Source organism: Panthera uncia (assembly GCF_023721935.1).
Source record: "Panthera uncia isolate 11264 chromosome C1 unlocalized genomic scaffold, Puncia_PCG_1.0 HiC_scaffold_3, whole genome shotgun sequence".
NCBI lineage: Eukaryota > Metazoa > Chordata > Mammalia > Carnivora > Felidae > Panthera > Panthera uncia.
Genome location: NW_026057584.1, coordinates 28,086,908 through 28,155,243, shown reverse-complemented (window position 1 = coordinate 28,155,243; position 68,336 = coordinate 28,086,908). Strand labels below are relative to the sequence as shown.

The following is a 68,336-nucleotide window of genomic DNA, read 5'->3' as shown; positions in this document are numbered from 1 at the left end:
TTTCAGAGAGAGAGAGCACAAGCGGGAGGGGGGCAGAGACAGAGGGAGACACAGAATCAGAAGCAGGCTCCAGGCTCCAAGCTGTCAGCACAGAGCCCGATGTAGGGCTTGAACTCACAAACTGCAAGATCATGACAAGAGCTGAAGTTGGACCCTTAACTGACTGAGCCACCCAGGTGCCCCAAAAACCACTGCTTTTGAAGAAGCTGTTCCTCAACTTGATACAACATGATACACTCTATCTCATTCCTTAGTTTGGATTGTTGTGACTAAAGTCTACTGCTAAAAAATTGTTTTCCCTGAACAAATTTCATTTGTTGCACACAAGTTTAATAAGCCTTATTCACATTCTTTCCTTTACACATTCTTACTTTTATAGAATATTTGGAAACTATGGAGAAACATTTAAAACCATAGTCCTGTGTCAAAAAAGCACTATTAATATGTATTTTAAAACTTCTTTTCAGTTCTGCAAGTGAAAGAATTCTAAAGACCCACTGCACAACAACGTGCATATAGGTAACACTACTGCACGATGTGGTTAAAAATGGTTAAAACGGTGGGCGCCTGGGTGGCTCAGTCGGTTAAGCGTCCAACTTTGGCTCAGGTCATGATCTCACGGTCCGTGAGTTCGAGCCCCGCCTCGGGCTCTGTGCTGACAGCTCAGAGCCTGGAGCCTGTTTCGGATTCTGTGTCTCCCTCTCTCTCTGACCCTCCCCTGTTCATGTTCTGTCTCTCTCTGTCTCAAAAATAAATAAACGTTAAAAAAAATTTTTTTTGAAGTGGTTAAAACGGTAAAAGAAAAAAAAAGATACCTTTGCCCATACTCCCACCCCTCTTAATTTTCACTTCTTTGATCTAATAGTTTCATCTGTAAGAATTTGTCCAAAAGGAAATAAAGGTACATGCAAACATTATGTATAGTGATGTTTTATCAGACCATTGTTTATAATATAAAAAAAATAGGGCATTAATTCAGTAAACTATAGAGCATCTGTGTGACGAGGTGCTAGGCAGTTACCAAAAATCACGTTCTCAAATGATTTATTTAAGGACATGGAAAATGCTCCCAAATGTTAAGTCTTTTTAAAGTAAGGATATTATACACCGAAAAGTAGAAAGTATTGCTGAAGGAAAGAAGATATAAATAAATGGAAATACATCATGTGTTTATGGATTGGAAGACTCAATATTGTTCAGATATCAATACAACCCAAAGTGATCTACAGATTGAATGCAGTCCCTATTGAAATTCTAATGTTTTATTCAGGAATAAAAATGAAATCCCTCCTGAAATTCACATCGAGTCTCAAGGGACCCTAAAACTCAAAAGAATCTTGAAAAAGAAGAACAGAGCTGGAGAACTTGAATTTTCTGATTTCAAAACATATACAAAGCCACAGTGATGAAAACAGTATGGTACTGGCATAATGATAGACACAGGGGCCGGTGGACGAGAATAAAAGACTCCGAAACAGAGCCTCCCCGTGTAGTCAATGGAATTTTGACAAGGTTGGCAAGACCATTCACTGGAAAAGGGAAGTCTTTTTAACAGATGGTACTGGGGAAAATGAATATCCACATGCGAAAGAATGAAGTTGGACCCTTACCCTACACCATATAAAAAACTGGCTCAAAATGGATTAAATGTAAGAACTAAAACCATAAAACTCTTCAAGGAAAACATAGGGGAAAACTTTCATGATGCTGAACTGGGCAATGATTTCTTCGATATGACACTAAAGCATGGGCAATAGGTAAATTGGACTTCATCAAAATAAAAACTTCTGTGTGAAAAGGAGTGAAAGATCATGGAATGTGAGAAAATATTTGCAAATAATATATCTGATAAGACACTGATATGCCAAGTACATTAAGGACTCCTATAACTCATCAACAACAAGCAAAAAAAAACAAAAAACATCAATTTTTAATAAAATGATAGGAACAGACATTTCTCCAAAGAAAATATATAAATGGGCAATAATCATATAAAAAAATGCTCAACATCACTAATCACTGGGGAAATAATGGGATACTATTTCATATCTGTGAGGATGGCTCTTATAAAAAAAGAAAATAACAACCGTTGGTGAGGATGTGGAAAAATTGGGAATGTTGTGCATTGCTAGTGGGAATGTAAAATGGTACTATGGAAGACTGTTTGGAAGTTGCTCAAAAGAGCTAAGCATCTAATTCCCAGATGATTCAGCAATGTCACTTCTGTGCATCTACCCCAAATTGTTGAAAGCAGAGATACAAACAGGTATTTGCGCACCAACATTCACAGCAGCATTATTTACAATAGCCAAAAGATGGAAACAACCCAAATACTCCTTGAGGGATGAATGGATGAAAAACATGTGGTATGTGCATTGAATGGAATATTATTCAGCCTTAAAAAGGAATGAAATTCTGACAAATGCCACAGCATGGGCAAACCTCAGGAACACTATGCTAACTGAAATGAGCCAGACAGGACGACTATTATATGATTCCATTTATTTGAGGTACATACAGCCGTCAGATTTATGGAGACAGAAAGGAGAATGGAGGTTACCCGGGGCTACAGAGCAGTGGGAATGGGGAGTCAGTGTTTCATGAGTGCAGAGTTTCAGTCTGGGGTGATGACAAAGCTCTGGAGATGAATAGTGCTGATGTTTGCACAACGTTCTGAATGTGCTTTATGCCACTGAATTGAACACTTAAAAATGGTTATAATGGTAAATTTTAGGTTATGTATATTTTACCACAATTGAAAACATACTTCATGAGCAAAAAGACAAAAATACATCTATATTAATTTTATTAATATTAACTTCTTGATAATTCTATTGAGGTTGTAAGAACAAATTATATTCTAGGAATTAAATGGGAATTAAACAGCATTTAAAATAGAGTTTATTTTAACTTACAATCCTCTCACTTTATAATGAGAAATAAAAGAATAATTGATATAATTAGTGTCTTAAATTTTTTTTATTAGTACCTTCCCCTCCTCGGGCTTCCTACCTCTTTCTCCCTTTATTCTTTCCATTCCAATTAGCTTATATCACAAAAGCTTATACTCAAGAACCTGATAACATTTCCAGGTCCTCTTTAATCTTGGGAATTTGTGCTCTGGACACCATTGTGTTGGAGGCGACGATGGTCGGGTGTTCGCCTTCCCCCAACCTTCCTTGTATGGTGTCCCAGTTGTGCCTAGAAGCTCTCCTATGGTTACCAGTGATACCAGCTTCAGGATGATGGAGGTTCTAAACATGGTGGGAGACAGACAAAACCCAGGGCCCTGCTAGCATTGCTGAGCTGCTGAATCAACCATCCCTAAATCCTGTGCTATCCTAAGACTTCCTATCACATGAGCTACTAGATTCCCATATCGTTCGTCCATTTGATGTGGGGCTTCTGCTTCTGAAGTGATTCAGATTCATTTTTGGCTGAGAGATTAGGGTGAATTGTGATCAAGCTTTGGAGAAGGAGCTGCTCACCAGGGGGAAGGTGGAAGAGTAATTCAGGTATGGAAAAGATGTGAGCAAAGACAAAGAGATGTGAAAATGCTTGGTGTGCTTGGAGGACTCAGGTGGGTCAGGAGAGTCAGGTAATAGGGGATGAAGTAGATGGGCTGGGGCTGGGTTCTTGTAAGAATTGTTTTCCTGTGGACGGTGGAGGAATATCAAAGCTTTTTAAGCAGGGAAACGACTTGATCAGATCGGTCTTTGAACATACACACCAATCCTCCTTTCTAAAATTCTAGCAATGAGAACACAAGACAGAGCAGAAAGTAGAAGAACCAATGTAAGTGAATGCACCATCCAAAATGTTGAGGGCCTTGAGTAGAAGAAAAAGGTGGAGAAAGGACAAATTAGTTCTCTGCTTGAACTGAGACGTCCATCTTCTCTTGCCCTCAGACACTAGCTCTCCTGGTTCTCAGGCCTTTGGACTCGGACTGAATTATAATATAACACCTCCTGCCTCTCCCGTTTACAGATCGTGGGGCTTCTCAGCCTCCGTTAGGGAGCCAATACTTACCATAAATCTCATATTCTCTCTCTCTCTATCCTATTGGTTCTGCTCTCTGGAGAGCCTGACCAATAAACATTGTTTCAGGGGCTTGACCACATTAAGGCCAGCATTTCTGAAACTGTGGCATTTCTCCCACACTTGTCCCCTCTTGGGTATAAAATGCCTGAAAGAGGAAAGAACTGTGGCACCAGGGGCAGCCACTCCTTTTCATCAGGAAGGCAAAAGTTTTTCCAGAACCATCTCTTCTCTCTCCATCAGCATTCTTTCACTTATGTTTCCATATCCAGAGAGTGTCACGTGACAGCCTCAGTTAGCAAGAGACTCTTCCAGAGATTCATGAATTCAATGTGTACATACAGTTTAGGGGATTCAAAACCTTCTGAAGCCCATTATGGTAACCTAGCTTCAGGATCCCTGTGTGTGTGTGCGTGTGTGTGTGTGTGTGTGTGTGTGTGTGTGTGTGTGTGTGTTTTCAGAATCCCTGTTTTAAAAAGTGGGTCCTGCTATCTCTGAACCTCAGTTTTCACATCCTCACACCTCAGAGAAAAACCGAAATCTAAACAGATTTTTAATAATCTGTTTTGAAGCAACAGCTTGTTTAAAGACCAGGGAATCACATGAGACAATGTATTGTAAAAATGTTTTGCCAATTGTAAAGTTGTACTTAACATGAAGGCACGTTTTTATTGTGAGAGGTGTGTTTTATTTGTTATGGATCACACATCTTGGTTTCCGCTTGTGCTGTGTGGTTGTGCGTATGTGTGTGTGAGTGAATAAAACAATAAAATAAGAGGAGGACAAAAGAAAAACACAAGAAAACCAATGCCAGGAGCACACAGAAAATATTTTATTAGTTTCCAGATGGAGAATAAGGTAGAGTAAAAATATTTCAATAGTAATCCATGACCCTCCTCAAAGAGCCCACTCGGGCACTCGTGGCCCCCCAGTCATGGTAGTGCCTGTAGTCCCCTGGCCTCAGCAGGTACTGCCGTCCCCGGTAGTTGGGCATCTCGTAGAGGACCCAGGAGCCCTCCAACACGTGGAGGGAGTAGATCTCATTGAAGTGCAAGCGGTCTTGAAGAGACGGGCAGTCCTCAGTGATCTCTACCATCTGGCCTCTGTAATCTTCCCTCTCGTAGAGCCTGATCCTGTGGGAGCCAGCCTGGCCCATCCAGAGATGGAAAGAGGAGAAAAGCAAACCATGAAATGGATGTAACACATTCAGGCAGTCCAGCTCAAGGTATTTTGTAATATAGGATAAGCCTTAACTAATCTCCATATTAATATACTCTCCATTTTCAAAGGTGGAAATTCGGTACCTTTTCAAGACCATAAAGTGTGACGGAAAGAATTAAGAAGGAAATTCCACTCTTTCTGTGTTCAAAATTTCCCAGGATAAACTATTAACCGAGTTCAGTATACCCCACCAGAGAGAAACCCAAACCTTTAACAGCTTATTACTACTTTTTCCATTTTGGGGAAATATTTTTAATTTTTCAAGCAGGTGTCTTTGAACAGTAAAAGCAGCCTATGAAATGAATGATCTTGCATTGGATTTAAAATAAATCTTGGAAAAATCACCAAGGACTTGGATGTTTCTGTTTCTGTGGAAAGCAAAGTTAAGCATCTTAAGTCTCTCAGAAATCATTGATTCTCATTGAATCATTTATGAATACAATAAAGAAAAATGAGAAAGAAAAATCAGTAAGCCCAAGGACTCGTTTTTCAAAACCCTTAGTGTTTTTAAAAAACACATATTTGAAATATACATGGGTATGTGCATAAAATTTCTCTGTGTTTCTCTCCATTGAGAGAAAGCACTTTTATTTGTATAGGTCCGGTAAATCAAAATATGCAAGTGGGGAGCAAAAGAGAGAAAAGTCTTTTAAACATTAACCCTTGTAAAAGTTTCCTTTACAATGCCTCACTGCTCTGTGACTACGGTATATTCTAGCAGTTCATTACTCTTCTATGGGATATTAGTGCTTTTTCTACAACTCCATTGCAAGTTGTTCCAGGACAGGACCCATAGCTTTTACATGTCCAGGCCAGCCAACACATTGTTGCTGAGTAAATATTTGTTGATTCATTGGTGCCTGGGTAACACTTTGCTTCTGTCTGGGGCAAATGACATTGAGCTACTCTACCATAGCTGGTCTTTTGTCCAGACTCAATTATTCTTGATGATCACTACTCCCGATGGTTAGCCTTTGCTTGAAACTACCCATTCTGTGTCCTGTCACGGGGCTGGACTCACGTGGGGGATGAGGCGGCAGGAGCGGACCGCGTCGCTGAGGCCCATCCACTGCTGGTAGTCCGGGTAGTCCCCGCGCCGCAGGAAGTACTGGCAGCCCAAGTAGTTGGGCTGCTCATAGAGCATCCAGCAGCCGCTGTCCACGCGCACCGAGTTGCAGCGGCTGAAATAGGGCTGCAGGTTGGAGTGGTCACTGCTGCACTCGTAGTGGTGGCCCTGGAAGCCCTGGTCCTCGTAGAAGGTGATCTGCAAGGCAAGGGGAGGAAAGGCTCAGAGGCCTGGCCCCCAGCCCCTGGGCGCGGGGGCCCCTCCCGGCCTGCGGCTGCGCTGGGCTCACCTTCCCCATGGCTGGTGGATGGAGGTCAGTGATGGGCCGCCGGCGCACGGGTCTATATAGCACGAGGGCTGCTGCTGCGTTGGCAAGAACAACACAAAAGAGGCCCGCGGGGTGAGGAGGGGCTCATTGTGCTCTTTTTTCTCTTTGCTGTCAAAGTCCACCGGCTCATTGTGGGTTTTGGTCCCATTCTCTCTGGAGTATTCGGGTTGCTATCACTGTCTGATGCTATTGACACCGTTTGAAAAAAAAAAAAAAAGTAATTTGGAACATTGTTTATTTAATAATAGAAGCAGAGCTTCAGCCATTTTGTATATAGTCGATCCTTCTACTTGTATAGGTTGGGGAAAAACAACAAAATGTGACTGAAGGAGCAAAAAAAAAAAAAAAAGCAGAGTCTTAATATGGTCAATATAAAATTAATCTGCAAGAACTATCATATGACGTATGTGCCACGATATTGTACTAATTGTGAATAGGAAGAGCATGACCTTAGCTAAATGTTGAAAATTCCAAAGTAGTTCTTTAAGAGAATTTTCTTATTGAAGGGTGTAAGTTACTGGAATGTTTTATCAAGGGAATTTACAAAACTTCGGACTTGCAGGTGTGCCAAACAATAGCAAAGACAATAAGAACACACCAGCAAGCACAGATCTGAGGTGTCTGGTCGGAATTTGTTACAGCCCTGTCTGGAGGTAGACTGGGGATTAGATGTTTCAGCGTGGCCAATTGTAATTCAAAAGGGAGAGCAGTGTTAAGAGGCTTCATCTCAGAAAGAAGAATGAAAAGGGAAATTCCTAAGTTGGAGGAAATAAGAAAAAGTGAAAACACAAAAATCGATGACCTCTCAGGTTATTATACAGTAAAACCCAATTCCTAGAAAACCCATTTCTGGTAGGAATCCCGATACCCCTTTTTCTCTGGGGAACAAGAGTACGCAAAGCTTTTGACTCAAAGGAGATTAACTGCGTGAACACAAAGAGAAGTTATAGCTAAAATGGTGTGGGAAGAGGAAGGAATAAATCTGGAAGCTGAGACTCTAGGAAGACTTTAGAAAGTATTTATTAGCCTGGAAGAGAATAGTTTGATGGGCTGGAAAGAGCACTGGAGTGGAAGATGACCTATGCCTTTGGCCTCTTTCATGTCCAAAGAATTATTCACAGTCCCGTGTTGTCTCATGGAAATACTTTGTCTTGACTTTGGGTCATAAGTCTTTGTAAGTCTGTATTTGTGAATAAACACCAACTAACGTACAATATGATGATTTCCGTTCTTGTTAACCACTAGATAAAGGCATATGTTTGCAAAACTACTTCTGTTTACAGAGTGGAAAAATAAGTAGAATAAAAAAATCATCATTTTAATTAATAATTTAAAAATTAATCATTAACAAAATAAAAAGGTTAAAATTGTCGTTTTGCTCAGAGTTGTTTCTGCGGGGAGAGTGTTGAGAGGTAAAAATAGTAAAACATGAGAAAGAACCAAATGCAGAGCCCCAGGGAACACCCAGAGGAGCATGGTGGGAGTGGGCTGTGGGGACCACCAATACAATTACAAATTTATGATACATGTAGAGGACCAAACAAGGGAGTTGGGTTTGGTATTTTCATTGACTAGGAAGAGAAAAGGCTTTATTTCAGCCTGGAGAGACAAGGAAAAAGAAAGAAAAAACCAACTCACAGTTTTCACAGAGCTGAAAAGTGATTGGCTCGGGCCAAATGTGCCTTGATTTTAATGCTCTACAGAGAATTCCTGGATTGACAAATGTGTGTCAGACCAAGGCCTCAAACTGCACTTAGTGTGCTAAGTGAACATAAGCTAAGACTTGAGAATCCTCACGCCTGTGGCACTGAAGCAGAGGTCTGTACAAGTTGCCTGGAATGACTGATGGGGACTGTCTTTGGAGGGAGAATAAGAGATAAGGATCAGGCACCCTCAATCCTGAGCTCTAGTCTGGGAAGTAGCCCTTTGTCACTCCCGAAATATTCAGGTGGTTTCAAACAAAAGTGAAGGCAAAAGAGACGAGTTCAGGTTAAATTTTACTGCACGCAGAGTCAAAGATTTTTGTAGCTGCTGTAAATGTCAGTCTACAGAATGAAGTGTATGAGAAGTACCCCTTTCCTTATTTTCTATTGTTGAAATATTTCATGAATCTAAGTCTCATTCCACTAGGATGGACAGAAAATTGAACTGCAGTCATTGTTGGGGTTTTGTCTTCTCACTTTCCCAGGCTCTACAGTTGGGTTCTGTGGGCATTTCATGGCGGTATTGGGTGTGCTGGGAAGTCCCGTGTTAGCCATTGGCGGTGGCTGTCCCCAGCTTTCACACCAGCGTGGAAATGAGCATTGGCAGCCCCGAGGGCTGTGGGAACTGGGATGTGTTTTATTTGGCCGGCACAATGTTTAGATGTTTTTCATGATGCTTTAGGTTGGTTCGCACAACCCATAGCTCCCCATACTCATCATCACTCCTTGTTGTCTATAAGAAGTTGTTTTATTTATTTACATCATTTCTCAGGCCCCTGAGGGCATTGAGCTGCAGCCTCAAACAAGAGTTTTCAAACTCTGCTCAGTTTTTGCCAGATGAAAACACTATACATCAGAGCAAAATCCCAAGCATTCTTCCTTGGCCGGAGCCATAGTTTACTAGGAGCTTGTGTATCTTGGGGTATTAAAGTGTCCTTTTGTAAATGTCTCTTCTTTTGTAAAATGATGTACGAAGAGATGGTGCTTAGTTTTACAATTTTGCTGGTTTGTTTAAATTTTAAGTGTCCTTGCTTGGCAAAACAAAAATTGGCAATCTTATGTTGGTCTCTATTTAAAGAAAACCGGTCTGGGAAACCTAAGCTACTGAGAATCATTCGATTTGATATCATGATTTGAGCCATTTGGTATCATAAGAAATATGTAAATAAATATTACTCCATTTATTTTCCCTAGAAATTTGTCTCGGGATGACTTTAAAGTACTAAATAAAAGTACTTGATAAACAAAAGTGATTATATATGTATTATTTAGTACCTGAAAAGTACTTGACTTTAAAAAGTGATTACATCCTTATGTTTAACGTAAGCATCTCGTATTTCTGGGTAGAGCTCTGTGGTGGTAGGGACAATGCCTTTCATTTGTTTGGGTTGTTTCATCCCCAGTACTAACATATGACAGGCCTATGGTAGGTGCTTAGAAAACGGTGAAGATACTAACTCAAAAAAGTTAGGATCTTTGGGTGGCCAGTAATTGGGCAGAATCTAATAAAATTAAAAATAACTTGTGCTTTGATTGGGCGGTCTCACTCCTAGGTCTCTATCCTCCAAAAGTTATGGCATGTGTAGATAAAGGTACAAGTACAATGATATTCTTTGCAGCCTTGTTTGTAAAAGGAAACTTGGACAAGCCCAGTCACCAATGGGTAAATGGTAAAATAATCTAGGGGGTCTTCAAATCACGGAATGCACTGCAGCCATTAAATAGAATAAGATACGTATCTAGATCTATGTCCGTATCATTTTTCATGGTAAAAGCAAGCTGCAGACTAATATGTGCAAGTAAGTAAATAAATAAAAAGCATGCATTTCATGAGATGTCAATATAAACAGGGAAAAAATTCAAGAAGGGTGCCCATCAAGTGTAAAGCAGGGTTGGGGAATAGGGGCGCCTGGATGGCTCAGTCGGTTGAGCGTCCAACTTCGGCTCAGGTCATGATCTCACAGCTCATGAGTTTGAGCCCCGCGTCGGGCTCTGTGCTGACAGCTCAGAGCCTGGAGCCTGCTTCGGATTCTGTGTCTCCCTGTCTCTCTGCCCCTAACCCACTCGCATTCTGTCTCTGTCTCTCTCAAAAATAAAATAAACGTTAAAAAAAAAAAGCGCTAGGAAATAAAGAGTGGGATCAGAAGGACCCTCTCTACTTCTTTCTTTATAGAGTTTGTAAAGTAGTAGGATTATAGGAGGCTTTTCTTCAGAGGAAAAATTTTAAAAATAAATTAATTCTCTACTAATGGAAAGATTTTCAATTTTTTTCAACATGCAAGGCTTTACTTGTGAGCAAGCAGGTTTTACTTCAATCAAAGTCTATTTAAAATATTTACATATATCTCATTAATTGCTTTGCATTAGCTGCACTTCAGGTAGGGTTTGGCCCAGGGGATATACTGGCCAAGAGGTGCACTGGGGGCTGGAGCCACTTTAGAAAAGGAAGGGGGATCTATGACCCACCCAAAAGTATGACAATGTCCACTGGCAGCTTTGACATTAGTCATGTAATACTGTGCTCAAAAGTAAACAATACTACAATTCCTTATGTAGCCTAAACAGGCTTTTTGCCAAATGGGCTTCTCTTCACTGCTCATCTGGGACCTCCTATGGCTTCCACTCACCTGCTGGGTCAGAAGGAAACTCCTAGAATGCTGTTCCTCAAGACCCTCACCTGAACGCCTCCCTCCTCACCAGTCACCCTCTCCCATTTTTCTACCTTGACTTCCCTTTCCTTCTTAGACAGGCTACCTCATCCCTCCACCCCCACTTGGGAGCCTGTTCCAGACTCATTCTACCTTGAAGTGCTTCTAGAACTGAGCCCTCCCCACCTAGTCACACCTCAACCTTTAACAGGGAGCCTTTAGAGGTAAATTAATTGGCACACAATGAAAGAAAAACAGAAGTCAGCAGTTGCCAACAATACAGACTAAATACTTTATTAGGTTCCAAATTGAGAAAATGGTAGTGTGAACCTATTTTAGTATAAATCCACCACCCTCCTCAATGCGCCTGCCTTAGCATCCACGGCCCCCCAGTCGTGGTACCGCCTGTATTCTTGGGGCCTCAGCAGGTATTGCCGCCCCTGGTAGTTGGGCATCTCATAGAGGACCCAGCAGCCCTCCAGCACGTGGAGGGAGCGGACCTCACTCAGGTGGAAGCGGTCCTGGATGCAGGAGCAATCCTCGCTCAGCTCCATCATGAGGCCTTTGTGGTCCTCTCTCTCATACAGTCGCAGCCTGTGAGAGCTCGTCTGCTTGGTCCACAAAGACAAGGAGCAGAAGAAGCAACCAAACAACAGATGAATTTGGTAGGTTGGGGGATGGGACTACCAGTGTCAAAACTGAGACTCTGAGATTGCTGCATATGCTGTGGATAGCTCTGTGTTCTACCAGCATTTAACAAATATTTGCATATTCAATTTTTATTTCATATCTGGGAAATACAAATTTTAAGAGGTTCTAAGTCTGGGTTAGAGTGCATTAAGAATTCAAATATCTAGACTCCTAATTCCCTAATTTCCATTGATTCCTAGGTGATAAGTCAAATGTATATTTTGGGGAAAAACACAAAGTATTTTAACTAGTATTATTTTAATATGAGTATCATCTCCCCAACTTATATACATACAAGTGTACAAATAAAGTTGGACTTTTAAAATTACATACTTCAGTGAAAATTGGTTTAATTAGTCACTTGGAACCAGAATTCAACCGCTTTTCCAAATCAAGGGCAATTCCCTTCTCCAAAGTTGGACACAAACTTAGAATAGCCTGTATTAACAATAGAGTTTCCATTTTTACAAGTCTGTGGTGGAACCTATCTAATTCATTCATGGTCAGTTCTTTACTACTAATTAAAATTACAATTTAAAAAATTTTTAATTTGTTCGAAATACTACCTTCTTAAGTCCAACCAGCTCCTCATTCGCAAGTTTCGGTCTCTATCTCTGTATATTACATTTGTTACATAATGGTAACAAAACTTTGTAATTGACATAACGGTAGCAAAAATGAAAACTAAGACCGACTCTTCCCATGAGTGAATTCCTCTCATATTCTCTGCTGTTTCTGTGCATTTATCTCTCTGGGCTTAGGCAGTAACCAAAGCCCACTCTACCCTTCCGTGTCTTTAAAAGAAAACCTGCCGCACGTTAACCCCCCAGTAATCCAGTGAGGACACTCAGGCAGCGTGATGGAAATGAGGTCGGACTCACCTGGGGGATGAGACAGCAGGAGCGGACCACGTCGCTGACGCCCATCCACTGCTGGTAGTCCGGGTAGTCCCCGCGCCGCAGGAAGTACTGGCGGCCCTGGTAGTTGGGCTGCTCGTAGAGCATCCAGCAGCCGCTGTCCACGCGGATGGAGTTGCAGCGGCTGAAATAGGGCTGCAGGTTGGGGCAGTCGCTGCTGCACTCGTAGCAGCGGCCCTGGAAGCCCCGGTCCTCGTAGAAGGTGATCTGCAAAGGAAGAATAATTCTGAATTAAATCAGTTGCTCCCAACAGATCTGGTATAGAGGCATTTTCTCTCTCTTGATGTCTCTTTTTCTTTAACTTGTATCCTGCTCACCTTCCCCATGGCTGGTTGACACGGATGTGCGAGTTCAGTGCGCTGGGCCGGCAGCGCCGCGGGTCTATATAGCCAGGCTGCTGCTGCGTTGGCAAGAACAACACAAAAGGGGCCCCCGGGGGTGAGTAAGGGGATTTTATGGATCCCTTTTACACGCTGCATTCAGTGGAAATGCCTGTAGAGTTTGCCCTCATTCTCTGGTATATTCTAACGCCGTTCTGAATGCGTCCTGGTTGAGTCCCTAGAGTTGCTTTTATGTGGATTCTTAGTATTTTCTAAATTTATCAGCACCTCAACCTGAACTTTTGACCTGAAATTCATGTCGCTACGGATATGATTCGGTTATGCCCCGTGTAATTTCTACGGGAAAATCTATGCCTTTATAGCAGTGCCCCCCCACTTCCAGGGGCTGTGATGTGGAATGCCACAAACATGGCCTAATTTTCCTTGATGACAGAGGCCGCTGTGACTTAACATTTTTTTTTTTCCTTTATACGATTAGCCAGTCTGGTGCAGGACACAGGTTTGGTTTCTGATCTTTGCTAGTTTTGACTGTGGTGATCTGATGCTTTAAGACATAGCTACTACTCCTTTGGTGGCGTACTTCATGTATGAGAAATCAGCCCCTGCAAGTCAACTTGTCATAAGAACCAAGGGAAAGGTTTGTTTCTAGGGGCTCTGGGCCCAAGACTAAGAAGTATATTGTTTTTTGGCGTAACTTCCCTTTGTTGGGCCCGGGGAGGCAGTAAAGCTTTGCACGCTCAGAATGTCCACTGAGGAGCCACATGAACTTGGCAAGCCACGTGACCTCTCAGAACCTGAGTTATTTCATGGTACTTATCTCCTGGGATATAGTAAGTTGAAAAAGAAAGAAAGAAGCAAACGAGAGAGGTATTTGCCTACAGAAGCTGTCCTGGCATTCAGAGCTAGGGCATGTTTTTCCTCTGTTAGACGAGAGAGAGAGAGAGAGAGAGAGAGAGAGAGAGAGAGAGAGTCTCTGTCGAGAGGAAGAGAGAGAGAGGGGAACAAGAGAGATCCCCCCTCCCCGCTCTCGCTCTCTCCTCCCCCTCGCTCTCCCTCTCTCTCTCTCCCTCTCACTTGAGAGGTGCCTCACAGAATACCAGCTGCCGGCAGGGTTCCTCTGAGATCAGGATGCAGTGAGACAAAATAAGGTCACTTCACAATGTTAAGCACACGCGAAAGCAAAGTCACCGTGTCACCCACACAATACCAAACACCACCCCTCTCAGCCTCCACAATTAACTGTAGCTTCATCCTTCTTCTAGGCTACCCTCCCCATGAGTAGATTTATTGAGATGTCGAATCATAACATTACCTCCACTTTCTGACAACATCCAGTTTAGACTGAACCCCTGCTTCTTCAGACTCTTCCCCAAATCACCCAACCAAAGTACGGATCCTATAATAACATCCTTTGCTGAGACCCCCCGTGCTTTCCCATGGTGTGTGTTTTCCCTTGCTGTGACAAGTAATAAAACCAACTTGTTTTGTGACAGGTATTCTGGGGGTCTTTGGCTGAGGGACACTGACATGAATACATGGGATTATGTGTGCAATGTGTTTGGCACCCACTTGGCACAAATGAGCATTAAGTACATGTCTCCTGTTAGTAATAGTGTGCCAATACTAAGAATGACTTCAGCCTATTAATCTCTCAAACATACCCAATCCTCTCAAAGATGCCTGAAAAATTTCTTTGCTATGAATCCATTTTGCATATATATGTGTATATACATATATATATACACATGTATATATGTGTGTATATACATGTATATATGTGTGTATATACATGTATATGTATATATATACATATACATGTATATATACGTATATATACATATACATGTATATATACGTATATATACATATACATGTATATACATGTATATACATGTATATGTATATATATAGAGGGGGGCACTTTAGAAATCATCTAGTGGCTTTCATTTGGTGGCTTTCAAACTCCAGTGAGCATAAGAATCACCTGTGCTTGTTAAAACTGCAAATTGTCAGGTCCTCTCCTCTCCTGAGATTTTGCATGATTAGATGTGGAAAAGACTCCAGGAATCTGTATTTCTAACCCACACCAGATCATTCTTGCATCAAACTTTAAAAAATACTACTCTGGTTTACTCTTTTTTTTTTTTTTTTTTTTTTTTGGTAAAGAAAACATGTTTTAGCTATCTCCAGCTAATGTTTTATTAGCACTTATGCATCATTTTCCTTAAACACGTAGGCAGAAGAGCTCTCTGCTTTGTTCTACAAAGTTTTATATGCACATAAAAAGAGAACCAAACAGAAATACCAGTATGATATAGCTGACTAGATAGGAAAAGAGGTGAAAGGGTCAGAAAATGCATAGTACTAAACTTCAGTCTTGTTTTTTTCAGATCTTTCTCTTTCTCTCTAAGGCCCCTGTCTTCCCTTCCTTTACCCACTCCTCCAACACCCCCCTAACACCATCACTGCAGTTGCCTTTCTTGGACTCTCACGATATCTCAACTAGACTGTCCGCAGTCTCCTGACTCTGTCCAGCCTTGCCTTCTTCCAAACTACATTCTGTCAGGATGCCAGGGTGATCAGAAGCAAAACACATAGGAGTGCCTGGGTGGCTCAGTTGGTTGAGCATCTGACTCTTGATTTCAGCTCAGGTCATGATCTCAGAGTCATGGGATCAAGTTTTGAGTTGGGCTCCATGGTGAGTGTGGAGCCTGCCTGGGATTCTCTCTCTGTCTCTGTCTCTGTCACCCTCTCCCCTGCTTGTGCTCTCTTCCTCTCTAAAATAAAAAAAAAAAAATTTTAAATAAGATAAAGTAAAAAGAAGCAAAATGCATCAAGTCATGTTCTTGCTGTGGACCAAATGTTTGTGTCCCCTCCAAATTCATATGTTGAAACCCTAATCCCCAGTGTGATGATGTCTGGAGATGGGGCCTTGGGAGATAACTAGGTCATGAGGATGAAGATATCATGTTAGAATTAGTGTCCTTATAAGAAGAGCCAGGAAAGAGCTTGCTTCCACTCCTTGGGCAAGGAAGCTGGCTCTCACTGGATACTAGATCTGTTGGCATTCTGACCTTAGACTCCCCAGTCTCCAGAACTATGAGAAAGAAATGTTTGCTTAAGTCATCCAGTCCATGGCATTTTTTTATTTTAAAATATTTTTGAGAGAGAGAGAGAGCGCACAAGCAGGGGAGAAGAGCAGGTTGGGGGGAGAGAGAGAATCTCAAGCAGGCTCCACACTCAGCACAGGGCCTGACATGGAGGTCAATCCCACAACCCTGGGATTGTGACCTGAGCCAGAATCAAGTACAGTTCCTTAGCGTGGCATACCTGACCCGAGATCCTCTGTCTGTCTGAATCGCTGAATCACTTGTAGTTTCCCAAATGCACAATGTTATTTTCACTTTTCTCATTTACCCCCTAGTTTTACTGAGATATAATTGAAATATTACATTATATAAGTTTAATGTGTACAACATATTGATTTGATACATTTGTATATTACAAGATGCTTACCACCATAGTGTTAGCTGACACCTGTGTCACATCCCATAATTAATTTTTTTTGTGATGAGAACATTTCAGATCTACTCTCTTAGCAACTCTCAAGTTTATAATACGGTATTATTAACTATAATCACTATGCTGTACATTAGATATCCAGAACTTATTCATCTTACAGCTGGAAGTTTGTCCTATGTACTTCTTTTGTTTTTTAACATAGCGATCCTTCCCACTGAGACACCAGTTCTACATTTTTCACCCAGAGAAATCTTACCCCTTTTTTAAAGGTTCAACTCAGGTATCAATTCCTCTGTGAAGATTTTCTTGAACCTTTCCTAATCTTTCAGGCTGAATTTAGTGCTGCCTACTTGGTTCTACCAAGCATCTTGCTCATACCACTGTGATGGTGATGATCGCTTATCTAATTATGTTGTTTAGACATCAGTTTCTCGAAATAACTGAGGACAGCTCCTTTCTGGACTATTCCACCTTTATTTTTGTATTCTCACTGATCGGCAAAACAGACAGGCACATAAAGGCAACTCATTAAATGCCTGGAGGATATGAATGTTATTCCCTAGTCTGAAACCCATTGTTGCGATAGTCCATGAGACCTATTTTGAATGCTCAGCACAACAGGCATATGGGCTCCCATCAGAGTTCAGTATTTGCAACTTTCAATGTGTAGGATGACACAAGCACTCTGCATTTGATCTATTTAATGGGCCTTTATAACAGGGGAGATGAGTAAGCAAAAGAGAGAAAACAGGAATGTTGTGTTGTCCCCTAAACCCTCTGTTCCTTGGTCATTCTGTCTAATTTTTGTGTTTCCTGAGATGCCAAGTTAATGTCACAACAGCAGTGGCCAATTCCAGAGTATTGCTAGTGTCCGAGGTCCAGCCAGCAGTTGATCTTAAGCCCACCCTCCTGCTTCCTGGTAATTCATGTAGCATTTGTATCACATACAGTCTTGGTTAAATGAGAAAAGGTCAACTGGTTGGCAGCTACTTAGACCAAACTATCCCAAACAAGGAGGCTGGGAGAGAGACTAAAGCATCACCATCATAGCCCCAGCCTCTGGTTCTCTTTCTCTGCTTGTCTTTGAGGACTATTCAATACATGACAAGAAGACAGGGGGCAACCTGTCTTAATGACCCACCTCTGCTTAACTCCTATGGCATTCCATTTGGATCAAATTGGCTTTCGTGTTAAACATAATACATTTCTTCTTGCTCGGGTGGTTGTGATTGTCACTTTAGCTTTAATAAACCCACAAAGAAGAACCCCTAAAGTCTGGAGGAGAAGGAACAGGACAAAACTAACATCAGGACCTAACCCTGTGGCAGCAAGGAAGGATCATTGGAGAGAGAACCCACAAGGAGGAGCACTCTTTGAGAGTATCCATCAGTATGGCAATTCTTGGCACTTCTTTACGGAATGACCTCAGTTGCTTTGCTTGGTGGGTCTTCTATAAGGTTAGATTGGCCAGAAGATGCTATAGATTCAAAGGGAGAGAAAAGAGGAAAAGGAATAAAAAGATTTAGATTCTGGTGCTTACTTTGGCAGCATGCATACTAAAATTGGACCAATATAGAGAAGATTAGCATGGTCCTGCACAAGGATGATGTGAAAATTCTTGAAGCATTACATAAAAAAAAAAAAAAAAAAAAAAAAAAAAATCTAAAACCTGGGCTTATTACAAACTAGGACCTATGTGAAATACTGGTGAGTATAGGGTATATAGGCTGACAATGGGGTTATCTTGAATTGTGTTTTCATCATCCTGAGGAAAAGGTTAGTGGGATCCTATAGGGTATCCCTTCTCGCATTCCACTCTTGGAGCCTGCTTTCATCTCAGACCCTTTCACCTCTCTGAGGCTCCAGTGTGCACTTTCAAGAGAGGAGGGAGAGGAGGAAGCATAGGTGAGGGACTAGTTTGAGCGTTATTCCTCTCCTGCCACCATTACTCCCCTCTGTTGGCTTTTTTTTAATGCTGGGATTAGAGGGAGGATACCGTTCTCTTTGCCTGTTCCCCAGGGATGGAAATATAATTTTCACGAAGAAAAGCTTGATCAGTGACATCCAGGGTCTCTAATTTTACATGCTTTCAGTTCAGGTATTTCAGGATAATTTCCATGTCTGCAGTCTGTGATTTTATGTCTACCAAACAAATAATGTGAAATCCAGCACTCCAAGAAGCTTTTGGCTTTGTAATTTATGCCTGATGTTATTATTACTGACAAACAGAATTCTGGCTGATGTTTCCAGTAAGCTAATACTATCGTTGGGAGTTTAAAGGTTGAAGAACTGAGAGTCAGGAATAATTGATACCAAATAATTCAAGAATCTGACTATTTTCCAGGGAAAGAACTTTTATAAATAGCCTAATCTTGTGCCCCAGTTTGCCTGGAATACTCCTGGTTCATGCCTCTTGCCCCAGTGTAATCCTTAATAGAATACCCTTTCATTCTCAAAAATGACTCAGGTTAAGCAACAAATTAGATGCTTGCTCTGTTCATAGACATGGAGATATGGAGCCCTTGAGGGCATAGGATGGAAGGAAGCTATAAAGAATGAACAGCCATGTGGGTACAGCTCAGAATAGAGGAGAGAGGAACAAGAATGAGAAAGAAGACCAGGCCACCCGGTAGCAGGTTGGAACTTGCAGACTGTTTAGAGCAAGGCCATCTAATCTTAAATTTGTACTGTTGTGCTGCTGTGATCTAAACATGTATCTCTCCTCCCACAACCTGTATAATAAAGCTGTCTGCACCCATGAAGGCTTTATATGAGAGATAGTTCAGGAACTCAAGGAAAAGAAACTGTCTCCCATCTGAGTCAGTGAGATGCATGGGGCTGGTCATGTGGGGGAGAACAAAATGGTCCGCCCAATGACAAGGCAGGAGTTCAGAGTGGAGGGTTACTGGGAAAAGCATAAACAACCCATTCCCTTTCCAGAATTCCAAGAGACTTTGAGGATATGTGTGTTGGAGAAAGTGGGTACACAAGTATCCCACTCCACGTGAGATGACACTTCAGCCATTTCATTAGAATCTCAAAGAATGGGGCACTTTAGCTGAATTTTGATCTGAAGCCATCAATTTCATTGTGGAACTTTGTAAGAAAGATCCAAGAACCATATTTAATTACTGCAGGATGATACTAAGGATGTTGTTTGCTCAGTACTCTCTTTACTAGGACCCCCATGAAAACTTTCTTTTAGGTGTTGGTACTGGGAACGGTTAGGTTAGCCTTGAGTAATTAATTGATTTGTGTTATGGACTCTGTTAGTCATGGGACTTATCTTGTTTCCCCTCTCTGTCTTGGCTGCTGGATTCAAATCTGGCTTTGTCTACGGCCAACATAGTGCAGTAGATAACAACATGCAACTTGGGCTTGAACCTCACCCCTGGAAAATAAACATACCCAAAGGAAACATACATGCCATCAAACAAACTTCTCCAGGAAGTTTCAATTCCTTGTTTTCCATTTAGTATCATTTTCCATGTATAGTCATAATTCTTTACTTCCTATTAAAATGATACGGGGCTGAGTTCCCCCATGTGTATGTGGTTTTGGTAGAAAACCTGAAATTCTTCTATAAAGCATATACAGCAAAGAGACAGTGAATTCTGTTTGGACTGAAAACCTCATGGAGGAATCAAGTACTGAACATGGAATTGGCTGCTGTTAGAAGGATAAGGCACGTAACAGGTGTGGGTGGCCGGTTTGTTCGTTTGTTTTTGAAGCTAAAGTAAGGGTCTAGATGCTGAGAACAACTTCCCTCATCAGCTAAGGCTTGGACTATATATAAAAGATGGCGGGGATAACCTAGAAGGACAACTTGGGGTGTTACAATAGCTATTTATTTATCATTGTAGCTGCAAAATTATCCTTCTAAGACTAAGCATAAATGGCTTTTGCCGAGTCGAATCGAACCTTGAGCCTACATGGGCTAGTCTTTAAAAGAAGGCTGGTGATGATATCCTTTACTCCTCTTATAGTTTCCCATCATGAAAACATCTGTCATTATGTTTGGTGAAGTGCCATTATTGCTTAGGAAGTCTTAACAGATTAAAAAGAAAAGCAGGACTCCATAGTGCGAGAAACACAAGCTAAATATTTTATTGGATTCTAAAAGAGAAGAGCGGAGAATGTAAGTACTTTAGTAAAAATCCATTACTCGTCTGAAAGAACCAACTTTGGCATTCATGGCCCCCCAGTCAAGGTATCTCCTATACTCCCCGGGCCTCAGCAGGTACTGCCTTCCCCTGTAGCTGGGCATCTCATAAAGGACCCAGCAGCCATCCAGCACATTGACAGAGTGGATTTCATTGAGATGGAAGCGGTCCTGAAGAGAGAGACAATCATCTGTGACCTCTGACATTTGTCCCCTGAAGTCCTCTCGCTCGTAGATCCTCATTCTGAAAGTGCCGGTGTGCTGGGGTGGCAGAAAAGAAAAAGTAAATGAACACAAGTGGAGAGAAATGAAAGTGTTCTAGCTCCTGCACCTCCCTGGCCACACCTACCCAGAACTTGTTGGAGTCCAGGTTTGCTTCCAGAACAATCACGTTGCAGTGTTAAAGAGCCTTGCCTGCCCCCTACCCCATCACCTACCGAGGCATCTAGTGATTTATGGGTAATATGAGGAACAGAACTCAGCTACTCTTCACTGCCATCCACATCTCTGTCCTTAGCAACAAGATTTGTCCAAAATAAAATTGATCATGTTAGTGCTTGTTGTTAGAGAAGGTCCTTCTCAAAGGTGAAAAGTGTAAGTCATTGGAAAGAAAAGTCCCATTCGATACATTACTTTTGTTAAAGAGGAATCAACATTTAGCTATTTTATGTACATTATGGAACACAGGATTATTAATCTCTTGTAAAAAATAAAATGACACATTTTCTTTATCTCTGTGTTCAATATCAACTTATCTGGTGTTTAAACTTCCTTTCTGGTCTCTTCCCTTCCCATCTTTATTTCCCTCAGCAACAAGAACCATCTCCATTAAGCTCTGTTTGGATGACACTATACCCGTGCCTCCCACACTCCAGCACATTCCTCTAAGAACTGTGAAATCACTCTCTAAGAAATATTGAATTCAAACTTTGATTTTGGATTTGGCCTTTCCTTTAATTTATACCTCTAAGTAAACTAATAGGTAGTGACCTTGGTATCAGAATAAAAAATAGAGGGCAGGAAGATAATTAAATAGGAAAGTGAGCCAAAGCAAGCAAACATATATTTATCAGGTAAGCAGACCCGGAGCCCCTGGGTGGCTCATTGGGTTAAGCATCAGGCTCTTGATTTCAGCTCAGGCCATGATCTCATGGTTTGTGGGTTTGAGCCCTACATCGGGCTCTGTGTTGACATGCGGACCCTGTTTGGGATTGATTCTCTCTCTCTCTCCCTCTCTCTCTGTTCTTCCCCCGCTTGTGTTCAATCTCTCTCTCTCTCTCTCTCTCTCTCAAAATAAATAAATGAACTTAAAAAAAATTAAGCCGACCCAGATTGTATCTATCTGAGTTTTGATATATTATTTCTGAGTTGATACAGTTCAGAATGATGACATTAAGTTATATCTTGGGGCGCCTGGGTGGCTCAGTCGGTTAGGCATCCAACTTTGGCTCAGGTCATGATCTCACAGTCATGGGTTCAAGCCCCATGTCGGGTTCTGTGCTGACAGCTCAGAGCCTAGAGCCTGCTTTGGATTCTGTGTCTCCCTCTCTCTCTGCCCCTCCCCCATTCATCCTCTCTCTCTCTCTCTCTCTCTCTCTCTCTCAAAAATAAACATTAAAAAAAAAGAGGTTATATCTTACACAGATGGCAACTTGTTTTCTATTTGTCCTCCTTTTTCCTAATTAGACTTTGGCCTTTTAATTTTTTATTCCATTTAAAATATAAAAATCTGGGACCATGTGAGTAAAAAAGCACACACCATAGGGTTCGTGAAGACCGACTTCCCATCTGAGACAGCCTTTTAGAACAGACCACATGCGGTAGCCTCACTCCCACCTTCTGCTGTGTAGTTGGAATGATTTGGTTGAAGAATGGTATTCGTTCATGGCTTTCACTTCCAAAGCGACCAGAGACAAAGACAGAGCCACACTCACCTGGGGGATGAGGCGGCAGGAGCGGACCACGTCGCTGAGGCCCATCCACTGCTGGTAGTCCGGGTAGTCCCCGCGCCGCAGGAAGTACTGGTGGCCCTGGTAGTTGGGGCGCTCGTAGAGCATCCAGCAGCCGCTGTCCACGCGGATGGAGTTGCAGCGGCTGAAATAGGGCTGCAGGTTGGGGCAGTCGCTGCTGCACTCGTAGCAGCGGCCCTGGAAGCCCCGGTCCTCGTAGAAGGTGATCTGCAAAATGGAAGGTGCGGGAGTGTGAGGCCATGTGCCCCCGCTGAGGATGCTGCGCCAGGGCAAACCCCCGGCATCAGGGACCCAGCACTTACCTTTCCCATTTTGGAGAGAGTGATCAGGAGGTGTTCGCTGGGTGCTGTGTGGGCCGAGGGGGAGTGCCGCTGTATATATAGCAGCCCTGACTGCTGCCTCCGCAGGAAATCACACAAAAGGGGCCCATTTCGGTGAGTAAGGGGATTTGCAAGCTCCCCGCTCCCCCTCCCCCTGGTCATTGGGGTTAGCTGAATGGTTCTCTCATTCTTTCTGGTAGGTTCGGGTTGTTCTCATTCACTAAAGCTGTTGTTGCCACCAAAATGAAAAGAGTCTTTACTCTTTTAGTTGAGCAAAAGGATGAGCGAAATTCTATCCCCCGTGCTTTTATTTTGTCGCCTAATCTGCTTCATTGACTCCTCAAAGGTAATTAAACTAAGTAATGTATTCTGCTCGGGGACTGGTGTATTTTTTTAAAACGTATTAAAAAGCAGAATTTAAATAATGAGGAATCTTAAGGAAGAGGAAACCAAGTGAAGCAATCTGTGAAAGTGCTTTAAAAAGCACAAAGCTTAGTTCGGGTTCAAGACTCTGTGGTCATCATTGTTTGTATTTTGGGGTCTATCTGGAGTAAAATCGATACTTGACTGGAAATTCATAGGTTCTTGGGGGCTGGGAATTCTCTCTTGTTTCTTTGTGCCCCAGGCCCTAGAGCAGAGGGTTGGCACATAGTGGGCCCTCAATACCTGGCTTTGACCTGAGAGAAAGCAGATAGTTATGACTTTCCTTCACTTGCTGAGGACTCCCCGAGAGCCTAAATCCTTCCTTCTGCCGGTGGCTGCCCGGAGTACTGCTGTTCTTTGGCATTGTATTCCTGCCCTCCTTCAATGTCCTAATCTTGGTATCCTTGCCCTCCTTCAACGTCTTAAGATGTTTCTTCTCTCTCCCCCATCACGGACGCTTGCTCACTTGGTAAGGGTGGTTTGAGCTACTGTAAGGAGTAATGTAGAAGCTCTCAAAATACCAATGACCTACTTCCTCAGACTTTTGAGATGTGGATGGCACCCAAGCCAGATGGCAGCCTTTGGATCGTATGGATCTCACAGTGTGGTATGGGAACCCTGAGGCCCCTGGGACACTTTCAGGAAGTTCAGAAGGTCAAAACAGTTTTCCCAACAATACCAAGATGTTATTGACCTTTTTTCACCCAGTGGAGTTTATGTCCAGAGGCTATATGACTTGAAGAGATTTGTAAAAATGTCTAATAATGCCAATCCTTTCACTAAATGTTTTTGTTTTGGAAAATACAGTTATTACTCATAAAAACGTGTTATTTATGTTGACATGTAATAGGTTTACCCTCTAAGGCCTTGCGGCAGAGGCCTACACTCAGGCCCTGTCAGTCGTATGGTCGCCCTGTCGGTTCCAATGGTCAGCTTCCAATGTTCGAGCATCAGGGACCTGGACTGGGGGTGGGTACGGGGTGAGTGGTGCTGTCAGGACCTACACCCTCGCAAGTGACACTAACTGTGACCACCTACCCTGCCTATCCCGTGCCTTGCATCCACACTGCTTCCTCTAAAGCTGTTTTTCTTCCCAGTGCTTACAAACCCCATGAAATTGTTGAATAGACACCGTTTATGGAGAACGCATTCAGGGACCAATGCCTACACACCTCCATCTGCACGCACTTCTGCAGTTTCTGTGGTCTCAGTTTCCCCATTTATAAAATAGGAATGGTGATGAAAATCAAATGAGATAATGGATTTGAAAGTACATGGCACATTGTAAAGCAATACCAGTGGTAAAAAAAAATATATCATATCATTCACATTTTAATAAATGCTAAAGATGATAACGTTAATAGAGCTCAGAGCCTGGAGACTGCTTCGGATTCTGTGTCTCGCTCTCTCTCTCTGCCCCTCCCCTACTCTCTCTCTCTCAAAAGTAAAATAAAAACGTTAAAAAATGTTATAAATAAAGAAATAAGTTTCTGCTTCCGGGCTTCGATGTCATGGTGTCTACACTTCTGCTTATTGTATACAGACTAAATGCGATCCGTGGATAATTGCATATACTGGAACGCTTGATCTAATTTAGCAAAGGTCTTCTGTTTGGTAACTTTGATTTCACAGTCAAATGACGACTACCATTTGGAGGTGGTCTTGAAGCAAGGCACCGAGAAAAGGAATAACATAGGCAAGGGCTGTGCGGTCAGAGCAGAGAGATTCCTTGAAGTCCATCCGCTGCTGGTGTCAGACGCCCCGGCACAGAGCGTCCAGCTCTTGCTGTCCACCTGCACGCACCCTGTTGCTGTGGATAAACAGGTCTGCAGGTTGGACTGGTCGTTGCTGCCCTCAGAAGAGGTAACTTGCGATGGAATGTGCAGTAGGGGAAATCCCCCCAAGAACACGTTGCCGTGAGGTCGTTGACAAACCCCCGTTCTACACCCAGCCCACTGTGGTTGATGGACTGAGAATACAGAAGCCAGGGTCGTCATCAGCCATAGCAGAGACTCAGGGTATGTGTGCTTGTGTGCGTGTGTGGGTGCATTTCAGACCCACTGGTGAGTTAGGCCTGATTTGGCCAACAGTAGCATTTTGCCCTTTTCCTCATTTCTATATTACCAATGCAGTCTTTTTAAATGTGTTTGTCTTTCATTCTCCCTTACCTAATAGCTGTGTGTCCTTTCTGTTAAAGTGCCTTGGAGGTCTTTGAGGTGGTGCGGGAAAGGGAAGTTGATACGTAAAGCACAGATCAGAAGAAGTGTCCCTGCTCTCATTGTTTGATTACACTCTTTCACGTTTAAGTAGAGAAATAGTAGGAATAAACACAATCCAGCTGAAAAACTGTGGGGGCGTGTGTTTTCAATCTTGACAGTGCAGGAGGGCTTATTGGAGAGAAACTGTTCCCATTCTGCCTTTTGAACTCAAGATGTCTGTGAGGATCCGGGCCCAGGGAAGGAATCATCCCTCGATACTGGAACGCCTTCCCTTCCCAGAGGCTTATCAAAGCTCACCCAGTCTTCAAGGCAGCCTAGGCCCGTCTTCCTAGGACACCCCCTCTTCAGGCCAGCTGTTACTTGGCTGTCCCTTCTCCGAGCACCTACATGCACTTCGTCACCACCCAACTTAGCCTTGCCTTTCTCGTCGAATTCCTTCTTTTCCTTGTCTTCAGCAAGGTCATGAGCTCAAGAATAAGGGCATGTCACACTCCTTTATCCCCCATGATGATTTATCAGTTAGGTGGGTGGATAAATAGAGCCCTGGAAGCACGAAGAACATGAAAAAATAATGATTCTAATTCTATTTTGGAAAACGATAGTTCTCCCGTGTGAGGTCACCCGTGTGGACGCTCAGAGACACGGAAGCCAGTTTCTCCCACTCACTCAGCTACCGCTCTGGTTCTGATGCTTCCTCTTCTGTCCGCCTTTGTTGACCTGGGAGGACTTGAAGGGAGGTAAAAATGGCCCAGAAACCAGGTAGGCTGGTGTGTGCATAGGGCAGCGAGGCCTGCCGTTGGGGTGGGGAGGTTTTAAGCACCACCGGGGTATGCTGTGAAGGTCTCAGAACTTACCTCTAGTGTCTAAGCGTGAGAGACAAGAGAGGTGGCCTGAGAAAGAGAACGGAAATGAAGGAAAAAGTGATAAGCAACATTTTTGTGAAGGAAAATGATAAAGAAGATTCTTAGCTACCTCCTTGTACTTTAAAAGATGGATGGATCAATGGAATGAGACTTGGGGTCCCGGGGGCTGCAAGGCATGCTTTGTAATGTCTCTTTGTATTATCAGCCAGCAGCCCAGGCTAAAATATGTCAGAGGTTAGGGCACTGAGGCCAATGAGGCTTTTATCAGAAATGTTTGAATACTGAGTTTATCTCTCAAGTTATGTACAAGCATTTTATTTTTCTTTAAAAGTAACTGTAAAACTCTCTTTTGGAAGAACTGGTCTCATTTACATCAGGAAAAAAATTAGAAAGCTGTTTAAGGTCCTTTAGGAACTCAATGGTTAAATAAACTTGTATATCAAAATATCTGAAAGTATCTACTATAAGCCTGGCTTCTTCTTTAAAAAAAAATTTTTTTTTAATGTTTATTTTTGAGAGGAAAACAGAGCATGAGTTGGGGAGGGGCAGAGAGAGAGAGGAAAACACAGGATTTGGAGCAGGCTCCAGGCTCTGGACTATCAGCACAGAGCACGATGCAGGGCTCGAACTCACAAACTGGGAGATCATGACCTGAGCTGAAGTTGGACGCTTAACTGACTGAGCCACCCCTGCGCCCCAAGCCTGGCTTCTTGTAAAAACAAAATCATTCATTTAGGAGCCATTATAGTTGCCTGAGGCCTGTTAGGAGCCTCAGTGAAAATAGTTCATTACCCTTTGCCTCTCTCCCCACACAAACGTTTTAGTTTACACGCTGGCTTTTCCTGAAGCATTTGCAGACTTCTCTCCTGACTCACTGGTAACCACTCCCAAGAGAAATCTCTCGAGTTCGTCAGCACATCGTTGACATGACACTCTGCTGAAGGAAGCCATGTCTACCTTCATTTACGTGGTTAGGATTGAAACTGCAGCAAATTTTACAGCACTCATTTGGCTCGGGGTGATGGAATAATAATAGGTATTAATAAATAGCCTACCTATTAATAATAGGTATTAATGAATAGCCTACTGTATAAAGAGTGTCTAGTATGTTCCAGACATTGTACCAGGAATCTGGTACAAAGTACATCATGTAGCCAACACAGCACAGTTATTATGGAAACTCCCAAATGTTTGTGAGGTCTGGGGCAAGAGCATAAATCGAGCCCCCTCCAGCTTCTCACTCCCTCACGTATACACACTCTATCCGCATGCTCCTTGCCCCCTCCACTTCCCATAAACAGCCGCCTTTTGACTCCCTGTGGCCTTGGGAGGATAGGCCAGGCAAAGACTCTCCTTTAAGTCTTGGAAACAAGGGTCTAAATAGAGGGAATTCTGGAGCTCCAGGTAAAAGGTGTGTGGTCTAGAAGAAGTGTAGGCTTGTCTCCAGGATCCAACAGATTTCTGTCCTGTGGGAACGATTATAGCTGGGAGTCTAGAGTAAGGCTCTCTGAAGCACCCAGTTCAAGCCAAGATCTCTGACTAAGTCTAATAACAGTACTGATCACCATAGAGAAACAAATCCAAAAAGGTAGATGTAGCTAGTAAGTGGAGGAACTGGGGATTGAACTCAAGTCTGTCAGCCTCCAAGGCCTAAACTAATTGCCTCTCCATGTAATAATGGTTTGTTTTAGGTATTACCTTTCTAGGTATACACTTCTAAATTATACACTTCTAGGTATCTCTTCCCTAAATTACACATTTCTCAATGTCACACTTTTTTTTTTTTTTTTTTTTGTAATTTGCAAAGGTCCAGCCTCCAACTGGCCTGCTGTGTCCCTACAAACCCTGAAATCTTTGTCTTTAACAGTTCTGGTAAATTCTAGTGGACTCTTCAATGACTGATTGCTGCCAGGCTGAAGAAATCAGCATTAACTGACCATAAAAAGCTCTGAAATCCCCTATTTATTTATTTGGGTGTAGACTTCTAAGACAGTAGTATTGGGTGACTGTCAAAGGGACATTGAAGATGTTCACATTTCCTTGACTTAAAAGAATTTTCTAGAGAACAGCTCATTTCTTCCGACCCCTTTTCCTTATCAAGTCCATGTATGTAGCACAATTAGACACAACTGATAGAGTCATGGCTACTAGTAACTGAGCTCCTGCCATAGGCTAGTTTCTGTACATGAGGTAGCTCATATATTCCTCATAAGATTATGCAAGCGGGAAGACTGAGGCTCAGGGAGGGTAAGCAAGTTGCTTAAGGTCACCCAGCCATTAGGTGGTCAAGCCAGAATCCAAGTCCATGGACCTCAGAGTCTGCATTGGTAACCACTGAGTTACCCCACTTTGGTAACCACTGAGATACCCCACTTTGAAACCCAAAAGAGTCTTAAAGTATCAGATCTGGAAGGAAATACAGAGCTCATCTTGTCCATACTCTTCATTTTACAAAGAAGGAAACTCATGGCAGACTGAACTTTGTGAGATGAAATGCTATTTTCTAAGCCTATAAATTCACCAGATTAAAACAAAACCAAATCCTAAATTAACAAAGTTATTTTCAGTGACACAGGTCACTTGGCTTTTCATTTTTTGTTAAAAGAGAACTCATATGAAAAAGACCCCAAAAAACAACAAAGCTCATATGTCATTAGTCACCCAACTATAGGACAACACAATGATTTAGCTAGGCCAGCAAGAAAACCTCAAATCTTCTGCATATTTGGTATTGATAAAAGCCATAACATTTTGATAATATGTGTATATTTATAATTTATCCCACAAGTTCCTTCAACAAGAAGGAATCTTATTTTAAAAGAATCTTCATTACTTAAGGTTTTATGCAGAGCATTATCTTTTTAAAGATTTATTTATTGATTGATTGATTTATTTGATTTTTTTGTTTGTTTGTTTTCAGGTCATCTCTATACCCAACATGGGGCTCAAACTCAAAACCCCAAGATCAAGAGCTGCATGTTCTATCAACTGAGCCAGCCAGGTGCCCCAAAGCATTATTTTTTAAAACATTTTTATTGAGATATTATTCGCATACCATACAGTTCACCCATTCAGAGTATATAATTAAACAATTTTTTGCTTTTTGGGTTTTTTTTTTTTTTTTTGAGAGAGAGCAGGGGAGGGGCAAAAGGGGAGAGAGAGAGAGAGAGAGAGAGAGAGAGAATCTTAAGCAGTCTGCATGGTCAGCGTGGGGTCCTTCTCGGGGCTCGATCTTATGACCATGAGATCATGACCTGAGCTGAAATCAAGAGTCAGATGCTTAACCAACTGAGCCACCCAGGGGCCCCTAAGGTTTAGTGATTTTAGTATACTCATAGATAATGTGCAATCATTGTCACAGTCAGTCTTAGAACATGCACATCACCACAATGAGAAATCCTGTACTCTTTAGTTTCATTCCCTATCCACCCATCCCCCACCCAGCCCTAAGCAACCACTAATCTACTTATGGTCTCTGTAGATTTGCCTAATCTGGGAATTTCATATAAATGGAATCCTATAATACATATTCTTATATGACTGGCTTCTTTCACTTTGCATAATGTTTTCAAGGTTCATTCATGTTATAGCAGGTATCAGTATTTCATTCCTTTCTGTGGCCAAATAGTATTCCGTAATATGTATATATGACATTTTATTTATCCAATCATCCATTGATAGGCATTTGGGTTGTTTTCACCTTTTGGCTATTGTGAACAGTGCTGCTATAAACAATGCTTGTTTGAACACTCCTTTCAACTCTTTTGAATATATATCTAGAAGTGGAATTGCTGAGTCATATGATAACTCTATGTTTAACTATTTGAGGAACTGCCAAATTGTTTTCCATAGCAGCTGAACCATTTTACGCTTGCACCAGCAACTTATAAGCATGCCAATCTCTCTATGTCCTTACAAATATTTGTGATTTTCTGGGTTTTTTCCCTAAAATTATTATAACTATCCTAATGGGTATTAAGTGGTATCCCCTTGTGGTTTTGATTTGAATTTCCCTAATGACTAATAACGTTGCACATCTTTCCATTTGTTTATTAGCCATTTGTATATCTTCTTCAGAAAGATATATATTCAAGTTTTCTGTATATATATATATATATATATATATATATATATATATTCTAGACTCTGGATACATGTACTCAGGTATATAGTTCGTAAATATTTTTTCCCATTCCATAAGCTGTCTTTTCACTTTCTTGATAGTGTCCTTTGATGTGTAAAAGGTTTTAATTATAATTAAGTCCAATTGATTTTGTTGTTGTGGTTTATGCTTTTGGTGTCACATTTAAGAAATCATTGCCTAATAAAAGATTAAAAAGATATATGTTTGTGTTTTCTTCTAAGTTTTACAGCTTGAGTTTTTACACTGAAGTCTTTGATTTTTTTTTTTTTGAGTTAATTTTTATATATGGTGTGAAATAGGGGGTTAACTTCATTCTTTTTCACGTCATTGTCCAGTAGTTTCAGCACCATTTATTGAAAAGCTACTCTTTCCCCATTGAATCATCTTAGCATGCTTGTCAAAAATCAGTTGACACATGGGTTAGTTCCTGGACTCTCGAGTCTATTTTATTCATCTATATGTCTACCCATATAGACACACAGGTACCCAGGACCTCACTGCCTTGCTTTTCTTGTTCATTTGTTTTTAATGCTTATTTATTTATTTTTGAGAGAGAGAGAACAAGAGAGAGAGTGCACATGCACAAAGAGGGGAGGGGCAGAGAGAGAGAGAGAGAGAGAGAGGGAGATACAGAAGCTGAAGCAGGGTCCAGGCTCTGAGCTGTCAGTGCAGATTGTGACCTGAGCTGAAGTCAGATGTACAACTGACTGAGCTACCCAGGCACTCCAAAAGTCTCTTGACACATGGGTTAATTTCTGGACTCTCGAGTCTATTTCATTCCCCTCTATGTCTACCCAATGCGAGTACCTCACTGTCTTGATTACTGTTTTTGTGTAGTAAGTTCTGAAATCGAGAAATACTCCTACTTCGCTCTTCTTTCTCAAGATTCTTTTGGCTTCTCTAAGTCCCTTGCATTTCCATATGAATTTTAAAATCAGCTTCTCAATTTTGACAAAGAAGTTAACTGGGACAGGGCACTATTTTTGCTTATATAAATTTGGAAAGAGAATTGGCATTCTGGGAGAGCAGCTTTAAGTGGAAAGAAACTCCAGAGGTACGCAGGAAGTAAATATTAATACTTCATTCTGCATGATTGAGTCTTTGGTAATTGAGTCCTGATAAAAATTCATATTGGAATCCAAAACAAAGATGACCATATCGCACTGTTGAAAATGAGGGGACACTGAGGGTGCCTGAATTTTCTGCATTTGTAATGTAGAATAATAATATAATAATTATTGTATAATAATTTAAAAAGAACAAAGTGTGTTCACAATCTTTCCTTATCTTTTCATCATAAGTGTACTGGGATTTAGTGAAGCAGGAATTTCTTATCCACTTGTAGTCTTCAATAAGGTAATTCAGGCACAGAGAGGATAAGAAGTGACTTGATCAAAGAGATAAGCCAGTTAAGTAGGGTAACCAACCATCACGGTTTACCTGAGACTGAGGGGCTTCCCACGATGTAGGACTTTCGTTGCTGAAACTGGGAGAGTCCCTAAAAAAACTCATCTGAGTTGGTCACTTTACTAATAATTAGCAGAAGCAGGAATGACTCAGGCCCTTTAACTCAGCGTACACACTTTTCCTACCAGTTGAACGCATCAAGCATGCTTGACTTTCTCTACCTTGGGAATTCTGCGTAAAAACCCGTCTTCACTCAGCTTTTCTTGACTCGTCTTATCTGGGACTTCAGCTGCCCTAAGCTTTCCAGCAATCTCTTGTCTTTGGTGTCCCAGCCACAACTCATTCTATTTTCTTTTTTCAATTGTCTAATAGTTTTTCGTTCTATCTGCCCTTCCTCTCTTTTGCAGATCGTGGGTTGCAGAAGCAGACATAGTGCTTCTCCCTGCTTCCCATGACACGAGTGGGGCCTTCACAAATACTGTTGCCTGACGGAGAGGAAGTCCGTAAACACTCAAAACACCTGATCTTCAGCGTCAGGTAAGTTGCCAGGGGTCACCATTCCTTAGAACTCAATTATTGTTTAAATATGAACAAGAGTCACTTAGTGCCAGGAACACAATTTGTATCTTTATTGCATTTTGACGTGGATCACAACAAGAAACACAAGCCTAGTACAAATCGATGACCCGTCTCAGAGAGCCCACTCTGGCATCCATGGCCCCCCAGTCATGGTAGCGCCTGTAGTCCCCCGGCCTCAGCAGGTACTGCCGCCCCCGGTAGTTGGGCATCTCGTAGAGGACCCAGCAGCCCTCCAGCACGTGGAGGGAGTGGAGCTCATTGAGCCGGAAGCGATCGTGGATACAGGAGCAGTCCTCAGTGAGCTCGGACACAAGGCCTCCGTAGTCATCTCTCTCGTACAGCCTTATCCTGTGAGAGCTGGTCTGTTGTGACAATAAACAAAAGAAGAAAAATCAGTTGTGTGCCTCCCTGATCTCCGTAAAAGTGGCTCAGTCAGCCTGTACCTTCATGAAGCATGGTTTTCAAACCATCCTGCCGAGTATGTGTCCTTTCCTCACATTGTTGGAAATTCCTAACAAGTCAGGACGAATATTAAAATAAGACTGTGGACTTATTGTGGAAGAAACCAGTGGACTGTCTTGTGGAAGAAACAAACATTGAAATAAAGGTCACAAAAGTCCTTTGTAGGAAACCATCGGGCCCAACTGTAGTTAGTGAGTCTGCAGAGAGGATGTGAACTCTTTTCCATTATGGCTGCATATAACTGAGTCCTAAACAAGCTTGTTTCTAAGTCGCTTTTCACTCAGAATGTACAACAGTTTGTATTTACTCTGACATGTCTTGACATTTTACCAAGTCACCTGAGCCATTTGAAGTTCTTGCTTCAAAGCAATTCCTCTTATATTTATATGTCTTTTTGCATCTGCAAATTTCTCTAGCCTACTTTTGGTTTCACTTCTTGAATCTGCTTGTCATACCACATAATTTGGTATCATCGGCAATCAGAAACACAAACTCAACATGTTTAACAAACATGAGCAGTGCTCTGAGGAGGGCCATGCCCATGAAATCTCAATTAATGACCCTGGAGAGAAACTAGGTGATAATGACTCCTGGGAGGCACGGAGGAAGCTGAGACATATCGTTCTAGTTTCTAGACCCTTATGCCATAGAGGCTGCATAGAAAACAGTCACTAATACAGTCAGCACACATTACACTGATATTGTTCTCCCAGAGTCTATTAAGTGTTTCTATTAATAAAAGGCAATGATCTAGAACAGGCTTTTAGCTATTCTGAGCAAGGTGATGTTTATTTCGAATTTAGGGATCATCTAAAAGCCACCAAATTTAACTTTAGCACTATGTTGTTGTGATTTCTTGTGCCCTAAAACAATCTTGTCCTTTTTTTTTTTTTTTTAAGTCTTGTCCTTAAGTAAGAAAAAAAAGAGAGACAGGTTCCAGTGATTCATAAGCCTACTCACAATTTTCTTTTCAAGGCTTGAGAGCCAGGTATTGCTATCCTTACTGTGAACACTAGTCCTGGGTTGAAACAAACTGACTTTTTTACAAACAGGAATTTACGACGACGGATCAGTGATGCTTTCGCATCAGTCTGGTTGAACCAAGACTCACGTAAGGGATGGCCCGGCAGGAGCGGACCGAGTCGCTGAGGCCCATCCACTGCTGGTAGTCCGGGTAGTCCCCTCGCCGCAGGAAGTACTGGCGGCCCTGGTAGTTGGGCTGCTCGTAGAGCATCCAGCAGCCGCTGTCCACGCGGATGGAGTTGCAGCGGCTGAAATAGGGCTGCAGGTTGGGGCAGTCACTGCTGCACTCATAGCAGCGGCCCTGGAAGCCCCGGTCCTCGTAGAAGGTGATCTGCGGTGGAAAACAAGGGGACAGCCAGAAGTCAGCGGGGGAAGTGCCCCGAACACAGCAGGCGCTCAACAGACATGGCATGGCACCTCGCTCAGGTGGCTCACCTTCCCCATGGTTGTCGGCAGCGATGATCAGCGTCCAGTGTGATGGGGACAAGAGTGGCAGCCGGTATATATAGCAGGAGGGCTGCTGCGTTGGCAAGAACAACACAAAAGGGGCCTGGGGGTAGTGCGTGAGGGGATTTCTATGTTCTCACTCTTTTTTTCATTTGGGATCATGGGGCAGGGGGCTCTCATTCTCTCTGGCATTTTCGAGTTCTCCTCACTAGCTCCAGTGAAAGGAATTGAAGTCAGCAGAGCCATTATGACCTTGGAGACAAAGGGCGCACTTCTCATCCTATGCAGCTCTCTAGAAATACATTACATGCCCAGCATTTTGTGGTGTTTGCCTATGGAAACTGCTGAGATGAGGTTGGTGGTTCCATCTGGGGTGACTCATGACAATCCTATGAGTTCCAGAAGGACTTGAAGTGCTAAGGGTGACCAAAAAAATCCTCTAATTGAGCGACAATTACATTTTCTAAACTACCTCATCAGTATGATATGGTTTTGATAAAAGCATTTTGCGTATGTTTATGTAGGGGAAAAAAAAGATAACAATGGTGTATGTATCCACCAAAATGTCAGTTGTGGTTATCAATAAATGGCAAAGTGATAGGTCCTAGTTTTATGTTTTTATTTCTCCTTTTGGTTGTTTTTGATTGCCTTATTTTTTTTTTACATAAGTATATATTACTTTCATAGGATGAGAAACAAACTCAATTTGTAATGTATAACTTTGAGTTGCTGGTGAAAAGCAGCAAATTTTGAAACTAAGTATATTTTGTTTTGAGCTCGAACACTTCTCCTTGGGCTAAAAATAAAGAGATTTCCCGAGACCCTGTGAGACCCTCTGAGAGCAGGAAAACATACAGGATCCTTCCATTCCCTCTCTCCCACCAACGGTCGTCTAAGGTTGCTTTTTGTTTTCAGAACTAGCATCGTGATTTGTCTGATTTTTCCTTTCCTAGAGTGTCACTGCTTCCTAGAACCCAAGTGACTGCCCAAAGAGCTTCTCCACCGCTGCCAACCTATTGACTCGTCTTTGTCCCCTGTGGGTATGTAGAAAGATGGTAGTTTGTGATTCATGGAGGGCTCCGAGAGGATAGCCAACCACAGCTACCAGTAAGTGTTCACAACACCATTTGGGCAAGTCCTTGGGCAGCACGTGAAGCAGATGTGCAGATGGCAAAAGGAGAGACAGCAATAGCCACAGAGGAAAAAAAAAATGTTCCCTCACAATTAGCAGGGCTAGACCAAAGAAAACCTGCGAAGTCCTAGACAGTGTATCCACAGGTCACTAATGTATCTTCAGTCTCCACCTAGTGCTGCAGGCCTCAGGTAAACCTCAGTTACAGCCGCAACTGAACCCGTGTGGAAAAGGAGGCATCGGTCTCCCCAGCCATACCACTGCATCGGGACACCCCACCATTTTCAGCAAAAGCCAACAAACGAAACACCGGTTTTTGCACCTGTTTCTGCAGAAAGGTGACACATCAAAACCTCAGAAGGGGTGAAATCTGTACTCACGTTCATTTGGTCAAATTATTGCTACATGTATTTACAAGCTAAACCAATGCTTAATCAGCATTTTGCAAAGTGCTGAAGGACTAGAACATTTTCTTTTCCTAGTAGATATTATATTTATTGAAAGAAAGCCTACATTTTTCCTTTACTGCTTTATTGAAATGATTTTAAATGTTTCCATCGGAGAACATAGTAAGGGCAGTGAATGACAGATTAATTTGATTTGGGGTCAAAACTTCGGGAAACTGCCTCCTACCCCCCTCACTCTGCAGTACTCAGTGCTAAACACTTGTGGCATTGCTGCAAAGCCAGTCTGTTCTGACCTAGAAATACTACATAGTCTTGAAATTCTCCAACCAGCCGTCTTCCAGTGACAATGAAGTAGCTTAAGATATACATTTTTTAAAAACCACACTCTAGCCACACAATAGGATTCTAAGAGAAGAAAGCCCAACATCCAAAGTAACCTTTCAACAAACTTTGCACCAAAAGCTAACCATAAAGAAAAACGTGCTGGCAAAAGTTACAGTGTTAGGATGATGTTTCTTTTCCCCTCCTGGAGACTTTATTATAGACTCTCGTGGTGCAATTCCATGTTTCTAAGTGACCTGCAGAATAAAAAATAAATAAAAAAAGATTTTGGTATCAAGCACATCAGTTTCAGATGTACACAGACATTAGCTTTCAGTCTATAGGGAGTTAAGGTCAAATATCAAATACTAAGTTACTGACAAAGATGGATTAAAATCCATGTAGGAACAAAAGAATATCCATGGAATTGTTCTGAGAGGTTTAGGAAATTGAGTTATATTTCTCAACTAAATACAGTATCAGATCCCACACTGAATCCTGTACAGAAAGGAAAAATGTTTAGAAAAGGACACTATTGGGCCACCTGGGTGGCTCAGTCAGGTGAGTGTTCCATTTTGGCTCAGCTCATGATCTCACAATTGATGAGTTCAAGCCCCACATCAGGCTTTGTGCTGACAGCACAAAATAAATAAACATTTTTTAAAAATTTAAAAAAAGAGAAGGACATTATTGGGTCAATTGACAAAATTGATATATAGGCGGTAGATCATATAAAAATATCAAAGTTGGAGGCACCTGGGTGGCTTAATCTGTTAGGTGTCCAATTCTTGATTTCAGCTAAGGTCACGATCTCACGGTTCATGAGATCGACCCCCATGTTGGGCTCTACACTGAGAAGGAAGAGCTTGCATGGGATTCTTTCTCCCTCACTCTGTCCCTCCCCAACCTGTGCGCATGCATGAATATGCTCTCTCTCTCTCTCTCAAAACAAATAAATAAACTTAGAAAAATTATGTACTGTATACCAAGAGAAAGAGAGAGACACAGAGGAAGAGAGTTAGAGTGACAGAGGCAGATAAAATGGTAATGCTAATGGAGCAAAACACTAATAATTGGTGAATCTGAGTAAAAGGTGTATGAGGAATCTGTGCCATTCTTGCAAACTTCCTCTAAGCTCAAAATTATTTCCAAAGAGAAGCATAAATAATAAAAGTTATACTTCTTTTGACTAACCCTACCCAGAGCAAATCAATCTTTTTTGCCCCTGAGCAGTTGCGTGTTTTTCTTATACTATATTGTCTTGAATTGTTAATATATTTCTTTGAATTTAAACTTGAATCGCCCTCTCTCCATTTCTGATGAAGGGATGCTGAAGTCTCCAGCTGTGATAGTGGAGTCAGCGATTTCTCCTTGCAGCTTTACCTGTTTTTACCTCCTGTGCTTTGATGCTCTGTTGTCCCATGCGCACGTGTTAAGGATTGTCTTCTCGGAGAATTGACCCCTTTATCATTTTATAATGCCTTTCTTTATCCCTGACAATTTTCCTTGCTTTGAAGTCAGCTCTGTCAGAAATTAGTATAGCTTTTCCTTGCTTTTGATTAGTGCTGGCATGATTTATTTTGTCTATCCATTTATCTTTAATCTATAGGTACCTTTATATTTAAAGCGGGTGTCTTGTAGACAACACATAACGAGGTTTTGTTTTTCGATCCACTCTGACCGTTTCCTTTTTTTTCTGCTTCATAATTTCATCATGAAGACATTCATGCAGAAGAGTTGAAATATTTGTACAATGAAGATACACACGCCCCCACCTGGATTCTCCAGTTAACAGTTTGGATTTTCTCCTCTCTGCTTCCATCGCTATCTCTTGTTGCATGCTGTGTTCCTTACCTATTAGAGCTCTTAGCATATTAATCATATTTGTTTTAAATTCCTGGTCTGATAATGCCAACATCCCCTGCCGTATCTGTTTGTAATGCTTGCTCTCTTTCAATTATGTTTTATGCATCTTACTATACCTTATCATTCTTTCTTGATAGTTAGATATGATGTACTGGGCAAAAGGAACTCTCTGAATACGCCTTTAGTGATGTGGTGCTGGTGTGTGTGTGGGGGGGGGGGGGGGAGGGAATAGTTCAATAGTCCTCTGATTAGAACTCAATCTTTGGTGAGCCTGTGTTTCTGGACTGTGAGCCTCACAAGTGTTTCTCAGTTTTTCTTCTCCTCCAGCTGGGACAAGATGACTACAGCTAACTGGAGTTGGTATTTCCCTTCCTTTTGGTCAGCTGGGCTCTGATAAAACCCCAGAAGGTGAGGTTCTAGCTAACTAGTTTCCACTTGGGGCAGGCCAGGTTAAGAACAGCGTGCTGTATTGAAACATGATTCCTTTTCTCCTCCTGCTGCTGGAAGCATGAAAGGAATTTTCTCCAATACTTACTGTGAGAACCTGCAGAGCTCCTGGAGGTAAATTTCACAATATTGTGGGTGTCCTGCTATGACTGGTCCCCCTGGAGTTGTTAACCCTCTGAGTTGTCTGCACTGAGGTTCCCGTAATTTGCCAATTACAGTTGAGGTTTTCATACTCCAATGCTGTATCCCTGGAAGCTTCCACTTGTGAGTCTTTGCTCTCGTAAACCGTAACTTCCTATATCCACCTGTCTGTCTCTCCAACCTTTGGGGGCAGAGGTTTGCCTTTTGACCTCCCTTGTCCTACAGATCCACGAGGAGTTCATTTCTCAGCCTGTTCAGCTTTTTACTTGTTAGGATGAACGGCAGTTTCTAAACTGTGTGGAACCAGAAACCAGAAACCCTCAAATTGCCCTCTCTCCGTATCTTGTTCCGGTCCATGATCTTGTGATTTTGTCAGGAGTGATAGTAACGGAAGCAGTTGTATTATGGCTAGCTAGGTCCCGGCACTTTGCTCAGCCCTTCCACATAGGCAGTCCTTGTAGCGACCTTATGAGATAGGTACCGCTGTAATCCTCTCTTTATAAATGAGAAAATGAAGCACAGAGGGATTCACTTAACAATTCACTCCAGTTATTAAATGGGAGAATCAAGAGTCAACTCTGAGCTGTGTGACTCCGGAGTCCATACTCTTAATCATTATAGCATGCTGTTTTCTAGCTCTTTTGTATGGTCCTGTCCATTCCGAATCCATTTCCTGGTAATGTGCTCAATGTCAACACTTTTCTAGGGTATGGTGTTGCTCATATTCATTTTGACTAAGAAATGAGGAGCACCTGGGTGGCTCAGTTGGTTAAGCATCCAACTCTTGATTTTGGCTCAAGTCATGAGCTCACATTTCATGAGTTTGAGCCCCGCATTGGGCTCTGTGCTGACAGTGTGGAGCCTTGCTTGGGATTCTCTGTCTCCCTCTCTCTCTGCCCTTTGCCCACTCGCTCTCTCAAAAATAAACATTAAAAAAATTAAGAAATGAGTTACCAATGTCAATATAATACAAAAGAAATCTTTCAAACTATTTTCCAAATTACCTGGATTAAAAAAATATATATTCTCCTTGTCCCTTACTTTATGAAGCAGTTCTGTGCCTGGAAATAAATAGAAAGTTCTGAATGAGACATCGTTTTATCTTGAGGTTGTAAATGTTCACCAGTTAAAAGACACGGTACAATATCCATAAAACATACGGATAAAAAGACTAGGAAGTTCAAATATATAATTTGAAAAACTTCAAGCAATAAACTGTGAAAGCATATTTTCCATTTAATAAAGATATTGCTTTCATTAATTTCTTTGTTATTTCTAACAAATCAATAGGACACATGTATGTATATTTATATGTACATGTACAACAAATATTTTAATATCACAAGAGATATTAACAGTGGTTATTTCTGAGGAGTAGGACAGGAGTGTGGGGAAGGCGGAATTCTTTTATTTTTCAGTTTATATTTCCTGTATTGTTTGAAAGTTTTACTATAAGCACATATTACTATTATAATGTTTTGAGCTAATTTAAAAAGTACATTACCCAGGAGTTGGAAAAGATGCCTAATGTACACAAAGGAAAAAGAATGAACATAAAGTCATAATGAAAGTCAAAAAGAAAGTCATAAATGTGTTTTCTGCTGTTTGATTATCAAGAAGAGGACTTTATGGAAGGGATTCACCTCAAGACCTGGCCCTACTGCAAAACGGGCACTTATTTTTTGGACACTCCTGGGCTTACAGGCAGTAATTAGCCTATAGAAATGGCTGGTCCCTAGAAATGAGCCTGTCGGTCAGTGTAGACAGAGCACAGTGGTTTGAGAGCACTCGGGACAATGCAGTTTATTGCCAATTCAGTAATGAACAATAATTACTGAATATCCACTGCTTGCAAAGCACTATATATACATGTGGGAAATAATAAGGAAAGAAAAGATCTGCTTCCATCAAGAAGCCAACAATCCTTAATGGCGGTGGAAGAAAACACACAGGAAGTGAAATTGTATTTTCAAAAAAACATACCAGTGAGTCATCTTGAGAGCCAGATTTTCGGTACCTAAGATGCATAAATGGGCCTATGAACTCCCGTTTCAGAGATCTGCTTTTTCATAATTAAGTTTAACATCTAGATATCAGTGTGTGTGTGTGTGTGTGTGTGTGTGTGTGTGCACGCGCGCACATGCATACGTGAGTGTACATCTGTGTGTTATTTCTGGAGTTGTTACTTTTTTTCCTGTTGTTTTGTTTTACTTTCTAAAACTTGCCATCTCCAAACTCATATTAAAAAAAAAAAACAACAGCACACACATCTTACTTCAAATAGTTCTTCAGTAACACAGATACGGTTCTAGAAAAGCCACGTCTTTAAATCTCATTATACCAAATATCTTTAAAAGAAAACAATATAGGAAACCTTTCCCAATAGCGGGATTGCTATGTTACTGGAACAACACTTTAAAAAAAAATTTTTTTTTTTACATTTATTTATTTTTGAGAGACAGAGAGAGACAGCGTGAGCAGGGGAGGGGCAGAAAGAGAGAGTGAGACACAGAATCAGAAGCAGGCTCCAGGCTCTGAGCTCTCAGCACAGAGCCTGATGGGGGCTTGAACCCACGAACCGTGAGATCATGACCTGAGCCGAAGTCGGAAGCTCAACCGACTGAGCCACCCAGCTACCCCAGAACAACACTTCTTAAAACCCTGATATGACCAAAGAATTCAGGCAGTTCCTAAAGCAATTGTTATGATAAGGATACATTTCTTACCAGCCAATAGTTTGCCTCTAAAACCTGAATAAATCCTGAGCCCTGTGTGGTCCAGTCTATTCAGAGATTCACATTAAAAAATGAACAGTACAGCAACCAAACTAGATAAATTTTTTTTTATTTGTTAAAGTAATTTTTTTAAGTTTCTTGGTTTATTTTTGAGAGACAGACAGCATGCGCAGGGGAGAGGCAGAGAGAGAATCCGAAGCAGGCTCCGCACTGTCAGTGCTGAGTCAGTCCCATGCGGGGCTTGAACTCACGAAACCATAAGATCATGACCTGAGCTGAAACTGAGAGTCAGACGCTTAAGGGACTGAGCCACCCAGGTGCCCCATAAAAAGAAATTTTAATTTTCACTTGTGTTTCTGAAAGCAAACCCAATTCATAATCCAGTGTATCAAGTTTCAAAATTCCCTTTCCTTTTCCTAGCTTATAGCCCTGCTGCTGACCCATAGTCCCTCATTCTGCAAAGCCCTAAAATATCCCAGACGCTCAGCTGTACCACTTATCTGACTCTTTCCCCTCTCAGCTTTTATTATGTTGACCAACTGGGTTTCCTGACGTCTTTATAAATTTCCTTTTCACTTTGCACATTACAGTAAAGAGCCAGGGCGGGAAGGGCAAAGAACTCGCTTGCCTTTTTCCTTTTTCTCCAGCCCAGTGCCTCTCTGACCTTTCTCTGAATTCTGCAGCATAAATGTGCCAGGAATCGGATGGACAGGGCAGAAGCAGCAGAGATGCAAAGCAGGCAAAGATAAATTTTCATTAATGTGAAAGGGACCAAGAAGAGAAACACTTAGGACACAGGCATTCATATAAGTCTCCTCAACACATTTACTTGAATCAAAAAATAACAGCTGATTAATTTGTGAATAGTATTTTTTAAGTGCTAAAAGATAATAATGGCTAGTATTTATTTAGGGTTTACTAATCTAATCTCTTAAAATGCATAATCTAATCTCTTAAAATGCATAATCCCAGTTACTCATCCCAACAACCTGGACAGTAGGTAACCTTATTTTTCCTGTTTTGTAGAGGGGGAAACTAAGGCACAGACAGGTTAAGTAGCTTGTCTGAAGTCACACAGCTTCACACAGCAAGGAGTGGCTTGATATTCAGACCCACAGCATCTCTCTCCAAAGGCTAGACTTTTAACCACAATGTAAGTAAAATACTCCCCAAACTCTCCGTTATCAGTTTGGTCCAATTTGCATTTTTAGACCTACTTTGTTCTTGGGCTGGATGTCCAAAGATACAGTTTTTGATGATTTCCATGCTGTGACATTTACTTCCCTTGCAGAGCTGCTGGCGGCGTTTTTGTTTGCTCCCCTTCTTAACTTGACACCTAGAGACACATGCAGTAACCGTATTGGTATAAGAAACTTTTTTTAAAAAAATGAGTCCACCCACGGTTTTAGATTCTTCCCTTCTAGAGTGCTTTGCTCCCAGGGCTGCCTGGGTGGCTCAGTCGGTTAAGCGTCTGACTTCACCTCAGGTCATGATCTCCTGGTTCACGAGTTCCCGCCCCACGTCAGATTCTGTGCTGACAGCTCGGAGCCTGGAGCCTGCTTCAGATTCTGTGTCTCCCTCTCTCTGCACCCACCCACCCCCTACCCCCCACTCTGTCTCTGTCTCAAAAATGATTAAAAACATTTTTAAGAATTAAAAAAAAAAATTAGAGTGCTTTGCTCCCAATGCTAAAGGGTCTGAGAAATAAGACTTCTCTGACTTCTATAAAATGAAGGGAAATTAAGTCATGGATGCTTCTGGTTTGTTTTTTCTTTGTTCAACTGGACAGAAGAGTCTTATTGCTATAACAACTTTGGCCTTACTTTGTGTATTCACCTCCTAGTTTTACTTAAATTTCTCAAGCAGTGGAAGTAAGCAGGCTTACCCTGTTTGCGGGCGTATTCTGCTGCTTTGGGTGCCATTAACATGGCAAAGGGGTGCAAGGAGAGGCGGAAAGGTGGAGCTCGGGGAACCTGAAAGGAAAACAGTCTTATTTTTAGTTTTTAAATTAAAAAAATTTAATGTTTATTCATTTGAGACAGAGAGAGAGAAAGCGCACAAGCAGGGGAGGGGCAGAGAGAGAGAGAGAGAGAGAGAGGCATAGAATGTGAAGCAGGCTCCAGGCTCCAAGCTGTCAGTGCAGAGCCCGTCACTGGGCTCGAACCCACGAATCCCAAGAGCATGACCTAAGCCTAAGTCAGATGCTAAACTGACTGAACCACCCAGGCGCCCCTTAAAAAAATTTTTTTTAATGTTTATTTATTTTTGAGAGAGAGAGAGAGAGAGAGAGAGAGAGAGAGAGAGAGAGAGACAGAGTGGGAGCAGGGGAGGGGCAGAGAAAGAGGGAGACACAGAATCCGAAGCAGGCTCCAAGCCCCGAGCTGTCAGCACAGAGCCCGACGCAGAGCCCAAACCCACAAACTGTGAGATCATGGCCTGAGCCAAAGTCCAACGCTTAACCGACTGAGCCACCCCCAAACAGTCCTGTTTTTAAAAGCTGCACACACTTTGCACCGTTAACAGCCGCGAGTTGCGACACTTGGTCTGTTGAAGCAGCCGTGGTCCCCTCACACAGCATGGATGTCTGCTGGTGGAACTCATGCCTCACATCGTATGCACGTTCATTCGCTGCCTTTGCTGCCACGCTTGGTCCCCTTTGCCCGGAAGGCTCGTTCACACGCTGACCCCGCTCCTCACATCGTGATAACCATTCCCTCCTTTTCTGCCTACAGGCTCCTCCTTTTCCATTGAGATAGAGCTCAGATATCACCTTTTCTGAGAAACTCGCCCCAATGTCTCCCACCTCCACTCTCCTATGCTGGCACCCCACCCCCCCACCTTACCCCCCAGGCAGAATTACTGACTCACTCCTCTGTGAACTCAAAGCATGCATTCACGTAGAAGAGCCGCAGTGTGTAATATCTGCACTTAGTCATAACCCACGGTCTGCTGCTCTACACTGGGGACTTCTTCAAGGTTAGGACTGTCTCTTCATTCATTCATTCCTTCGTGAGTTTTTACTGAGCACCTACTACAGGCCATGCCCTCTTTTAGGAGCGGTGGTTACTGAGACAGACCAGGTTCCTGCCCTTCTGGAGCTGAGTAAGGAATCACAAACAATAAATGATTAGACAACCAGGGTAAGCCTACATTGTGATGGACTTCATAAATGAAACAAGATGGTGTACTAGCAAGTGACTGGATAGCCACCACTTCAGAGTGGCCAGAGGAAGCCTCTAGAAGGGAAGCAGTGTTTTAGCTGAGATTTCCAGAGTGAGTGGCCGACGGCCCTGGGAAGAGCCGGAGAGGAGTACTCCGGGCAAAGGGAATGAGAAGGTCCTCTTGGAATAACCTGTGTTTCCAGACACAGAAAGGAAGCCAGGGTGGCGAGAGCATAGCGAGAAAGGGGAAATTGTAGTTGGGGCTGAGGAGGGAGGCAGGAGCCAGATGCCCTGGGTCCTTGTTGGCCATGGTGTGGAGCTTACGTTGTATCGATTCCAGGAATCAATGGAAGCCACTGACATATGTTTAAGCAGTAGGTTGACCAGGTCTGGTTTAGCTCTGCTGCTGTGTGGAGCATGGGTTGGAGTGTGCAAGCAGGGAGCCCAGTTAGCTAAATTAACCTTTTCTCTCCAGTGCCTTAGAGAGGAGGCCCTCAAGTGTCATTGACTGGTTGAATAACTCCCATTCCAGTCAAACAATAGTGGTTAAGAGCAGACACTTTCGTTTCAGACTGGCTGGCTGTGAAGGCAGGCTGCACCATCTACAAGATGTGTGACCTTGGGCCTGTCACCTAACTCCTCCTGTTTCTTCACGTGATAATAATAACACCGGCAGTGACCTTACAGGGTTGTGGTAGGGATTGAAAAGTTAACATATGTAAAGGACTTAAAATAGTGCTTGGCACATAGCACCACATATTAGCTTTCAAATTAATGACAAGAGTAATTATTATTTATGTTTGTTATCACCATCATAATCATCATCTTCCTCCCTGACTCATCTCTCTCTATTGTAGTGAATTACCCAGGGCAACAACTTGGCCACCATTTCCTTTACAGGATCCTGCCTGGAAATAACTAATCGAATAACTAATAATAAATAACTACTCAGAGCCAGCAGGCCTGAAGTAATTCATATCCCTCTGCAAGACCAACAAGTTTCTGCTTTGTCACCGAGAGAGCTTCAGGCATTACATTTACAGAATTTACAGAACTCTTATTTCTAAGGAGCAAGATGTGATTATACAATTCTCTTTATGTGTACATTTCAACAAATATGGCATTTCATCAATAGGACACTTTTACATGATGTACAACTGAGGCAAATACCGAAAGACAAGGACAATAAAATAAATACCCATTTTTAGATTTCCAGGTCAGTAGAACATTTCTACCCTATCATCCAAACTCTTAATGATCAAGTTCCCACATCACTGGTATTCCTTCAAAGTACGTAGAAATCTTCATTTCCACGAGAACTTGAGTTTAAGATAATTGTGTGGTTTATACATAGGTGGGATTTGGCGGGGGGGGGGGGGGGGGATAGTTTTTATTTTTTATTTATTTTATTTTATTTTTCTTTAAAGTTTATTTATTTTGAGAGAGAGAGGGAGAGAGAGAGAGAATTCCAGGCAGGTTCCACACTGTCAGCAAGGAGCCTGACGGAGGGTTCAGGCTCATGAACTGTGAAATCATGACCTGAACCAAAATCAAGAGTTGGACACCAGACTGGGTCACCCAGGCGCCCTGGGGGTGTATTTTTTTTGTGAAGAAAGGTACTGTATTTATGTATTATTTTGCAATTTTCAATAAGAATAACCGAGCAGAGAGCCAGGAGAAGCCTGTGTTCCTTACCACCCTGTGGAGCCTTGGTAGTGGCCCCGATCTGCCCACCTCCAGACTCCTTCACATGAGAAACAGACTCTGGTTTTCACGATTACTATAGGTTTTTGGTTATTATCACACAGAAAACATGGATTAAATAATAAATGAGGTTGTGTTCTCTTTGTTGACAGAATAGTTTATAGCCACCTAAGCAAGAGCCCTTCTGAATTTGACCTCAGCTTTTGCGGTGCCTGGGTGACTCAGTAGGTTAAGTTTCTGACCCTTGATTTCGGCTCAGGTCATGATCTCACAGTTTGTGGATTCGAGCCCCTCATCGGGCTCTGTGCTGACAGTGTGGAGCCTGCTTAAGATTCTCTCTCCCTCTCTGTCTGCCCCTCTCCCACTCATTCTCCTCTCTCTCTCTCTCTCTCTTTCTTTCTCTTTCTCAAAATGAATAAATAAACTTAAAAAAATAAATTTGACCTCAGCTTTCCTTTTTTTTAATTAGAAAATATGTTTATTTGAGAAACAAAATCCCTGCTTTAACTGCATCTGTAACAAAATAAGAGGGATACAATCAAAGTAGTAAACGTTTAGAGAGAAAAATTTATAGCTTTAAGTGTATATATTAGAAAAGCTCAAAATCAATGATTTAAGCTTCCCCCCTTAAACCGGACAGAGAAGAGCACATTTGCTCAAATAAAAGAGAAGGAATGAAATAATAAAGAATTCCAAAATAATAGAAAACAAGTACACTACAGGCTTTTTAAAAAAGAAAATCAGGGGCGCCTGGGTGGCTCAGTCGGTTAAGCGGCCGACTTCAGCTCAGGTCACGATCTCGCGGTCTGTGGGTTCGAGCCCCGCGTTGGGCTCTGGGCTAATGGCTCAGAGCCTGGAGCCTACTTCCGATTCTGTGTCTCCCTCTCTCTCTGCCCCCCCACCCCGTTCATGCTCTGTCTCTCTCTGTCTCAAAAACAAATAAAAAAACGTTAAAAAAATTAAAATTAAAAAAAAAAATAAAAGAAAATCAAAGCCAAACCTCAGCCTTTTTTTAAATGGCTAACATATTTATAGAGTATACCTGCTATCCAGCATTGTAAAAAATTAAACATAAACATAAGCAACGGCCTCCGTCTTCAAGAAGTAGATATCTATTCAGAAACATGGCCCTAAAACACAGAAAGTAATAAAATGAGGATTCGTATTGGTGGGGCGATTATGGCTATGAGAACGGCCCTTCAGAACAACATATGCCAGGTATAAGAGAAAGAAAACTGGCTTATACGTTGTTCTCGATGCCTTTGAAGATTCAAGACTTGATGTTTTTCATGCTCTAGCTCCCTATCCACTGGGGAAGACAGACCCCGATGATTTTAAAGGTCACTGCCAGCTCAAATATTCTACGGTCCTGATAATCTGATGGCTCATGCAAGCAGTTCCTATAGCTTCCTGTGTGGTTTGTATGAGAAGTTATTTTCCAAGTAGGGCGAAATTTAAATCCTAAACCTAGAGTTGGTTGTACATTCTTTTTTTCCTTTAAAGCTATTTCCTAATATCATCATCGTGTCAGTGTGGAAGTATTATGGCAATTCTTATTTCTTGATTCAAGTTCTCCTTAGGTGCCATATTATGTCCGAAGCACATTCAACGAAAGTTTCTTCTAACTGGAAGCATGAAGAGGGAGAGAAGATGGGGATGTGTCACGTAGGAATGTGCACAAGAAAGGCCCTGGATACATCAGTAAGGGCTGAAGAGCATAGACAGGAATCCGCACGAACCTTTCTTTCAGCCTTGAGCAGTAACTTATTAACATGTCATCTGGTATCATTGAGACAGAAGGTGGAAAGTTCCTGATTCTAGATGTCAAAGTGATCGGGTATATGCATATGACAATCATATTTTCCAAAGTAAAAGCAGGGCATGTGGTCTGGAAAGACAGTTGGATCTGTCCAAGAAGTTTTTCAAATGTGCTTGGGATGGGGCAACATCGTATTTTCCAAACATTTTAATGTCTGTGAAGAGAAACGGCAAATTTCAAATAGGAAGAGTACTGGAAAATCCAGGACTCGACTGATTATATATCCTGTAGCAGAATAAACAAACAAACAAAAAATGGACAGAAGATTTTCAGCAGGCACTTCACAAAAGAAGAACGTAGAAATAGCTGCTTATTGATAATCAGAGGACTGAAAATTAAGACCACAATGTAAGTTAAGGCCTCAGCCACTTAACAGACGGACAAGCTTAAAAAGCCTGAAAGCAGCAAGCGGATGACCTACACTGCGGGTAGAAGTGTAAATTGGTACAACCATTTCGGAAAGCAATTAGACTTTATCTAGAGTTGAAGATGCACATCCCTGTGACGTAGCAGGTTCACACCTAGTTACAGACCACGCAGAAGCTCTTTCACTGAACACAAGGGCGGGGCACCTGGGCGGCTCAGTTGGTTAGGTGTCTGACTCTTGATTTTGGCTCACGTCATGATCTCACGGTTGTGAGATCAAGCCCCAAGTCCGGCTCTTTGCTGACAGTGTGGGGCCTGCTTGGGATGCTCTCTCCTCCTCCCTCTCTGCCCCTCCCCCACTCATATGCACTCTCTCTCTCTTGCTCTCTCTCAATAAATAAAGAAAAAATAAATAAATTCTTTTACTGTACACAAAGAGACATATCACAGAAATCATCCCAGTGTCTATAATGGAAGAATATATAAATAAACGGTGGCATACTCTTCTACAGCAGAATACTATACGCAGTGAAAGTAAACTGTGTGTAACAACAGGGATGAATTTGTGCAACATAGCGTTGAATGAAGAAAGGAATAAAACATTTGCTCTATTTACAAAGACTGTCTTTTATATTACTTATATCAAATTCAAAGAATATGCAGAAGTAAACGATACATTGATTAGACATGTATATGCGGTCAAACTAGAAAGAAAGAAAAGAAAATGATAAACTCGTGATTCAAGATAGTGGAAGCCTGGAGCAAAAGGAAGGGTAGGGGCAGGGAGAGCTCCCAAACGGTTGATACGTCCAATTTCATCCACTTGGCGGATCTGTTGTTTGCTTGGCCTTTATACTTTCAACATTTGTTGTGAGTGTTCATTTGGACATCATGGATATTGAAAGCGTGGTTTCCAATCTCCCATCAAGAAGACCTGCCAATACCGAACTTTTGTATAAACGCAGTAGGTCCCTGTCTTTATCATGAAAACACTTTTTCATTTTTGTCTGATTCAGGCTGGGTCAAGAAGAGAAGACACTTGGCGGATTATTGTGGTGAGTGCCTGAGGGTGGGGCTGCAAACGGGTCTGAGGGTGGAAGATGGGCCTGCTGCGGAGAAATCAGTCTGCTATCAATGGACTCCGGGGGGTGGGGGGAAGGAGGCTGACCATCCTGAGTGTGCTGAAGGCCCCCCACCCTGTGCCAGCATCATGCACCTGATATGAATGCTCAGAACGACCTAGCAGGGTTGGGTAAGTGAAATCATGCATATTTACACATAGGGATATTGGGAATCAGGGAAGTTAATAACTTATCCAAGGCCACACAGCTGGTAAGGGACAGAGCGGGGACTGGACACCAATCTCTGAAGAGCATGCTTTGAACTTTGGATGCAGTTAAGCGATGGCGGGTCAGACCTGGGGTGTGGCTACAGGAAGAGAGAAGGAAAGCAGAGAGGTTCCGATGTTCTCTACCACCTCTCCTCATCTTTCTCCTGTCTCGGTTGCACTGATTTTTACTTTCTCTGCCTCCCTTTCCTTTTTCCTCTTTCTCTGAGAAATGGAGCTGAGGAATGTTTTTATTGCTGGCTTGCTTTGTTGAAGGCAGATTTATGCTCCTTTTTTTTTTTTTTTTTTTTTTTAGTTTAAAATCGAGTAGGCTATTTTATATCTAAAGTAATTGTAAATAACTATCATTGGTGTGAGACCTTTACTTGATTTTTTTTCTATAGGTCCAAGGCCCTCAGCAGAAAAATGGCTCCCTGTCATTAAATAACAGCTCCCTATCAAGAATAGAACCTGAGGATAATTGACGGAACAATACTGGGCCTATGATGCCTTTCTGTCACCAGGTGGCAGCAAATACTCCTGAAGAAAACCATCAAGGCTTTGCACAACCCACTATATACTGTAGCCAATTCTAGTGGCCAGAAATTTACATAATCTGATTAGTATTCAACAGGGCTTTAAGCTCTTGCTTGGGGAGAATTTTAGCTGTTGTCTAGGAGACAATTTTATCCAAAGGAATCAAGGTTTATTCAGATAGGGGCGCCTGAGTGGCTCAGTTGGTTAATCGTCCCACTCTGGATTTCGACTCAAGTCACGATCTTCCAGTTGTGAGATGGAGCCCCGTGTGGGACTCTGCACTGAGTGCTGAACCTGCTTAGGATTCTCTCTCTCTCTCTCTCTCTCTCTCTCTCTCTGCCCCTGCCTGGCTTGCAAGTGTGCACGGGCTCGCTCTCTCTTTCTCTCAAGATAAATAAATAAATAAACATTTAAAACAACTCAAAAAAGTTTATTCAGGTATATGCAGTAATTCCAGAAGAATCTTTGTCAATAACTTCTTTTGAACAACCTCATCGCCTAGTTAAATCAATTTTTTGAAATTATGTTAAACCTTGAAAGACTTTTATTTTTTTTTAACGTTTTTATTTATTTTTGAGAGAGAGACAGAGTGCGAGCAGCGGAGGAGCAGAGACAGGGAGACACAGAATCTGAAACAGGCTCCAGGCTCTGAGCTGTCAGCACACACAGCCCGATGCAGGGCTCGAACTCATGAACCACGAGATCATGACCTGAGCCGAAGTCTGGCACTTAACCAACTGAGCCACCCAGGCACCCCTGAAAGACTGTTTTAAAATAGCTCTTCCACTTTAATCTTTGAAATGCTACATCTCCATTGAGGGTTCTACTAATTTTTTAAATAAGATGTGGAGGAGGTCCCTGAGTTGAGCTGATATAAAGCCACAATAGAAAGGCCTGGGTGGGCATTCTTGCAGCAGGGAGGAGCTTGTGAGGTCCACAAGGGTAGAGGATCCTCAGACTTTTTTATTGTAGCTCAAGTGGTATCATACCCTTTGTGATCATTTGGTGTCTAAAATGGGCAAAGTTTATATTGTGTTAATAATATATTTGGATGATTGATGAGCTTTTTAATTTTTGAACATTTAGAGCAGTGGTTCTCAACTAGCTGTGATTTTGCTTCTGAAGGGACATTTGGCAAAGCCAAGAGACATTTATGGTTATCACATTGGGGCAAGCTATTGGCATCTAAAGGGTAGAGGCCAGAGATACTGCTAGACATCAACAATGCTGAGGACGGCCCTACACACACAACAAAGAATTATCTGGCCTGAAATATTGAGAAACCTTGATTTATAGGAACATAGAGGAAATCGAATACCCAAATCCCAAGTACCAGAACCTTAACTATAGTTACTGAGGTTACCATGTGCCCAGCACTAGGGGCTTTACTAATTCACCTCATTTCCCGCAACAATCCCATTTTCTTGTCCCAGTTTTTACGATGAAATTGAGGCTGAAGGAACTCAGATGACTTACCCAAGACCACTCTGCCTGGAGCTGGTGGGGCATGGGTTCACACCCAGGCAGTCTAGCTTTAGAATCCTCATGCTTAACCCCTACACAAGCTGCCTTTCCTGTACAAACCAATAAATGAGCTGACAGATCCTGTAACAACAAATAGACGCAGACCTTTGAAGGAATGCCCCCTCCATGACCATATTATCTATTTCCCTTCCGAGCTGGTCATTATGTAGTCTATGTGCACACCTAGCCTTTTTGTTACTGGTCACCTATTGTCCATTGTGAGGATAGAGACTGTGTATAACTGAACAGAGAAGGTGCGTAATAAAGTCTCTTTACTGAAAAAGTGAAAGACCAGATGTATAGATAGAAATTGGTCAGCCTTCCTCTAAACAGCATGACTTCCTGTTCTGGCCCTTTGAAAGGAACCTGGCCCGAGCTACTCAGGCACCCATGTTTGCAAACCTTCTTAATTGATAACCCAGCCAAAACTAGAAAGGTTCACAGGGCCATCCCTTCCAGGATGTGATTTTTTTATATTTGGCCTTTGGCCATTCGAGTGAGACCAACCAATCAGTGCCTGATGACTGCCTAGCTGTTCCAAGGCACCGGAAGATAAGGAAAAACACAATGGCTAAAAGGAAAGGGTTAAGCTGAGATATTAATGTGTATGTGTTGGGGGTATTGGGGAAAGGGGGAAAGAGGGCAGCCTGAAAGAGAGAAAGCTGCAGGAAAAAAAAACAAAAACAAAACAAACAACCAAGCAGGAATGAAGCATTATGGTTTGCTTGGCTCTCTAAAGAACCAAAAGGGTTGGGCTTTCTTTAAAAACCAAAAACAGCTTGGTCTCTGAGGAAAACTGGGCACAGAGTGGCTTTATCTCAACCAGGTGGAATGTCAGGTCCAGTACAAGATATAAAACCCATGAGAAAAGTAATCTTGCCTGATTCAATCACCATTATATCCCTTGCACCTACAACCATATTGAATGAATGAATGAATGAATCAATCAATCAATGTAGTTGAAGCTAGAGTGATCAGAGAAAAGGTACTGACTTCCTCTGTGATCAAGGGAACTTGAGTCTCAGAACTAGAGCCAGTTTACATATGGATTAAGGCGATGGGACAGTGGGATTCAAAGTTACAACACTTCTTAGTAAATGCTTGATTTTTTTTTCCTTTTTTTCTTTCTTTTTGTAAATGCTTGACTCACAAGCTGGACATGGTGAGTTCTTGATTTGCTGTATGGTCTGCGGGTAAAGAACGGGGCGGGGGGGAGGGGGGCGGCTTTTCTGTGACCATAGCCCTGCCCCTGCCCTGGCCTCCCTGCCAAGTGCTGGTGGGGGCATCCACAGTGATCGTGTGAGCAGAGGGCTGGGTATGTGGGTGTGGGTTGTCCCTCACTCCCACTGCACATCCCCCTTTCCTCATCCATTTCCTACAGGTATCTAAAGGTAAACGGATAGGTAGTTCACATCTAAATATCACCTCTTGTTTAATGCTTACTAAATGTCCATACATCCATAAGTAGCAAAAATGGAATTGGCTGTAAAGACCATTCACAATTCTAAAAAAAATTTTTTTTTAGATCAGTATATGGAAGAGATCAAAGAAGGCAAGGACCGAGGGCTCTGTAGAAGAGGTGTCAGAACTCAGGTCACTGGAATTGTGATAATTGCCGTGTCTACTGTTGTGATTAAAGGACTCTCGCGGGAAGAAGTGTGGCAGCAGCAAACTACAGAACGTATCACGAGAACAAACCTTGCACATCTTGCCTGAGTTCTGGATGTTCTGATACATCATGCAAGGGGAGTTCTTGGGCTTGCCAAACGTGCATTACAGAGTAAGCGAGAGATTCTGTTCACCAGAGACAGAGGCAGAATCTAGACTCAGAGCCTGGCGACCTGTTTGCTGCCTCTACTTAGCCTTACGCAAAACACATTTGTCCTTATGAACACAGCCCTCACGTGAGGAAAGCGTTTTACAAACCTTTATGAGCCAGGTAAGATGTGGTCCCCTCTGGTTTTGTATGTTTCGATTAACAACTGTTATTTCATGCAGTTGACAATGTTAAAAATCCATTATAAATGTATAAAAATAAAGAAATCCTCTCTAAAATTTCCTCTTGTTGATAGTCTCGGGTCTCCCCTACCTTGGTGGCCCCAGTATTGGTAGAAGAATCGGCTCCATACATTTTAAAGACTTCCTCAACTGGGAGACTGTTCTGTTAAAAAAAAACGACAGCACCAACAAATGTATTATCATGTCATGGTTTTTCTTTTATTACGACACAAAGCAATTGTAGCTCCAACATGTACAGCATCATTCCTGGATAGCATGGGCACTAAATCAGTAATTTCTGAATAAGCAGGTAAATCAGAATCACCTGTATCCAATTATTTATGTCTTTCATTCTGTTTTTTTGCCTTTTAAATGAAGGTTTTCACAATACCATATAGGCATAAAAGACTTTTTACTGTATCTTTAAAACTGGAACATTTAATATTAGTAAACCTTAAGCATTTAGGAAGAGCGGTTGAAAAATAAAATAAATATGCATTAATATCAAAATGCACATAAGTAAATATAAAATCCCCATATATGCAAACAGTGTTCTTTACCTTACCATTAAGATTCCAGCGTAAGATGATAAAATCATTGCTTCTCTTTCTTTCCGGTTTGGATATGTGGGTCTGCCATGAAATGGCATTTTCCTAAGGGGGAATAGGAGTAAATAACAATGGAAGGTTTATTTTTGGGTTTTTTGGACATCTATTAAGTTTCTAATAATAATCCATAAGTAATCTCCAATGGCCATGTGTTATGCATCTATTTACAAAATTAATGTGGTGAATCTGCTCTCAGTAAAGTACACACTTAGAATTCTGAATCTTCCAACAATGGTGATGAATTTGCCTTCGTTGGTCCGTGTTTTCACAGCTAGCAACCATTGGCCACTATGGTGGACACTTAATGGTTTTGCCAACCCGTATCCTCTTCCCCTTCTTGATGGGGGGAACTGCTTTACCCACTGTAAGCCTATGTGCTTCTCGGGAAGCCATGAACACCCCTAGATTCCAAGGGTAAAACACTGTGGACTAAGCTAGTCAGCGTATTCCACGTCCCCCACCTTCCACCTCTAGACAAATTAGGGGCTGAGGCACAATTGAGACACAATCTTGTGATTTTTTTAAAAAATCTATTCTCCTTTGGACTGGATGTTGCAATAAAATGGGCTGAAATTAAGAATAATGTCCACCCAGGGGAAATAGTCCAGAAGTAAATCCTGATGACACGATTTGAGTTTTGAATTAAGCCCTGCCTAATGCAGACCGACTCATGGACTTTTCAAACGCAAAGTTAATAAATTCCTTCTTCCCTCCTCTTTTGGGGGGTGAGGCTTACGTCTGGATTTTCTGCTTATTACAACTAAACCCTAACTGATACAGCGAGCCAGGACAAGGTGTGTGTTCTAAGGCAATGGAACAGAAAAAATAACTGGCCTCTGGAATAAGCTATTCAATCCTGTCTTCATTAGACATGGCAGAAAATACCAATAATCCTGGAAAGGATTGACACAGCTGTAATTCAAACACCTCAGCCCAGGTAGATATTGAGCTAAATGCTTAAGAAGTTGTGTTTGATAGTCCTCAGAAAGAGCCTTTACCCACAGAATTGACCGTTTTAAAAATCATGGCATGGGCACAGTAAAGTATGGTCCATATTTCTAAGACAGAACATTATGTGGGAGAAGGATCTTCATCTGACAGAAACCGATGCGTAGATACAAAATATACGAACAAGTATATGAGTTCTCCAAGTTGACAACTATAGGGTTTCTTCAGGTTTCTAGCTGGAAAGGGATGGATACTCACCCTGCAGTGTTTTCAATGGTTTTTTTTTTTTTTAATGTTTATTTATTTTTGAGAGAGAGAGAGAGAGAGAGTGCGTGCGAGCAGGGGAGGAGTGTGAAAGATGGGGACAGAGGATCTGAAGCTGGTTCTGTACTGACAGCAGTGAGCCCGATGGGGGCTTGAACCCATGAACTGTGAGATCATAACCTGAGCCGAAATTGGACCGTCAATTGACTGAACCACCCAGGCTCCCCACCCTGCAGTATTTTCAAATCAGAGTGCCTCGTGGTGGATGATGCCAGATAGAAGTTTTGTCTATCACTACTCATAGTCATATATTTGAAAGAAAGAAAGAAAGAAAGAAAGAAAGAAAGAAAGAGAAACCATTTCCACTTACACTTTCTCCCACTCAAGCCAAGTGAAGTCTTCCAAGTGATCCAGCCATTGCAAAGCAACATTGATGGCCAAGTCATAGTGTGCCTGGGAGCGGGAAGCAGACAGAAAAGGGATGGGCTTAGACATTGGCCGAAGCACTCTCTGGACCCAATGACAATGGCACTGCTAAGCCTATTCTACTATATTGTCACATCCACAAAGGTGAGGATCATCAGCTAACCTGATTCCCAGACAGAAATATTTAGGGATCTTCAGTCATTACATTTACCTCTCACTAGAACCGATTTTTGTTTTTGATTTATGGTGACAGGAAAAGAAAGGATGGATTCTTGGAAGGAAACTGGGAATCTGGGTTCAAATCTAGGTATTGCCAACAACTCATGGTATATCTTCGGGTAAGCAATTGATGTTTTCAGCACCTCAGTGTCCTCAAATTTTAACATAGAAAAAAGTGAAGGTGGGGGGAAGAGGGCCTCAGAGAACAATTTTGAATTCTGTGAACAGAACGTCAGAAATGTGCTCCCAGGGGCACCAGGGAAGTGGTGTGTCCACCTGGGGTGTCAGGGAGATCCCGGGAGGCTTCAGAGAGAGGGCCCTGGTGGAGCTGGGGCTTGAAGTATCAGGAGAATTTCTACAGGTGGAGAAGAACTTGAGGGTGGAGGGACCAGCATGAGCAAACGACTGGAGGTAGACCCCAATGAGTGGCTTGCTAAGAGTCTAGTATGCAGTAAAAAGCTGAGGACCAGTTCAAATATTCATTCCGTGCCTGTTGACCATCTTTTCCTGGTAATTTCTAAGCATATTCACCTTGTCCCCATCCAAATATTCTTTCTCCTCTCTCTACCCCGCCCCCCTCCAGAAAAGGGAAGGTTGGTTTTGTTTTTGGGGTTTTAGATGGGTTCTAAGGTTCTAACTTTTTCGAAACAATGTACAGTTGACCCTTGAACACCCAGGGGTTAGATGCACCCACCCCTGCAGTCTAAAATCTGTGTACTGTGAATAGCCTGCTATGGACTGGAAATTTTACCAGTAACATAAACTGTCAATCAACACATATTTATATGTTGTATATATTATATATTGCATTTTTATAATACAGTAAGCTAGAGAAAAGTTGATTAAGAAAATCATAACAGAAAATACATTTATAGTATTGTACTGTATTAAAAAAAATTCTGTGCATAAGTGGACCCACACAGTTCAAATCTGGGGTCAAATCAAGGGTCAACTGTACTTCTTCCAGTGACTAAACAAAACTAGAGAGCGGACAACAACAGCAAAAAGAACTGTGATTGGTGGTTGAAACCTAATGGAAAGGTTGATGCAAGACTAGCCGTGTGGGCGTGGCCTGTTTGCTTATTACAAATACAAATTCCCCAGCCACGCACCCCCAACTTCCACAATCAAAAGGGCCTTGCGATGAGACCTCATTAAAGTTTGAAAGCACTTATCTGATCGATTTAAGTTCCCCATTTAACATGTGCACAGAGATGTACTTTAGAACACCAGGCCTAACTGCTTATTCAGCTCTAGGGAAGTCAGGCAGGGACGGAGGGTAGGGCAGGGACACATCCTTTCTTCCTTAATAGTGCAAACAGGTAAGCATAAAGAAGCTGAGGATTTACTAATTTCTTGTGAATTAGGCCTTTACATAATTTCCGTGAAGGGAACTTTCATTACAGAACATGAATCTGAACTTCAACATTAACAATGATGACGGATTTTGATTATTCCATTCTTTGGTTTTCTCCATGAATGCAAATGGTAAGTAAGTAAGTAAATAAATAAATAAATAAATAGAATTAGAGAACTACATAACTTATTTTGTCAAAAAAATTGTTGAACAACATGTATGTAACGTTTAACTTTGCATCCATTTTGCTTTTTAATCTTTTCTAGGAGCGAAATAGCCAAGAGCAAACAGTCTCATAACTTGGACTTTCTCGTTATTTTTGCTTTCAGTGTAATGAGTCGAAAAGACCGTGTGGAGGACTCTAGGATGAGGACATTACGGGAGGATCAAGATTAGGCTTATTTAGGATATACATTAGGTCCTTGCTCTGTCCCCTGAACACAAAAAAAACCACAAATGTGACTTGCGTCGGCATGCCTTTCTTTACCATATCATCTAGAAAGGTGAGTTGCCTTCTTCCTTTTGGGTCAAATTCATTTTCCCGAAGTCTGATGCCAATATAATCTCCCCTTAAAAGCAAGAGAGCAGCATTGAACCATTGGGAAGGAGAGGGGAGCTCAGTTTGCCGAAGCGCGCTCTTTCCAGTGCCTCCCCTCCCCCACCAAAACCCAAGAGCTCTGGTAGCTCAGCTAATATTCGCTTTGAGTTAAAAGGCAATTCTGCAACGGTGCAGCTTTAAATGTTCAACCACCATGAGTTTACCTCACATTTATCTAAAAATAAGACTCCCGTAGTCGGAACAGGATTCATGGGAAAGCAGGAGGCGGGGCTGCATCACAAATTCCCACACGCAGAAAAGGTTTTACAAAACCCAAAGGATTGAGATCCACTGTTTAAAACAAAGATTCCCTTGCTGCCCGTGTTAAACCCAGGCAGAATGTCCACAGTTGAAAAATTCCAGCTCTGTGATATTCTGTATGGATGTATTCTCTCACCCTAAGGCCCCTTTTCCCCCATTAGAAAGCAAATATCCTGAGGAGTTATACAGAAAAGCGTACCAGAAATTCCACTTTTAGTGTGTCCTGTGCGATCCTTCCCTACCAGTGATTTTAATGAGGGGTCCTGGCAGGAAAAGAGAAAGTGGTTTACCGCCCCCCCCCCCAGCCCCCCAGGGAGAAGAGCCAGAGGGACCTGATAAAGGAAAGAGGATTCTGGCTCCCGGGGTCTATCTGCACACTTTTACATAAGGCCAGTTCTGTTTTCAAGGTCTTTACCAAGCACTATGGGCAAGTTACTGTGGGGGGTGGGGTGGGGTGGGGTGGGGAATGGGGGTGGTAAGTTTGTGTCTGGTTTCTTAAAGTTCTGAATCACTAGGCTAAGATTTTTTTAAAAATTCTCAAATTTTTGCTTTCTAATTCCAAGGCAATTTATTTAAAGTAGCCTAAATGTATTCTTTAGATATAAAATTATACTTATATCAGTTTTGAAATGCCAGTTCTACATGGAGGAATTGACATTCCTGATAATAGGGTTTGTTTTTTTTTTTTTTATTATTATTATGTTGGCCTCCAAGCCCATACATGTAATTATGTGTAGTCCTACATATTTTATTCCAGTATTTCTTAAGGACTTGTTAAAACATAATTATCTTAGTAGGTAGAGAAAGGACATTGGATGAAGACTGTGATAAGGTCTTTGATAAAAAGGATATTATTGTTGTGCCTATAATATATATGAAACAGAACAGCCTTTTCTCCCCTTTTCATATGGTCTGTGATTTTCACCAACCTCTTAACAAAGTACCAAATCATAGAAAAGCTACCATAGGAGAAAAAAGATTTTTCCATGGGAGAACTTGGCTTTTTTTTTTTTTTAAGTTCAAATGGCAAGAACAAGGAGATGAATTATTTAGTTGATAAGACTAACAATGAAAGAGGCAGGCTACACTTATAAATGTACCTTTGGGCACATTTTGCAGAAATCTCGCCTGTGTTCCTGGCAGGGCCCTTTCAAAGGCACACCCTGTCCGGTAGAGGCAGCCTGGCCTGGGGGTTCAGCTGTCAGGTTCCAGAATGGGGATGCCTCGGATGTGCAGTTCACGGTCTTGGCAGAAACATCTCTCCCAAGAGAGTCAGCATCCTGCTTTGCACCACACGTGAGGCTTCTCAGGCAGGAGGCAGAAGCCAGATCATCTAGCTTTCTCCTATAGTGCAGGAATCCATTCTTCTCTTAGATTTTTACCCTCTGCCAATATCCAAACCATCGATGACCTGAAACCCACCAAATGCCGAGTGTAATAAACGAAAGCTTATTCTCAATCATACTTACAGGAGTTTTTTCATTTCCTTCTTTAGGAGCTTTCTTTCCATGATTAAGGCTTGTTCAGATGAGCAGATATCTGTAGCTTACACTGCACTTGATATCCTTGGGGAAGAGTCAGCCTCTTTGAGCCTACAAGCTACAGCAGCAAATCAGAGAGAATTTGAGTTAAGGATGCTATCACTCCAAATACCAGTCATGGAGTCCTAGACTCTGGAAGGGATCCGGGAGTGTGCAGAGCTCAGGCCTCTTATCCAGCCGGTTCCAGGTTGGAATTAAACTGGCTTGGGGGTGGGAGGGCAGTGCACTGTACCTTGAATTTGTCTGACACCTCTTATTCTTTCCAAGTTTCCCAACATTCACCATTTACTTATCCTTGCAATAAATAAGCAAGTAAAATAGTCATGGCTCATGTAATAGTAGATGAGACTATTTGGACAGAAACATCCAAACATGCTGTGGTCTGAACATGTGAGTTCTGTGTGCATTCCACATAGTGACTCCCAGTGAATCCACCTTGGTACAATGGCTCATAATGGAGTTTTCTATAGAACCTGTGTACAACTTCCTATGGCCGGTAGGTCCTGGAAAGAATACATCATCATGGCAAAGGTGAGGCCATGTCTTCAATTCTTATCTCCACATTGAACCAGAAACCGGAGTTTAGGTGATGGCATCAGAAGGCATTTGAGGTCACAAAAAGGAGTTTATTTAAAAAATCATCACTTTTAAATGGGACATCTAAGGAGAGGTATAAGTAGAATATCAACTATGTCACAATGTTTTATTTCTCAAACAAGATGGAAAGCAAATTGTGATGGTTACTTTTATGTGTCAGCTTGGCTGGGCCACTGTGCCCATATATTTGGTCAAAAATTATGCTGGGTGTTTCTGTGAAGGTATTTTTTGTATGAGATTGACACTTAAGTCAATCAACTTTGAGTTGAGCAGATTACCCTCCATTATGTGAATGGGCCTCATCCAATCAGTTGAAGGCTTGGATAGAAGAAAGATTGATTCCTCCCAAATAAGAAAAAATTCTGCCAGAAGAACTCTCCTCCGAGTCTCCAGCCTGCCAGCTACCCCTTCAGATTTTGGACTGGCCAAGCCACCACAATCATGTGAGCCAATTCTTTACAGTAAATTTCTCTTGTACATGTATATACATTATACATAGATACATATATGCTCTGTTTCTCTGGAGAACCCTGAGAACAAATATAAAAAAATGTTAACATTTGTTGACTCTGGGAAGATAAATCTATAGGTGTTCATCATATTACCTTCTGTGTTTTTGAAATTGTGCATGTGTTTTTAAATTGCCACTCTAAGTACGGTTTGAATAAAACTTTAGAAACTTCTGGGAAAAAATGTAGTCTGTAAACTACATTAAACATGATGCTTGATTTGATTCAACTCTCTAACAATAAGCAGAGAGAAGACAGGATGTCCTTAATTTACATGAATTCTTCACCAGACTAAATTAATTATTTTGGACCATTCTTGCTGCCACTGCATCTGCTTCAGTCTTGGATGGGATGTGGAAAAGATAAAAGGGGGGGTAACAAAGTAGGAACATTCCACAGGAAATGAATGAACTGTATAGACAGTAATATAGCTCTCTAGGAGAGTCAAGTGGGAGAGAATACTATAAGCCAGAGAGGGGACCTCATAACCTAGAGAAGGAAAAGCACTGGACGGGGGAGGCCAGATGCCAGGATGTAGTGTCTGCTGTACCCACTGACTGACTGGCATGGTTGTGGCCAAGCTTCTTGGGTCTTCTGCATTCCAGTCTCAGGTGTTGTCTAAAAAATGATAAGCCTGGTTAATATCACCAAGAGCATTTTTCACCGTACCACTCGAAACTTCATAAAGTCTAGCACAAATTATGATTCTTCTAATTCACTGAGTTGGAAACGCATTTGTCGGCCGAACATTTGTCTTATTTCAATTCATTCACAAGGGGGCAGATAGGCTCCCTTAGCTTTGATGCTTTTTTAAAAAGCAAAAGACTTAGCATTTGCTTTAACCCATTCTTGTTTGTAATTCTGAGCCAGCCCTTAGAATTTCAGACTTAAATTATAAAATATGCATTTCTTGCCCACTGTGATAACTTCCCCTTGGACCACCCTCCCCAACGCCATTCAATGTGGCATAATAAACAAAGGTTTAAATCTTAAAAATATGAGCGAGCCTCACCCCCAGGAGGTCCAAAGACCTAGTAAGGCTATCAGCTAGCTGTGTCACCTTGGACAAGTGAATTTATGTCTCTGTGTTTTTCTGTTTCCTCTTCTGCAAAACAGTCATTGAATGATTGGAAAGGTCCCTTCTAGCTGTAGAGTTCAGTGACTTCGTACATTGAGTAGCTCTGTGTGGTTGAAAGGGGGCCATTTGCATAGACTATTTGGTTTAAATTTGAATTCAGCCAGTCACTCTTCTTTTCTGTCTACAGAGCTTTAACAAAAACCAAGACTCTGGCTGGAAATACACACAAAGGGTCTAATGGAAAGATGTTAGCTGTCTCAGGCATTAGCTGTTTCATAGAAACCAACCCCCCAGAAGTCACAGCCTACATACTCTGTAAGAATATCATGCCCTGAATATCTGTAAATATCTGTATACTCCATGCAGATCCCCTCCCTGCACCCCTGTAGCTATGATACAGGACTCTCAGATTGTGTTCTATTAGGTGCCCAGCCCTTAATAAATTCCCCTTTCAGAATCTCTTACCAACCAGAGACGGATTCTGGTGCTTTTGTTCTCTCCCTGCTTCTGGAGGCGTGCTGGAGCATTGAACATCATCGTCTTGGGCTGGTGCTCACAGACATCAGGAAAACACATGCCTTTTTTTTTTTTTTTTTTGGTTGCTAGGAAACAATGACTGAATGAAAATAATTTGTTTTTACCCATCCCCTCCCTTCCTCCAACCCCTGCCATCCTGCAGGGGAAAGAATGTCATATATTTAGACAGGGTTGTGATCCTGACCTGGAGTTCACGTATCTTTTTACCTGAACAGGCTTCGGTTTCCCACCTAAATGATTAATCGGAAAGCCTAGAGGATGCAAGAAGTCCCCCTCCCCTCCCCCAGGGTTTTTTATAGCACTTGGCTGCAGACCCAGGAGTCAACTGACTGAGCAGGGATTTCTGGGGAACGTCTGCCCCAAAGCATTCAGGGTGATTCCACCTGATGATAGTGCGGTGGGAGTCCTGAAGAACCATCACCTTGGTGCAAGGCATCACCATTTCCCCCCTGCTAGGGGGTCTCCCTGCTCACACACTTGTCTCTTCATCCTGAGTACTTCTTCCCCTGCTTCAGGCTTGCTCACAGTTTCCCACCCCTCTTAGCGGAAGACCAAAACTTGCCACGGCCTGTGTGCAAGTCTCCCCCATACTCCTGGACAGAGCAGAGTTTGTTCTGGCCCATTGACACCGGGGCGTCTGTTATCAGGAGCACTTCCACTCCTCCCCACCGACCAAGTCTCTTGGTTACTTGATGTCTCAGGTGTTCTATGAGTGACAGTAAAAACTCTAGATCTGGACTTTTAGAGAATAGTTGTTCACTCCACAATGAATTTATGCTCTATCCAGACCTTTCCAGGCTTTATGAGCCTAAAGTTTATACAGTTTGAATTTTATGCAAATTTAAGACAAAAATCGTAAAATTGTGAATACAAAATTGAGTTTTTTTAGAACCCTTGATCACAGGTTTCACTTTTTTTTTTTAGAGAGAGAGAGAGAATCTTAAGCAGGCTCTATGTCCAACACACAGCCCCACACGGGGCTTGATCCCATGGCCCTGAGATCATGACTGAAATCAAAAGTTGGATGCTCGACCCACTGAGCCACCCCAGGTATCTCAAGTTTCACATTTCAAAGAGTTGACGAATACCACACATTAAAAATATACAAAAAAAAATATCACAGTATTAATATTAACTTTATTATTAACTGACATGCCCTAAAATTCTTTTTTTTTTAACATAATACTCTTTGATTATTTCTTAATATGACCGAGATTTTGGGGTCACCTGGGTGGCTCAGTCAGTTAAGCGTCTGACTTCAGCTCAGTTCGTGAGTTTGAGCCCCGTGTCGGGCTCTGTGCTAACATCTCAGGGCCTGGGGCCTGCTTCAGATTCTGTGTCTCCCCCTCTCTCTGCTCCTCCCATGCTCATGCCCTGTCTCTCAATAATAAATAAATGCTAAAAAATTTTTCTTTAAATACGACCGAGATTTTATAATATTATATTCTATTGAGACATTAGAAAGACAATTCAGTCTTGCCTCTAGTGTGGCTGTTCACAATTATTTTTAATTGTAAATAAAATACTAGAATAAACTAGAATTTGTTTTTCAGCTTACTGACTCCTGTTGGTGATGCCTACTCTATAACATTTGCCCCAATGTTTCAGTTTTCTGCTCCCAAGATGCTCCTTGCCAGAGGGCAAACCCTGGAGAACTTCAGCCTTGACCTTGCTAGGTCTGTTCACCCCTGCCTCCCTTCCCCTCTCCCTATCACCACAGCTGAAGTCACTGCAGCTGGCCCAATAAAACTAAGATCTATCAATTGCAGTGCTCTCCTCCCCAGCTTCAGTCCTGGAAAACCCAGATAGGGTCTCGGTGCTCAATGGACCAACAGGGATTGCTTGTTGCTAAGACCCAGCATTGGCGGAGGTAATGGTAGCAACGTGCCTTGCACCAATGCCAGGGCAGCCACCAGGAGGGAATGGAGGGTGGTGCCTAGGCTGCCTAGGTTGCCTCTGCTCACTTCCCCCATGGGGAACTCGTGCAGCCTTTGAAGAACCCAAGAAAGTGAGGAGCCCTCCACATTGGCTGCTTTAGCTTTGTGAGAAAACCCACCTCTTCTTATATTTCTTATTCTCAAGACATTAAAATCAAAACAAAATGCAACAGGCCAAAGCGCTTTTCTACCACATCAAGAAATTCTCAGTTCTCACAACACATCTTTGAGGCAGATATAAAAATAATATCCATGTTTTATACATAAGGAGACTAAGGGATAGAAAGGGCAATGATTTGTCGGAGGAAAAATCCACTTGGGGTCTGACTCCCCAAGGCAATGCATCTTCACCAGACTTTTTGATGTATTCTTCAAACTTTCTAAGATTCCTGTAGTATTCAAGATATCTGCATGTAATAATATTGACTTGACGTTGTGGAACATTTCCACAGAATGTAGATATGAATTTTTCATCGTCATCAAGACTTATATTTAAATTACTGAAAAGGGGTCGTCTGGGTGGCTCAGTCGGTTAAAGCGTCTGACTTCAGCTCAGGTCACGATCTCGAGGTCCGTGAGTTCGAGCCCCGCGTCGGCTCTGGGCTGATGGCTCAGAGCCTGGAGCCTGCTTCCGATTCTGTGTCTCCCTCTCTCTCTGCCCCTGCCCTGTTCATGCTCTGTCTCTCTCTGTCTCAAAAATAAATAAAAACGTTAAAAAAAAATGTAAATTACTGAAAAGTAATACTACCACACAATAGACAACGGAGTGGTAACTATGTGATTTTGGGTAAGTTGCTCAACTTCTGTACTTTATTTCCAACTTCTGTAAAGTGCAATGAAAATCTATCTCATAGGTTTCCAAATGTTAGAAATGTCATATATTTGGCCTAGAACATTATAGGTGTGTTATAGGTTGTTGTTATTATTATAGTTTTGCAGCTTAATCAATTAAATTTATTCATCCTTTGTTCTTTAAAATGTATTCTTAGCAGGTTTGTATTGAATCCCCTTAGATAGATGGTAAGCTCCCAAAGTGTAAACATTATGTTTTCTATCTTTGTGTTCCCCAAAAGAGAGGCACAATGATGCTTTGCACATATCACGATTCACTAAATATTGTCTGGCATGGGGAAATTTTTTATGTCCTGAACGTAACGTAAACTCTGAACACATTTAGCAAATAGAAGCTCTGCTCTCTCATCTGTAGGCATGTTCTTGCCCTTAGTGGTCGAACAACTGGGGAAGGGGGGTGGTCAGCAGGGGTTGACCAGATGGTAGTGTTTTTAGCATTTGCATTTGGTAAGGAGAAAAACCTGTATGCACATGTAAATAGCTTACGGCCAGCCACCATATGTGAGCATACAGGTTTTGCATGGGGGGGGGAGAAGAGATGAGATTTAGTAATCTTCTCTGTGAACACAAGAGACCAGACATTGGAGAGTTACAAAGCTCTGACTCTACTCACCCTAGGATTTAGACATGTCTGAGCAGATCTGGGCAAGTCAGGAGGACCACAGATTTGTACACCAAGATTCCATTTGCATCAGTGGTTCTCAACATTGACTGTACTTTAGAATCACTCGAGGGGCTTTTAAAACTCCCTGGATCAATTAACTCAGAATCTCTGCGGGTAGGACTCAGGCATCCATATTCTTCAGATTTCTCCAGGGCTTGCAATGTACAGATCAGGCTGAGAATTACTGGCCCATGAAAGACTGAGGAATAGCCTAAGTATTTGGGGGTGCCATATTCAGATCCCTTTCACCTTGATAGTCACTGTGAGTGCAGCAGTGATATTTCCTTTGGTGGGCACCAGCTGCCATTTTTCCTTGGGGGCAGAGCCACCATTTTATTTTATTTTTAATAAAAAAATTTTTTTTAATGTTTATTTTTAAGAGAGAGAGAGAGAGAGAGACAGAGCGTGAGCAGGAGAGGGGCAGAGAAAGGCACACACACAGAATCTGAAGCAGGCTCTGAGCTGTCAGCCCAGAGCTTGTCGCAGGGCTCAAATTCATGGACCACGAGATCATGTCCTGAGCCAAAGTTGGGCACTTAACTGACTGAGCCACCCAGGCACCCCAAAGCCACCATTTTAGACTTAGCAAGATATGTTATACAGGACATTCGGCTGCATGTAACAGAAACACAGCCTTTACCTATCAACTTTAAACAGGTATCTTATTTCTAGATCAACATGGATCCATATGTTTTTCTTCCTATCATTAGCTTGTGAACATCACATTTATATTACATTATAATTCAAGTATTTTTGGTATTAAATTTCAACAATTAAAATATACTACCATTTTTATAAACCTCTTTTGAGTTTTTTCTTCTTATTACTCTACAAGCCTCTAAACGTGGAAGTGCTGTTCTATTCTGTGGCTGGCTTCATGAAAGATACACAACAACAGGGCAAGGACCATGACTTCGAGAAACAAACAGTGAAGAAGTAATAGGTAATATTGCCACCTTTATTTTTTTCCGAGCGAGGTTTTGGAAGCGTGGTAGGGATTGGGCTGACCCAGAGGTCATCGTTCTCAACCAACCTAAGGAGATAAATCATTCTGAAATACTGCCTTTGCAATAGTATTTCTTTTTTTTAATGTTTATTTATTTTGAGAGAGTGTGTGTGCATGAGCTGGGTACAGGCGGGGGGGGGGGGGGGGGGGGAGAATCCCAAGCAGGCTCCAAGTTGTCAGCGCAGAGCCCAACAGGGGGCTCAATCTCACCACACAAGATCAGGACCTGAGCAGATATCGAGAGTCTGACGCTCAACCGGCTGAATCACTCAGGCTCCCCTGTAGTAGTCTTTCTTGAAACAACAAACAACTTAGAAATTCATCTACTAATCCAATAAGAAGGGATAAAGATCATGCTTCAAGTTACCATTGTTCTCTTATCTAAGAATAGATATTTTATAGAACTTGTTTTTTTTTTTTTTTATTTGAGAGAGAGAGTATGTGTGTGCACGTGCAAGCGGGGGAGAGGGGCAGAGGGAGAGAGAGATCACGCACACGTGAAGAGGGGCAGAGGGAGAGTGGGGGAGAGAGAATCCCAAGCAGTTTCCACACCGTCAGCACAGAGCCTGATGCGGGGCTGGAACTCATGAACCGTGAGATCACGACCTGAGCTAAAATCAAGAGTCCAACACTTAGCTGACTGAGCCCCCCAGGCACCCTGGACTTGGTTTTTAAATGTAACCTGGGTGTACATTTAATCCAATGGGGCTGAGGTAGAGTTTGTAATAGGCTTCTAATTGTGATAAGGAGCAATGTTAATAGACTAGTTCTTTACCAGAGTTGAGGAAACCTCAGTTTCCCACAAACCCTCCCCGCAAAGCTCATAAATTTCCACGGGGGCCTCCTGGGTGTCTTGTGTAGTTTTATTCTGCCACTTCTGCAGTTGGTCTCCTGCTTCCCTGGTCACTGCCAATGTTTTCACCTTCACCTCCTTCAGTCCATGTGGCTTGAGACTC

The 68,336-nt window shown here is 42.1% G+C and overlaps 5 protein-coding genes and 1 non-coding gene across 8 annotated transcripts; 1 reads left to right on the top strand and 5 right to left on the bottom strand.

The window, feature by feature from the left end:
- Nucleotides 1-4,895: 4,895 nt before the first annotated feature.
- On the bottom strand, nucleotides 4,896-6,623 carry LOC125910881 (gamma-crystallin D). The gene is made up of 3 exons (XM_049614438.1): nucleotides 6,615-6,623; nucleotides 6,281-6,523; nucleotides 4,896-5,185 (listed from the first exon to the last, which is right to left on the bottom strand). The coding sequence occupies exons 1-3, from the start codon at nucleotides 6,621-6,623 to the stop codon at nucleotides 4,913-4,915; spliced, it is 525 nt and encodes a 174-aa protein (XP_049470395.1). The 3' UTR covers nucleotides 4,896-4,912.
- Nucleotides 6,624-11,339: 4,716 nt separating this feature from the next.
- LOC125910880 (gamma-crystallin C) lies at nucleotides 11,340-12,937 on the bottom strand. Of its 2 annotated transcripts, none has more exons than XM_049614436.1 (3): nucleotides 12,929-12,937; nucleotides 12,576-12,818; nucleotides 11,340-11,615 (listed from the first exon to the last, which is right to left on the bottom strand). In XM_049614436.1, exons 1-3 carry the CDS (start codon nucleotides 12,935-12,937, stop codon nucleotides 11,340-11,342), a joined length of 528 nt encoding a protein of 175 aa, XP_049470393.1. The 2 variants fall into 2 exon arrangements, with proteins under 2 accessions (XP_049470393.1, XP_049470394.1); XM_049614437.1 differs by having other exon boundaries at nucleotides 11,340-11,612.
- Nucleotides 12,938-18,006: 5,069 nt separating this feature from the next.
- On the top strand, nucleotides 18,007-18,112 carry LOC125911977 (U6 spliceosomal RNA). The gene has a single exon (XR_007454553.1). It is a non-coding gene; the product is annotated as a U6 spliceosomal RNA (small nuclear RNA).
- Nucleotides 18,113-20,621: 2,509 nt separating this feature from the next.
- On the bottom strand, nucleotides 20,622-22,917 carry LOC125910879 (gamma-crystallin B). Of its 2 annotated transcripts, none has more exons than XM_049614433.1 (3): nucleotides 22,909-22,917; nucleotides 22,565-22,813; nucleotides 20,622-20,897 (listed from the first exon to the last, which is right to left on the bottom strand). In XM_049614433.1, exons 1-3 carry the CDS (start codon nucleotides 22,915-22,917, stop codon nucleotides 20,622-20,624), a joined length of 534 nt encoding a protein of 177 aa, XP_049470390.1. The 2 variants fall into 2 exon arrangements, with proteins under 2 accessions (XP_049470390.1, XP_049470391.1); XM_049614434.1 differs by having other exon boundaries at nucleotides 22,571-22,813.
- Nucleotides 22,918-32,650: 9,733 nt separating this feature from the next.
- Nucleotides 32,651-34,490, bottom strand: LOC125910878 (gamma-crystallin A). The gene is made up of 3 exons (XM_049614432.1): nucleotides 34,482-34,490; nucleotides 34,135-34,377; nucleotides 32,651-32,923 (listed from the first exon to the last, which is right to left on the bottom strand). The coding sequence occupies exons 1-3, from the start codon at nucleotides 34,488-34,490 to the stop codon at nucleotides 32,651-32,653; spliced, it is 525 nt and encodes a 174-aa protein (XP_049470389.1).
- An 8,186-nt stretch (nucleotides 34,491-42,676) lies between these two features.
- Nucleotides 42,677-60,169, bottom strand: CC1H2orf80 (chromosome C1 C2orf80 homolog). The gene is made up of 7 exons (XM_049614431.1): nucleotides 60,129-60,169; nucleotides 58,288-58,369; nucleotides 56,169-56,251; nucleotides 54,544-54,631; nucleotides 54,070-54,141; nucleotides 43,428-43,515; nucleotides 42,677-42,878 (listed from the first exon to the last, which is right to left on the bottom strand). The coding sequence occupies exons 1-7, from the start codon at nucleotides 60,167-60,169 to the stop codon at nucleotides 42,727-42,729; spliced, it is 606 nt and encodes a 201-aa protein (XP_049470388.1). The 3' UTR covers nucleotides 42,677-42,726.
- Nucleotides 60,170-68,336: the final 8,167 nt, after the last annotated feature.

Coding starts and splice junctions, on each gene's coding strand:
- LOC125910881 (XM_049614438.1), bottom strand. Junction 5,186..6,280: donor CCTGCCGCCTCATCCCCCAC/GTGAGTCCAGCC, acceptor TGGATGGGCCAG/GCTGGCTCCCACAGGATCAG.
- LOC125910880 (XM_049614436.1), bottom strand. Junction 11,616..12,575: donor CCTGCTGTCTCATCCCCCAG/GTGAGTCCGACC, acceptor TTGTGGACCAAG/CAGACGAGCTCTCACAGGCT.
- LOC125910879 (XM_049614433.1), bottom strand. Junction 20,898..22,564: donor GCCTCATCCCCCAGGTGAGT/GTGGCTCTGTCT, acceptor CTGCCACCCCAG/CACACCGGCACTTTCAGAAT.
- LOC125910878 (XM_049614432.1), bottom strand. Junction 32,924..34,134: donor CCTGCCGGGCCATCCCTTAC/GTGAGTCTTGGT, acceptor TTGTCACAACAG/ACCAGCTCTCACAGGATAAG.
- CC1H2orf80 (XM_049614431.1), bottom strand. CDS start 60,169: ATGGAAAGAAAGCTCCTAAAGAAGGAAATGAAAAAACTCCT. Junction 58,370..60,128: donor AAGGAAATGAAAAAACTCCT/GTAAGTATGATT, acceptor CTTGCTTTTAAG/GGGAGATTATATTGGCATCA. Junction 43,516..54,069: donor CCAATACTGGGGCCACCAAG/GTAGGGGAGACC, acceptor TTTTCCTTTCAG/GTTCCCCGAGCTCCACCTTT.